The 65,571-nt window shown below is 47.4% G+C and overlaps 1 long non-coding RNA gene across 1 annotated transcript; it reads right to left on the bottom strand.

Annotated features, from left to right (window-relative positions):
- Positions 1-6,367: 6,367 nt before the first annotated feature.
- On the bottom strand, positions 6,368-34,655 carry LOC116662207. The gene is made up of 4 exons (XR_004318208.1): positions 34,354-34,655; positions 32,119-32,124; positions 20,475-20,480; positions 6,368-6,379 (listed from the first exon to the last, which is right to left on the bottom strand). It is a non-coding gene; the product is annotated as an uncharacterized LOC116662207 (long non-coding RNA).
- Positions 34,656-65,571: the final 30,916 nt, after the last annotated feature.

Below are 65,571 nucleotides of genomic sequence, written 5' to 3'. Positions count from 1 at the left end.
AGGTCAGCCTTTCTGCCACACCCCTCACTTCCTCAACACCTTCCTTCCCTTGACTTGTATGACTGTGCTCCAGGAACCTGTCCACATCTGTCCTATTTGTAGGAAATGGTCTGCTCTAATTCCTTCCCTGATATAACCAATGGCAGATTATTGCTTCTATCAACAGCCATGCTCAAGTTCAGTGCTCGTATCTACAATTAGCAGACCCAGCTCTGACAGCCCTTGGCACTTGTGTGGCGCTCCATAAACACTGACAAAGCAATCTGAGGAGTGGTGTCAAAAAACAGAGCCAGCCTGTGGGTATAAATACATCCTGCTCCACAACCTCCTTCTGGGGCTAGCTTATCACTCAAGCAGGCAATCAGTCTGGCTCATCCTTCAACATAAATCCTCAGAAGGAGAGAGCCCCCACCCCCCGGTTTTCACATCTGTGGAAAAGGGGAGACTGGTGTCTTGGGCTCTACGGAGATTTCAAGGAACACATTCAAGTCTGTGTCTGCTTGACTGGGTCAACTAAATCCCTCAGTCAGCCAGTTCCATGGGGGGAATATAAATCAAATAAGTGAGTTAATACTATGCAAAAAAAATCACGAGAGGAGGGTATAGCTCAAGTGGTAGAGCACATGCTTAGCATGCACAAGGTCCTGGGTTCAATCCCCAGTACCTCCTCTAAAAAAATAAATTATCTACCCCCACCAAAACCAAATCACAGCTGTTCAGCTGACATTTCCCCTTTTTACCACTCTGAGCTTGTGACTGCGCACGAGCTGGTGGTGTGGGGTAAAAGGGATACAGATGTGCCACGGAGCAGAACCCAACTCACCTACTTTCTAAAGTTCTTGCCAGGCCAAATGCGTCCCTTAAAACGTGAACCAAGCCAGGTTCAGGTTGGAGCATGCTCAGCATTAAGAACCTTCACAAGTTAGACTGTGTTTATTCCCCAACTGTACCTGACGTGGGTCCCCCACACAGGGAACTATATTCAACAGCTTGTAATAACCTTTCATGAAGAAGACTATATGACTGAATCACTATGTCGTACACCAGAAAGCAACACAACATTATAAATCAACTCTTTCAATTTTTTTAAAAAAATTTTTTATAAAGAAATATTTGGCCTCCCCAAGTAGTACTTGCCAGCAGCCAGCAGCCAGCAGCCAGCAGCCATCCACGTGGCAAGCACTGTTGCAACACAGCGCTGCTGGTTTAACTGTCTTGGTACCTTTGTCAAACAGAAGAACAGATTCGGCAAGTTGAATTCTAACTTTGCTCGCAGCTATCTTCCCCACCAAAAGGGGGTCTGGGAGGTCTGAGGCTGGGTCTCATGCCCCTTTCTCTTCTGTGGCACCTGAAGCAAGATGGCATGGCCTGAGTCCACCATGCACTCAGAACACTTTTCACATGAAGTCACCTAGCCTGGTATTTTTTTTTTTTTAAGAACCACCAAAACGTTCAAAAAGGAGACTTTCCTCACTTGAGAGAGGAAAAGGAGTGACTGATATACACACCAACGTGAATAAGTCTCCAGATCATTATGTTGAGTGACAGAAGCCAGGCCAAAAAGAAAGAGTGCATGCTGTATGACGCCAGTTCTAGAAGATGCTGGGAAATGGAAACCTGTGGTGACAGAAAGCAGATCAGTGGTTGCCCGTGGATGGAGATAAGGGCCAGGGGGGATTACTAGGGGCACAAGGAAACTTCTGGAGCTGATGCAGACGGTCATGATTGTGACTGCAGTGATGGTTTCACAGGTGTATGCATACGCCAGAACTGATGAAACTGAACATTTTAAATGTGTGTTGTCGGCCAATACACCTCAATAAAGCTGTTAAAAAACAATGAGACAGACACGCCTGGTGAAGAGGAAAGTATGTGCCTAACTCTTTGCAATAAGCTTCTGTAGGCCTATGGAATCTACCCACGGCCTCACAAACGGTTTCTAGATTTTTTCGTTTGTCTTAAGTCTGAAATAATATATACCAAGATGGTAATCATCACTATTCACAGGTGATGCCTATTTTCTGAGAATTCTATGCTAAGAAAACTATTAAAAAAAAAACAATGTAATATAATGCATTGTCGGTTGTGTAACAACCAATACCCCTTGTGGTAGACAGGATCCCTCAAGGATGTCCACATCCTAGCCCCTGGGGCCTGTGACTATATTGTGCCTTACGTGGCAAAAGGGACTTGGCAGATATGATTAAGGATACTGAGATGGGGAGATTATCCTGGAGTATCTGGGTGGGCCCAAGGTAATCACATGGGTCCTTAATAAGTAAAAGAGGGGTGAAGGAGGGTCAAACTCAATGTGATGGGAGGAAGGAGGCTATGAGAGAAGGAACGCAGGTGGCCTCCAGATGCTGGAAAAGGTGAAGAAACATCCTCCCCTAGTGCCCCCAGAAAGAACACGGCCATGTTGACACACTCATTTCAGCCCAGTGAGACCCAAGTCAGTCTTCCAACCAGCAGAATGTAAGAGAATGTATTTGTGTTGCTTTAAGTCTCCAGCTGGTGGTAAGTTGTTACAGCAGCCATAGGAGACCGATACTCCCTTCCTTTCTTCTACGTACATGCCCAGCTGTTGGTCAGCACACCTTTGCTGAGCTTCTGCTTGGTGTCACACATCAGCCTAGGCCTGGGGAATAGCGAGGACAGTATACTACCTGCCCAGGGAAGCCACCAGAACAGACGGTATCTGTTTGAAAGAGGCCAAGTGTCCACCTTTGTTCTTAGCAGGCATACAGTCTTTCCAGATCCTATTCTGCCAAGCCCGTAATGTCATATTTCAACAAGCAATTATTATTTAAAGAAAAAGAGTCCTACCTACACTTACATATATTCTAATTGGGTAAAATGACTGACAAAGGCCTTAATTATGGTCCATAATTCCCACCTCGTATCTTATTAGACCTTTGCTACAAGTTGGCATCTGTGAACATTACACCAATGTCCTGTCATTGTTGCAGCTTCCTCCAATTATTGTACTTGCAGGCTGTTAGTGCAAGGCCAGGTGACAAACAGTGGATGGTCCGACTCCCAGAGCCTTTCATTTACCTGAGAAAAACATCTTTCGGTCACTCTAACCCAAGGCACAGAGGGGCGCTTCCAGTGGGGATCAACTATCCACCAGGAACTTGATTTGCAAATCGTGTGAATTATGTAAAGGTAGGCTGATGGTCTTCCTATTTTCAGGTGAGAAGAGCAAAGCATAAATTGGTCAAAGGCAGCAAGTTAAGCAGTGAGAATTCAATGGGTCCCTGTGTCACTTGTATGTGGAACTTGCAGCATTAGCTCAAGAAGAACAGCCACATGAAGCCTCAAAAAGAACAGTCCTTGTCATCAGAACACAAACTACCATCTTTTGGTGTTTTTTTGTATGTAGCTGACCCTTGAAAAACCCAGGCTTGGACAGTGTGGGTCCACTTATATGTGGCTATTTTTCAATAGTAAACTCTAGAGCACTACACAATCCATGGGTGCAGAGGAACCACAGACACTGAGGGCTGGCCAGAAGTCATACCCTGATATTCAACTGCTAGAGAGGTTGGTGCCCTGAGCCCCCGTGTTGTTCACAGGTCAACTGTACTTCTATTTGCTGTAATGAAATCTGCCTATTACACTGTACTGGCTTGAACAGTGTCTCTCCAAAATTCATGTGACCTTGTTTGCAAAGAGGGTCTTTGCAGATGTAATCAAATTAAAGGGAGGCCATCCTAGATTAGATTGGCCCCTAATCCAATGACTGGGATTCTTGTAAAAAAGAGAAATTTGGACAGAGACACAGGGAAGATGTACGCAGATGGAGGCAGAGACTGGAGTGGGAGAGCTGCAAGCCAAGGAACTGCAAGTGTTGCCAGCCACCAAGAGAAGCTAGGAAGACAGGGTTCTACCCAGAGTCTAAGGTGGAGCAAAGGAGTTTGGCCTTGCCAGCACCTTGATTCCGACCTTCAGTATAGTGAGAAAATAAATTGCTGGTTTAAGTCATGCACTTTGTGGGACTCTGTTACAGCAGACCTAGGAAAGCAGTGCAAGCACATGCAGAATAACTCAGTTGGGAGTAGAGAAGGCAGGGTTCATCTGGTAAAACTTCCTGGAAGCTATAACCTTATGAAAAGCTTCTAAAAGTAGGAAGAACACAGCTTGGGGAGGAGGACAGGGGACAAAGGATATTGGAGCAGAATACAGAATCCCTCCCCAGCCAGGAGATAACTAGGATCTGCACATGCAAGCATGAGGCACTAGGGGTGAAGCCTTCATCAGAGCTGCTCAGCACAGGGAGATCCCACTTTATACCTATGGTGAAGGCAATCATAAGAACAATGGACAAAGCTAAGATTTGGAGAGAAGGTGGGAACATGGGAACCCATGGGCCCTGCTGGTGGGCACAGGAACCAGCATGGTCATCGTAGAAAGAAGCTGGCAGTACTGGGGTGAATTCACATGTGTGACCCCCATGACTCTCAGCCCCACCCTGGGGCACAGAGCCTAGGCAGGTCTGGTGCACAGGACCCGCAAACACAGAGGAGGATGCTCAGTGCAGTGCCCAGTACAGCGTGGGACACTGTAGACAACTTGGGTGGTGCCCGCAACTGGCAGAGCACTGAGGGACCACATGGCAATGCTCACAGAGAAATACCCAGACCCTAGGGCAGTTGGGGGCAACAAACTCAATGGAGCAATAGGAGATAAGGACAACACCGCACTGAGTGCAAACAGGAAGCAGAAAGGCACAGTACAAGTTATGCAAATCACACACACTCTACATATTTCACAGGACATGTGCATATTTAATGACATATATATCAAGAACAAGGGCTTAATGAGCGGAGGGGAAGGAAAGTGGGGATGCGGGGGTGAAGGGGAATAGAAACTTATATAAAAATGAAAGAGGGGCCTCACAAGGCCCCCATGGATACAGTGGGCCAGGACCCCGGAGTGAGATGAACTCCATCCTCCGCAGCAGAGCTGAGAAAGACCAATGAGGCAAAGACGACCTCGGCCCATCTTGGCGACTGGTGCACAGGAGGTCCGTAGGAGACTGGCACCTCTCCCCTCCCCCGCAGTACCACGCTTTTCCTCAGGCATACCTGGAAGCAGAATCACTGAGTAACCCTGAACTCCACGGGGTGTAACAGCAACAGTAAAAGGAAGACGAAACCTACACTGAAGTTTGGGTAGTCGCGTTTTGTAGTCGCGTTTTTAAAAGCCCAATTTAGAAAACCATCAACTATTCAGGCGATGGAGAACCCAAAGGCATGGAGAAATCCAGTCCTAGAATTCTTGACTAGCTGACCCAGTAACTCTCATATGCAAAATGCCAGTTGGGGACAACAACAAAAAAATCCTCAAACAAAAAAGAAACATTAGGGGAAAATGAAGGAAATCTGAAGAACAGCTTGGGCTTTAGTAACGATGTATCAAGGCTGGCTCATTAATTGTGGCAAATGTACCATATTAATGTAGGATGTCGACAGCAGGAGAAACTGGGCAGGGGGGGACAGATGGGAACTCTCTGCACTATCTTTGAAGTTTTTCTGTAAAATCTAAACTGGTCTGAAAAGTTTATTTAAAAAAAAGGCCAAGCAGGGCCCTAGATTTACTCCATCCCACTTCTCAGCCTGAGTTTAAAAGAGGACAGAAGCTCAAGGAAGTAGGTGGCTTCCTACGAAGACTTCCTTCCTTTGACTAGAGCCCATGGAAGCCAATGAGCAAAGGCATCATGGCAGAAGATAATTAAAACTGAACCATGGCTGGGAGGGGGAGGGTCTAGCTCAGTGGTAGAGCACATGCTTAGCATGCACGAGGTCCTGGGTTCAACTGCCCAGTACCTCCATTTAAAAAAAATTAAAAACTGAATCAATACGTGATCAGACTTCCATGATCGTCTTTGTAGTCTGCCAGATCCTCTGTTCTTCTATAGGTTCTCTCATGGTCAAGGCAAATAAATGGGACGTTCCTGGATGATCAGTTGCATGTTTCCGGGAATGAGCTTGTCCTGATGTGGGTCCTGATGGTCCCCATGCTTCTCCTTGGGTCCTTGAGGAGGCCGGCCCAAGCAGTCTGCTTCTCTCATCACAAGGAGCACAGGCCAAAGTGCTTCAATCAGGTTCCATGTTCAGCTTAAGAACCGTCAAAGGAACCTTGTTGAAATATTCTTCTGTTTGGCTCAAACAGGGTCTCAGCTCTTGAAGACATTTTAGACCCTGCCTTCCCTACACAGATAATGCACCCAGACTCATCTCCAACCTCGGTTCTGGTCTCCAGCGGCTCTGATTTTGCTCAGAGAGAAGGGAGATCCTGCCCTGCCCTCAGAAGTTAAGTCAAAACAGGAGAAACATACAGGGAAAATCCGAAGAGCAGTTAATGAAAACATCAGCTCCAGGAGAGAAACTGTCTTGGCAGTGTTCGGCACACTGCTACCACAGGGCAGCCTCTATTAAAATCTGAAACCCAAATCCTGACATCGTGCAAGTCTACATGTCAGCATCCACTCTGAGAACGGGCACAGGGAGATCTCCACAGGAGGCCCACTGCAGCAGCACTGCACGAAGAGCCGGGAACAGCCCAGACGGGGGCGCTGTCCAAGGGCCTGCTGGCATCCTGGTCAAAGGCAAACTGCTGGGCCAAGTGCATTCCAACCCCAGCTCTGCCACTCCCTAGTGATGTGACCTTGGACAGCCTTCCTAGCTCTCTCAGAACCTCTGTTTCCTCCTTTATGAGGCTGATCAGTGTACTCCCCTGAGGCTACTAGGAAGACCAAAAGAGACTGCATACATGGATGTGAGTGTGCCTGGCATGCAGGCCTCAGACCTCCCCCCACCCCTCACCCCCTCAGTCCAGTGATGTTTTCCTCCCCCAAACTCCACCTCCTCCAGCTCCTCCTCTGCAGCCTGTGAAAGGTGGCAAGTCTCCCAGCCCCTCCTGCCCTGTCCACCCCTCCCCTCACCGGCAGGAGAAGCAGGGACTCTGGGCCTACTTCCCCAGGCTGGCCTTGGTCTGTCACCCAGTGCAAGCTGGCTTCATCCACCACTCCCAGAAACCGTACTCAGGAACATGAGCTGGAACCTGAGACCGAGACATGGCTTCTCTTTCTTCCGATTTTCCTTCCCGCTCTCCAGCTATCCCTTCCCTGGCTCCTGACTGGCAACACTTCCTCAGCCTTAAACTGCACTGTCACCCTGTCCATCCTTCCTTCTCGACCCACAACCTGGGCCATGTGGTCCAGGCCCATGACTTCGTTTTCAGCTCACATTGAGACCTCCCAACTCCTGTCTTCAGCCTGAGCCCAGGCCACCATCACCTCTCCTGTGAACCCAGCCACTCCTGACACTTGGTTTCCTCATCAAGACACTGAAAATGATCAGCCCAGAGCTGCCATTGTGGCCCAGTGCCAGGCACACAGTAGGTGTTTACTCCAAAGCTCTGACCTCCTGTGCTGTATGAGCCTCTGCGGTCCCTCAAGTTCTCTCTCCTTCGAGTTCTCTGTGTCTCAAGGACATGGTACCTAGGACAGCAGCCCTAGGTACAAAAATCAAACAACATAAGCTAATGTACTTGGAAGGTAAAAGGGCTCTGAAACACAGGGCATCTCAGAGGGCACCGTTCCATCAATGTTGGCCTAACACTTCCTGGGCCTCCTGCCAAGTTGAACTCCTAACCATTCTTCTGATGGAGGAGACAGGCAATCTTCCCTCTGGGGGTTGTTACTGCAGCTGGAAGGTTCTGGAAGAGTCTTCTCACACGTTTTGAGGGCCTCATCCATACCAGGCACTGTGCTAGATGTTCTACCTCATCCATCATGTCCCAGAATGCTCTCGTGACTACCTCTGCCAAGTGGGTCTGATCCCAACCCTTACCGGGGAATAAGCATTTCACCCCGGGGCTGTGAGGCTGCAACTCCAGGATCCCCCACTGGTTCGCCAGGCTGCCTCTATGTGAGGCTAAAAGCAAACATTCTCCTTTCCTTCCCCAGACCAGCCTCCCCAAATTATCACCCACTGAGAAACGGGAACCAGTCACAGCTGCTCAGGCTGGAAAATGCGGACATTTTGTTACCCTTGACTCTTTCCTTCCCCTCACCACCCACATCCAACCCAGCAATGATGCCAGTCAGTTCAACTGAAAAAAAAAATCTCTCTTGAATCCAGCCATGTCTTTCACATCGTCACCACCTTGGTCCTCTAAGCAAGCACTCTGTATCTACTTTGTGCTATAGTTTATTTTCACTTTGTGTGTCTCATCTGGATGTAATTCTAACGACTTGTCCACCTGCGTGGTCATGTCTTCTCCAGCAGGCTTCTCCATCTCCCCAAGGCGCTCTACTGATCCAACAGAAGGCGCCCTTTAGAGCACCCAATCTCTGCCAGGTCATTGATGGCCCGCCAGGAGATGGCAGATGCTCTTGTCACTGTCACCAGCTGAGACCTCTTCTAGTGCCCTCCCTTTCCCTTCCTCCATAAAGGTCTATATTATAACCTTTGCACTAAAGACAGAAGCAAATAACCAGAATCCCTCTTTGAGAAATTGTCTCTAAAAATGAATATCATTATAAACAAGTAGGTTTAAAAGAGAAAAGCCTTCCACATCTGCTTGCATCTGTGGCCTCTGCAGAGACAGGCGGGAGGAAGAGAAGGGCCTGCGGACAGAGAAGGTTGTTCTCATCCTGCCGCTGGTGAGGTATTTGATTTCACAAGTATTAATCAAAATCACTCTTGATTATAGCAAAAACAACCTTTGCCATAATTTTAATGCAATTAACTGGAATATATGGTAATTCTGAGCAATCTTGCTCTTGAGATTAAAGAACAGCCTGCCAGGAAACACATGAATAAAGCTTTAAGATCAAAATTTGCATAATTAGGTTTCTTCCCTCCTCTCCCCACCCCCACCCACAGCCTCTCTGGTGGCAAGAAGTTCTGTTGAAAGGAGGTGTTTAAAGTTGGCAGCCTGGGCTGCCCTCCGGGGCTGGAATACTCCTTTCCAAGAGTGTGTTCGTATTTCTACGACGCATTCCTGATGGACTAACAGCCAGCCAAAGACAGGCGGACAGTGCAGAGATTTCTGAGCCGTTACTTTCAGAGGCGGGAGCAAAAAGTAGCCACGCCTTCTAGCTAATGAAACTGCTTTCTGGCAGTTTAGTACGGTGCCAACTTGTTCATCCTGCTCTCCAGAAGCATCATACTCTATTCTGGAAACCGTAACAACCTAAACGATACATCAGTCCCCCAAAGTTACAGTGTGGTTTATGAGATATTTTTATGCCTGGTCACGATGGATGATGGATTTCCTTCTCACGTGCTCCCCCCAGCCGAGGCCCAGGCATTGCTGTCGCAAGAAATGCCCCACCTCCTATAACCCTCCAACAGGGGCTATGCCAGCCAGAGCCATTGCCACACCCCACTGCACCCACTTCCTACCAGCCCTAGAGCCCCTAACCCTCCGGGGAGAGCTTGTGTTGCTCTGGGAGGGAGGGAAAAGCACCAAGCAGTTATTTTCCTGAAGACATGACAAGCAGGACCCAGCACCCATCTACTCCTAAGAAAGGGGAGAAGAGCCAGGAGATGGTGCCAGCTGCGCATCCGACAAGCAGGCTGGGGCCGAGGACTCCCGGAAGCCTAGCGAAACAATCCCCACCCTCGCCTTCCACCTCTGTCTCATGTGGAGGTTTTCCACCCCATCCTACCCAAGAAAAGATCTTTAACATTTAAAGTCATGTAAAATGTCAACAGTACCATTTCTTCCTAAATAAGTTATTCTTGGACCTGCAGCACACATTAGGCTGAAAGGTTAATATTCCTTTATCGGAAGGCTTGGAGGAAACAAGTCGTTTTTGTTCTTTGTGGCTTTGAAAACAAATGCAGAAAAGAGGAAGACTACAAAACAGGAGAGTAGTTGGTCCTTTTTCATAGGAACCTTCAAGAGAGGATGCCACTCTAGAGTCTGCTCAGATAACGAGAAATCCACCCTGACTTCCTGATCCAGACGGTGGACCAACCAAGCACACGTATATCCCCTGGCTCTCAAAACTCCTGGGAAAGCAACATACAAGTGTGTACATTCAGAAAAGTACTAGGAGCAAGGGGTGGAGAGAAGACGGGCAATCCAAGATGAAGATGAACCTTCAGAAGAATGAAGGTGGAGGAGATCTGAACCACAGAAAAACCAAAGTCAGAGAAACTGAGGAGCACCAGATATGGGAGGAGACATGGGGGAACTGGAACGCTCATACACTGCTGGTGGGAGGGGAAAATGCTAACACTTTGGAAAACTCTACCAGGTTCTTAAAAAGTTAAACATAGTCGTCACCTATGAGTCAGCAATTCTACTCTTTGGTCTCCATCCCAGAGAAATGAAGCCTACATCTACAAAAAGCCTTGGACACAACTGTTCACAGCAGCTTGATCTGTAACAGTGCTAAGCTGGAAACCACTTGGATGTCTGTGGACAGGGGAATGGATCAACCGTGGTACATCCAGACAATGGAAAACTGCTCAGCGAGAAAAGGAACAGCTGACATGTATTATCACATGGATGAACCTTGAAAACATTATGCTGCATGGAAAAAAAAAGCCCGACACAAAAGGGTCAATATGGTTTGTTTCTATGACACTCTAGAAGAGACAAAACTAACCTATGGGGTAAAATCAAATCAGTGGTTGTCTGTGGGAGAGAGGCTGGGAAATAATGTAACAGAACTCTCCAGGGTGATGAAAATGTTCTGTCTGGATATGCGTTCGCCAAAATGGATTGAACTTAAGGATCTTAATACCTTAGAATTTAACTATAGGTAGATCATACCTCAAAAAGAAAAAGAAAACTTAACAACCTTACCAGAACCGAGTGCACAAAAATATTTAAAACACTACTGAAGAACATTACTGAAAATCTTAACATGAGCATTTTCTTGTATGTAAATTATACCTCAATCTTAAAAGATACTTAGGAACTATACTAGAACTAAGTGAAGAAAAAAATTAAAACAGTACAATTGATCTTCAAATAATATGGGGGTTAATCCGCGTGTAACTTACAGTCAGCCCTCTGTATCCACTGTTCCTCTGCATCCACGAATTCAACCAACCACAGACTGTGTGCTACTGTAGTATTTACTACTGAAAAATATCCATGTATAAGTGGAGCTGTGCAGTTCAAACCGGCATCATTCAAGGGTCAAGTGTATTAAAAAACCAAAAAGAGGACTTGAACAAATGAAAAGACAAAGTAGTTTGTAGATAGGAAGATGCCATATCATAAAGATGCCAATTCTCCCTAATTTCAAAATATGACATGTTTCCAATAAAAATGGTAATGACAACAAATGTGGGAAGGAGCCAAGCTCAGAAGGAGGTGTGGAGGCCGGATGGAAGACCCCCTTCCCCCTCAAGTCAGTGTTGGGGAGGAGGACACGGAGGGACAGGAGGGGAGGAGACTAGGAACCCTGTGCGGACCTGCTGCTCCCCTCGGCTCTGGAGCAGCGCCTCACTCCAGAGAGGCTGGACATCTCCCCTCTAAAGAGACCTCCTGGAAGAGGATCCTGCCCAGGCTTGCCCCAGCCTGCTCACTGGCTCACTTACCATCTACAGCCCCAATACACAGCCTTCCCCTCTCCACACTGTGAGGTCCCACCCTCCCAGACTGCAGCCTGCCTCCAAGCCCAGGAAGAAAAATTCCTGGCTGGCTCTCTTCTGCAGAATGCAAGCGGATGCCAAGAATCACCCAACAGGCACCTCCATTCACTCATCCAACAGAGAGCCACTGATGAGCAGGACGACGACGAGGTGCGCAGCTCTGGTCTCAGCCCTGGGGAATGCCCACAAACAAGGCAGGTACAAGGGGTGGCCTCACAGAGCTGGAGTCTACTTCCAGTGGACTATCCATGCAGTGGAACATCACTCAGGGATAAAAAAAGAAAGGAACTGGGGTGGGTGGGTACAGCTCAGTGCTAGAGCGTGTGCTTAGCACGCATGAGGTCCTGAGTTCAATCCCCAGTCCCTCTATTAAATAAAAAAGGAATGAAGCACTGACACCTGCTACAACCTGGATGGGCCCTGAAAAGCTTCTGCTACGTGAAAGAAGCCAGTCACAAAAGGCCACCTACTGCCTGATTCCATTGATATGAAACATCCAGAATAGGTAAATACAGAGAGACAGAAAGTTGATTAGTGGTTGCCAGGGGCTGGGGCAGGGGAGAATGCAGACTGCTTAATGGGTGTGAGTTTTCCTCTTTGGGTGATGAAAATGTGTTGGAACTAGACAGAGGTGATGGTCACACGACTTTGTGAATGTCCTATATGCCACTGAGTTTTCTACTTTAGAGGGATTAATTTTATGGTCTGTGAATTATACATCAATTTTTTAAGCCCTAAAAAAAGAAAACTGCATTTCAAGAGGACATTCACAGGGGAGCCAGTGGGAAGAGGATTTGGGTCAGAGAGTACAGGAAACCGGGCTGGAGTCTGGCTGGCCGGGCCCCCACTTGCATCTAAAACCAGAGCCAGCCTGCGGATGCTCTCTATAAATACACCTGGCCCCTAACCAGGCTCTCAGCCTGACCGCCCCAACACGAAACAGGGTGTACTTCCAAGGGCTGATACGACCTGCTTGGACACAACAGAAGTGTTCCGGCCCTGATGCTTGTGCTTCAGAGTTCTGTAAATCCAACCATATTTTCAATGTCTTAAGTAGTTCTCATTTTAAGGATATCTTCAGGGAATGCTTTTCATAGGATCATAGAACAAAAAAGTTCACACAGAACTATTTAGTCACCAAACATTGAACACCCACCAGGTATCAGGGGCTGGGTGAAAGAGAAAGAAGAGAACAGAGTTCTTAACCTCAGTCCAGTGGTGGAGATACTTGAACAGAGGTCGCAGCAGCTGCGCATGTCAGGTGCTATACAGTCACAGCTTTAAGGAGTAAGGGGCAGCTGAGCCCAGTTCGGAAGGGCGAGCAGACATTCTCTGGGAGCAGAGGAAACTTCCTGAGTCAAGCCCCAGGGGCGCAGGAGCCTGTCATTGTCAGAGAGCAGGGATAAAATGGGAGGGTTGGAACTGAGTATGTAGCGGGCAAAGGACAAGGAGGGCACATGAGGAAGGTAGAGCTAGTTGAGGGGCTTCAGGGGTGACAGGAATGGAAGGATAAGCTGCCTACATGTGTCCCTTGGCATATAGGCTGGAACAGTGACACCATCCACCCATCTGGGGAGCACAGGAGGTGACATCAGCTAGGGGAAGAAATGCCATATCCAGGTTCACACATGGCAGACTTGAAGACTCCTCTTTCTGACCCTCCACCGATCTGACACCACTGAGCAACCTTCCTTGAAACCCCATGTCCTAAAAGTCCACGACATTTTCTTTCTCCAGCTCTTGTCCTCTCCTGCTGCGCATTGTCCTTTGCTGGTCCTACTCTGTCTACCCCTTCAATTTTAGTGTTCCCCAGATAGCTGCCGTACATGTTCACCCACTCTCCCAGCCTGATGCCACCCGTTTCTATGATTTCAGCTTGTAATAGAAAAAAACAAATCTGACTCCATGTTGGATCTGTTCCTTTGACTTTTAAACCCTGTGCTGTTTCCTGGGCTTAATCTTGCTGGTTCTGCACTTTTTGTAAAAGAAGGTTGCCTAGAGCCTGAAATATACAGGATAGTCTCAAGGCTCTGACCTTTAAGGTTGTAACACTTTTCCATTCATATAGAGATTAAAAGTTGCAGAATAGAAAATTACATTTGTTTTGTTGGAGGTTTGCAGGGACACCATGACCTGACCAATGTGCACAGGAACAAAGGATTCTGACACCAAGAAGTTTGCAACAACCAAGATAAAGAACAATTCCATTGGCACAGGCATCCCTTATGCTGCCTTTTTATAACAGTATCCATCTCTTTCCCACCTTTCCCCTTTCCCCTCACCTGCCCTTGACCCCTGACCACCACTAATCTTTTCTCCATCTCTCTAAATGTTATTTCAAGAATGTCATAGAAATGGAATATTGCAGTATGTATTCTTTTGAGACTGGCTTCTTTCACACAGAATAGGGCATCTGAGACTCATCCAGGTGGCTGTGCATATCAACAGTCTGTTCTCTTTAAGTGCTAGGTAGTATTCCACAGGGTAGAGGTATCACAGTTTATCCTGTCACCCATCAAATGGCAATGGAACTGATTCCAGTGCTTGGCAATTACAAATAAGCCTATCAACATTTGGGTACATGAAGCCTTGAATTTTCCAGAATGCCTTTCTGTTGCCTCTTTACGAGAATAACGACTTGGATCACACACTTATTCTCTCAAAGCTGTGCAGAGGTATTGTCCCGACATCTTCTCGCATCAAATACTGTCATGAAGCAGGGTGATGCGAACTGGACTTATTTTCCTCTAATAGGTGCTCCTTCTGCCCTAGGTTTCTTTAAAACAATCACCACCAAAGGGATAAGTCACGCACTAACCTAATCAAGAAAAAGTGAGAAAAGAATGGATACACATATTAGGACTGAGAAAGGAGAAGTTTAACTACTAACACAAAGGAAATCAAACAATTATGCAAATATTTATAAGCATCTACTACGTGCCCTACCTTGTTCAAGGTCCTGGGGATACACCAGTAAACAGGAAGGACAAAAACATCCTGCCTTTATGGAGCTTATAGTCAACTGGATTAAATGGCTATTATTCTAGAGCTACATAAATATTCAAAAATTAGTCAACATGAAAGACAAAACCTAACATATAGATAGAATATAATAGAGAAAACCTAAATAGAGCATCATGAGGAAAAATGGGAAAGCTGTATATGAACTACCCCTGAATCAACCAGGCTCAATCTGCAGGAGAATTATTTCTATCCTCAAAAGACAGAAGATGTCTCTACTGTTCGAATTTTCTAGAGCACAGAAATGAGAAAAACTTCCCATCTTTTAATAACACCTGGAAAAAGGAGCACAGAAAAAAGTACACTACAGACCAACCTCACTTTTGAATACTGATAGAAAAAAAATATGCACCACTAGAACCCAATTGTGTATTCAGAAGGAATACATCCAAAGCCCACGGTGGGCTTGCCAAGGATGCTCACTAGGAGGGGTCTAGTGATATGATTTACTATCTCAGTGAGTTAAAGGGGAACACACAGATCTTGAGATACCAAATCACCACTAGATAACAATTCAATGTCTAAATCTGATTTTTTAAAAATTCAAATCCTTAGTAAAATAGGAGTGAGGATTTATCCTTAATAAGACAAAACAATATATCACAAATCAAAGTCACAAACAAGCAAAGAGGCCCCTTAGCATCAGTATTATTTAACACAGTCCAGGGTGTACCAGCCAGTAGAACCAGAGAAGAGATTACCAAGGGGGGAGAAAAAGAGAAATACTGGAAAAGAGGCAGTGCCATTGCTATCTGCACGTGATATGAAACACCAAGAGAATCAAGTGAAAAACTAAGAGGAAGGAAAAATACCATGTGATATCACTCATATATGGAATCTTAAAAAAAAAAAAAAAGTACAGGACACTATGAACTCATCTACAAAACAGAAAAAGATGTGCCAGACATAGTAAACAATTGTATGGTTGCCGGGGAAAGGGAGTGGGAAGGGATAAGTTTGGGAATTTGAGATTTACAAATGTTAGCCACTATGTATAAAAATAGATTAAAAAGGAAAAAGAAGTTTCTTCTATAAAAAAATTAAATTAAGAGAAGTAAAGATTGTTTAGTAAGGTGGTTGGTAATAAAATATATATATATATAGCTTTCTCAGAAACCAACAATCATCACTTAGAAAATTTAATGAGAAAAAAATTCCACTTATAACAGGAATATAAAATCCTCGGTAATAAGCCTAACAAGAAATGTGAGGTAGAACATGAAGAAAGTTATAAAATGGAAAAAAAAAAAAAGGAACATAGAACTAAATAGAGAAACCAGTGTTGGAAGGGAAAATTTACTACTGGGTTTTTTTTTTAAGTCAGCTTTCCTAAAAATCAACCTAGTCAATACAATTCCAATCAAAATCCCAATGGTCTTTTTTTTAACTTGAAAATTTGACCCTACAGTATGCATAGGGAAATATGAAATTTCAGAGTCATTTAAGAAGGGCCTGCCCCATCAGATTCTAAAATTTCTGCAATTTGTTTAATCAGAGCAATATCTCAATACATTTTTCATACCACAGTACCTGAATGGCCCAGCTGCATCACTGATTGTGTTGACAGACAACACTTGACCCCAATGTCAATTCAAAGGCCTCTGGGGCCCACCATACAAACATCACTGGCCTTAGACATTTCCTGCCACCAATTTTAAGTTATCAGTTCTCTGCCCTGCTACTTCCATTGTCTGCTTGCTCCTAAACTAATTCAAGCAGCTCTCTGTGTGCATCTTCCCACATAACCCTACAGGAAGGAGGGAGAATTACCCTCTTCCTTCCAATTCCACACCCTGGTGAGGTCACCAGTGTCAATCATTTGGGACCTGTGACTTCAGAATGTACTTAACATATACATTTGCCCTGATGGCCTCTGTGAAACCTTTCAGCAGACCAGTGGGGCAAATGACAGAAGCCACACTCCAGTGTGACTGAGAAAATAAAGGGAGATGAAGAGGAAGGGTGGGGAGTGGAGATGTGGAGGGGCAGGGAGATGGAGCACTAGCTTAAAAGGGAGGCAAGGGAAGGAGAGAGATCGCAGGATGAAGGAAAACTTAAGCACGTTTTTAGGTGGGTGAAAGGAACCAAGGAAAGGGAGAGGGTGACAAATGAAAACATAGACAGTAAGTGATGGATTTCATTAGTAAGGTCCCTGCTCTCAGGTAGGGATGGGGATGGTTAGATACATTTAAGACAAGAACAATATACCATAAAGTCCCTGGGGATATACCAATCTAACAAGCAACATGAAGCGCCCGCTGTGGGCCAGAGCATGGCTAGGGTGAGCTCCAGACCTCCTGGTTCCCAGTGTAGCGGCCTTTGCATTAGACAGACTTCCACTCAAGAACATGACCTAATAAGCACAGAAAAGGATGCTCGACTTCATTAGTCACTAGGGAAATGCAGATCAAAACCACAATGAGATGCTACATCATTAGGATGTATTTTTTCTCAAAAAACAAAACAAAACAAAAAAAACCCAGAAAATAAGCATTGGTGAGAATGTAGAGAAACTGGAACCCTCATATGCTGCAGGTGGGATTGTAAAATGACATAGCAGCTTTGTAAGAAAGCCTGACAGTTCCTTAAGAAGTAGAACACAGTGTTTACCATATGACCTAGCAATTCTACCCAAGATCATTGAGAACTTAGGTTCACACAAAAGTCCATGTGTGAATGTTTACAGCAGTATTCATAGGAGCCAAAGAGCAAAAACCACCCAAATGTCCATCATCTGATAAACTGATATAATAAAATGTCTTATACCCATACAATGCAATGCTATTTAGCCATAAAAGGCATGAAGTTTAGGTCTTCTGCCCATTTTTGGACTGAGTTGCTTGTTTCTTTGATATGAAGGTGTATGAGCTATTTGTATATTTTGGAAATTAGTCCCTTGTCAGTCACATCATTTACAAATATTTTCTCCCATTCTCTAAGTTGTCTTTTCATTTGGTTGTTGGTATCCTTAGCTGTGCAAAAGCTTTTAAGCTTAAATAGAGCTCATTTGTTTATTTTTGCTTTTATTTCCAATACTCCAGGAGCTGGTTCAAAAAACATATTGCTGTAATGGATGTCCATGAGTGTTGTGCCTGTGTTTTCCTCTAGGAGTTTCACAGTATCTGGTCTTACATTTAGGTCTTTAATCCATTTTGAGTTTATTTTTTTGTACATGGTGTTAGATAATGTTCTAATTTCAGGCTTTTACAGCAATTCTCCAATGAAGACACACAAATAGCCAATAGACACAGGAAAAGATGCTCAGCATTGCTAATTGTCACAGAAATGCAGATCAAAACTACAATGAGATATCACCTTACACCAGCCAGAATGGCAATCATTGAGAAGCCTACAAATGATAGATGCTGGAGAGGGTGTGAAGAAAAGAGAACCCTTCTACATTGTTGGTGAGAGTGCAGATTGGTGCAGCCACTATGGAGGACTGTATGGAGGTTCCTTAAAAAATGGAAAATAGACTTACCATGTGATCCAGCCATCCCACTCCTGGCCACATATCCAGAGAAAAATAAAATTCAAAAAGACACATGCAGCCCAATGTTCATAGCAGCAGTTTTCACGATAGCCAAGACATGGAAACAACCCAAATGTCCACCAACAGATGACTGGATAAAGATGTAGTATATATATACAATGGAATACTATTCAGCCATGAAAAGAATAAAATAATGCCATTTGCAGCAAATATGGATGGACCTGAAGACTATCATTCTAAGTGAAGTGGGCCAGAAAGAGAAAGAAAAATGCCATATGACATCATTTATTTGAGGAATCTAAAAAATAACAATAAGGACACAAATGAACTAATTATTTTTATTTCTTGAATATGTGTAAGCACATTTGACTGTCCTTTATGACTGGATTACTGCATTCTGTTGATTTTTATTTTGTAGCTGGCTTTAATCTTTTGATAACTATGTAAGTTTAAAAAGCTAAAGATCTGTTCTTAGAAACAATAATTAGTACATATATGTAAACTAAAAAAATGTGCAGCATACTGTATATATGTATTTACATGCAATATAATGTGTATATGCAGTCAAAACAGAATTTGGATTAAAAAAAGGCATGAAGTATGGACACCTGTTTCAATATGGATAAATCTTGACAACATTGTGCTGACACTGAAAGAAACCAGATGCACACCAAATCTAAAAAGAAATGATACAAATGAACTTATTTACAAACAAGAAATAGATTCACAGACATAGAAAACTGACTATGGTTACCAAAAGAGAAAGGGGAGGGAGGGAGGGATAAATTAGGAGTTTGGGTTCAAGATATACATACTAATATACATAAAGTAGATTAAAAAAACAAGGACCTACTGTAAAACACAGAGAACTATATTCAATATCTTGTAATAGCCTATAATGGAAAAGAATATGAAAAAATATATATGTATATGTATAACCGAATCACTTTGCTGTACACTTGAAACTAACACAACATTGCAAATAAACTATACGTCAATAAAAAAGGCCACACATTGTATGATTCCACATATATGAAGTGTCTAAAACAGACAAATACACAGGAACAAAGCAGACTGGTGGCTGCCAGGGTGGAAGGGGGGAACTGGAAAAGGGTTGCTAAAGGGTATGGGGCAGCTTAGGGGGTCATAAAAATGTCCCAAAATGTGATGTGATGGTGGCCCAACTCTGAATATACTAAAACCCACTGAACTGTATCCTTTAAGTGGGTGAATGTCATGGTATGTGAAAAATGGAACTATTTCAAGTGGTGGGAGGGGAAGGGAAATCAACCTGCTACACAAAGGCCTCTGCCGTTCAGTGGTTATAAAGGTCCCCTCTGCAACCACAGGCAAGCACCTTTATGGCTTTTTGCATGTTTCATCCTCTAGATAGATCAGACACTCCAAGAAACCCACCCTCGCCCTCAGTTAGCCCTCCCTCCTCTTCTGAGGCTGCAGCCACCTTGTGGCTGCCCCTTTCCTCAAGGCCACCCTCTCCTGTCTTCCAGCATCTTCCCTCTTCATCAGGGAGCCAGTGGAGCTGTCCAGCACTGGCTGGGTTCTTTCTCTACCCCAAGTCAACCTAGAATGTGAACACCTGTGGCCTGGGGGTCCTCCAGATCCTGCTCTCGGCCCCTTCGCCTCCTTCCTCATCTCCAACAGCCTTCACTCGCCTCGCTTTGCTAAAGGCAGTTCCATCCCCACTCTGCACAAGAGACTGCGCCGCCTTGGAAATGCCACTCTCCAGTCTTGGCCCTGTCTTCCCAGTCCTGGCCAGACCTCGCAGAGCCTGCCAAGCAGCCCACGGCCAGTCCTTCCTGTTCTCCTCCCGGCTTTCGGCTGCTTCCCCACCCTCCTCGCACATCGTCCAGGCGGAGACTGGAGCCAGCATCAGCAATCCCAGTTACAGCGCTCTGCTCTCGCCCTACCCATCCCCAGCTTTGAGAGGGGAACCCGCTCTCTGTCCTTACTACTCTGGGAGCTTTGTATAGCAAGGCCAACGCCTGACTCATCCCCGTTGGCTCTGCACAGAGCAGGGTGCCAGATGGCACTTCATTAACCCCTCCCAGAGGAGACTGACACTTGGAGGAGCGATCCTGATCCTGCCGCCAGCCTTTCTGCCTTCTGGGGTGATGCCACCCTGCAGTGGCAAGTCTCCCATCCCTGTGCTGACAGGCATGAGCACAGCCACCAGTTCAGGGCTGGTGACTCAAGCCAGGCCCTCGGGGTACCTGGGCAACCCACATTCCTTCACTGGTCCCCCTGTCGCCTGATATTCCTCCTTCCAATCTTCACTGTCTAGCTGGATCCCCACACTCTCAGCACAAGACTGTCTCCTCCTCCACAGGCAGGCAGGCTCCACATGCCCCCTCGGCCACCTCATGTGCGTCTGCAAGAAGAACAGTCACAAAGGCTGACAGCAACTGAGCACTGACTAAGGTTCATACCTTATCTCACCCACTTCTGCCAGCCAACTGGTAATTAGGTACCATTATCCTCAGCCAAATAATATGTACAAAGATTTACTGAAATGCAATTTATAATAGCAAAGACCTGGAGTCCACCTCAATATCCATCAAAAGTCATATACTCAAAACAATTTTAATTATGTAAGAAAATACACACAATATAAGGTTACATACACAAACAGGATAAAGATACATCAATTTGTATTTCCAGTAATGGCAAGATGGATTATTTGGACAAACCTTCCAATTAAAAACAATTTAAATGGTTGATTTTTAAAACATCCCCTTAAAAGCACTGAAGGACTGACAGGATGGTTAAAAAAAAATGACAATACCTAAGAGACAGCAGGAAATCCAGAGAGGTAGGAGCCCATCTGTGCACACCCAGCTGTCTGCCCCACAGCTATCTGCCAGCCTGGACAAACCCTGCCTTTGACTTTGGCAATATTCCAAGACAGGCAAAGGGGACTGTAGTTCAGGCCCATGAGCACCTAAGTTAAGGCATCTAATAGAAAATTCTTCCCCGATTAAACTGGGGCCCCAGAGGACTACACCCTTGGGGGAAGGGTGACTCAGAAACAAACTTGCCCCTTCCCAACTCAGCTCCGGAGGACTGCAAGGAAGGTTGCCTTGGTGCTGGGAAAACAAGGGGAAAAGGTTGGGCACTCATTTTAGGTGCTTCCAGGCTAGTAATGTCCTAAGGCACCTGACAAAATCAAATACAGTCTTCTCTAGAAGAAGGTACATTTATCTTAGACTTCAAAGAGCCCCCACATATATATTTCAAGGGCAATGAGTAATAGACAGCCAAAAATAACCAAGCACATGGGGAAATAAAGCATCATGATTGAAAAGCATAGAAAAAGAATAGATAAATGAGCCAAGACTTGACCAGGTGATTCATAAAGGAATCAAATTGGACAATAAACATATGGAAAGATGCCCAACTTCATGAGTAACCAGAGAAAAGCAAATGAAACCATAAAAATATGACACACTCACTAGTAGCTAAAATTATACTCAAGTCTGACAGTAGCAAGTGTTGATGAAGCTGTTGCACAACAGAAACATTCATATATTTTGCTGATAGGAATGTAAAGTGGTACAACCACTTTGGGAAACAGTGTGGCATCACCTGAAAGAGTGAAGCTACAAATACTACATAACCCAGAAATTCCACTCTTACGTAGAATCTGAGGACAGCAATGGTCAAACTTTTTGGCCCTTAGGACTCTATACACTCAAAAATTGAGACTCTCAAAAACCTTTTGTCTATGTGGGTTATATCCAATTCATATCTGTGATACTAGAAGTTAAAACTGAGAAAAATGTAAAACACAAGAAGACACAAGCACACATTCCATTAGCCAGGGTAATGATGTTATATGTCACGTCAGATCTGGAAAACACTGTACGCTCATGAGGAAGTAATGTAAAAGGCATTTAACATCTTAGTGTTATTATGAAAATAGTTGGACCTTGTGGACTCCTGCAAAGGCCTTGGGAGCCCTCCAAGGGTACCAAGACCAATGTTTAAGAACCAGTACCCTAGATAAACAACAGGGTTCTACTGTATAGCACAGGGAACTATAGTCAATATCTCACAATAAACTATAATGGAAAAGAACATGAAATATATATACATATGTACAACTGAATCACTATGCTGTACACCAGAAACACAACACTGTAAATCAAGTATACTTCAAATAAAAAGAACCAGTACCCTAGAGAAATTTGTACATATCTGCATCAGAATGCTCACAGCAGCACTCCTTGAAACAATCAAAAACTGGAAACCACCCAAACGTCCATCAATAAGAGGATGAATTAAAAAAAAAAAAACCTCGTGGGATATTCAAATCCTCGTGGTATATACTCAAACACTGGAAAAAATACTTGGCAATGAAAATGCATCAGCCACAAGCACACATATTAGCAATGTGGGGGGAAAGAGGCAAAACACAAAAACCTACATACAGTGTGATTGCATTTCTACCAGGCTACAAGACAGGCCAAACTCAACTATATTATTCAGGGCCACAAGCAGAGCTGGTAGACGTATAAAGCAAACAAAACAACTGCACAAAAAGCAGACTAGTGTCGCCTCTGTGGGGAGGGCAGGGCTGTGATCACAGACGGACTCACAGAGGTCCACCCGGGTGCTGTCAACGTTCTATTTGTCAGCTTGACTGGCAATGACAGATTTTCACTTTACAATTATTTGTTAAAGGCCTTGCATACGTTTCAATATCTATGCCATATTTCACAATAAAGGGGAAATCTCCATACCAATAATGTGAAATATATATTTCTACAGAGAACAATACATTGAAATACCGTATTCTGATATGTTAATGGTGGTTAACCCTGGGTAATGGGGTTTGCATTTTCTCGACACTTTTCTACATTTTGCAAGTTTACTACAAAGAGCACGTATTAGTCTTGTAGCCATGTAAACACCTGGTATTGTCAGACTTCATTATAATTTGTAGCCTACTGGAGGGTATGTAATTTTTTCTTATTAGAGTTTAATTTGCATCTCTCCAATTACTAAATGAGGTTGAGCATCTATTCATATGTTTGTTGTCCAATTTGATTTCTTCTCTTATGAATTGCTTAGTCAAGTCTTTGGCTCATTTTTCTGTTTATTCCTTTTCACTGTTTCTCAGAAAGTCATAAAATGTATTAGAAAAAAAGACAAGGTCGGCCGCTAAAATTGAAACTAATGAGGATCAACCCAAAATAGATGGGCTGAGCCATCTGTGGGAGTCTGTGCAGAAGATAACTTCCTAAAGAGACGGACGATGCACCTGATCTGACTAGGATGAGCTCAAAGCTCGCCAAGCAGCCTGGGGTGTTTTCCGAGAGTCAGCTGGCTGCTACCCATCCAGAAAGATTCTGTGATCTGATTTACTCTAACGTGTCCATCCTGAGGCAATGCGACGATGACAGAAAACTTCAGTGACTCATGAGGAATACTGAAAATGGAGAGTGGAAATACAAAGGATATGTCTGTCTCTACAGCAGTGGGTCTCAACCCGGGGCTGTTCTGCCCCCAGGCGACACTAGGCTAAGTCTGGACTCACTTAGAGTTGGCAGACTTGGGAGGGGGTTGCTGCCGGCATCTAGTGGATAGAAGCCAAGGATGCTGCTAAATATCCTTCAATGCACAGGATAGCCCCTCCTGAGGAATTAATCCACCCCAAGCATCAGTAGTGCCATGGCTGAGAAACTGCTCAATAGCCTCTCTCCAGGGGAAAAAAAAAAGGGCTCAACCCTCCAGAAACCCTCTCCAAGTAGAAATGGTCATAGGTGGAGAAAGGCAAGTCCCTGGGCGGTCTCACCTCGATGGGGGTCATCCAAGGCTCTTGAGACCCACGCTCTACAAGCCCCTCCAAGGGAGCTGCATGTTAGTCACTGTGCTCTCCAGCGAAGACCGCCCCCCGCCCCGGAGAAAGCTTCTGCAAATAAGGGCAGGTCAAGCTCACAGAGAATCAGTGCTAAAGGACCGTCAGAGCCAGCCAGCCTATCCCACTCATTAGTGAAAGAACCTGACAGCTGAAGACAGCATGTGGCATCAAGGGAAGATGGGGAATAGAGCTGAGCTAGTAACCAGTACAACAACAAATAGGCACCACGGTGATTGTTTCATAAAGACACAGAGAAGTATGCATCCTGGTAGAGCTATAGCAGTTACTACTTCTGCAGGAGATGCAGCATTTCGTCTGGACCTTGAAATCTCAGCAGATTTGCGTGGCAGTTTAAAACTGTGGCTAAAAAATTCTTTGATGCTCTTCCATTGAGAGGTAGGATATATGTTCTCAGCTTGAATCTGGACTATCCTTAGATGACTCAGCCTACAGAATGCAGTGAATGTGCTGGTGCGTGACTTCCGAGGAGCAGAGCCCACAGAACTGAACACAGATGCGCAGAGGAATTGTATGTGCATGTTCAGAGCAACACTGCGTTCAATAGCCAAAGGGTAGAAACAGCTCATGTCCATCAGTTGATAAATAGGCAAGCAAAGTGTGCTGTATGTCCATAAAATGGATTATTCAGCTTTAAAAAGGAATGAAGTATTGATTCATGCTACAACCTGGATGAACCTTGAAAACATTATGCTGAGTGAAAGAATCCAGACACAAAAGACCATCTCTTGTGTGATTTCACTTATATGAAATGTCTAGAACTGGCAAATCCAGAGACACGAAGCAGATTAGTGCTTGCCAGGGACTGGGGGAGGAGAGAACAGGGCGTGACCATTTACAGGGCATGGCGTTTCCTTGGGGGGTAATGAGAATGTGTGAAATTCCCACGTTGTCCCCTGGAACACCCATGCTTAGAGCCCTAAGTGGAAGTTCAATGACCATGCTGTAAGAAAACCCAAACCACGGGCAGAGGCCAGGTAGCAACAGGCCAGCTGAGCCAATCTCTCATGAAATGTCAGGGAAAAGCCTTCAGATGATTCTAGCCCCTAGTCATTTGCGTCTTCTAGCTGAGATGCTAGACCCCTTGGAGCAGAGATAGCCATCCCTGCTGTGTTCTTCTAAATTCTTCTCCAGAATCTACAGCCAAATTCAGTAGTTACCAGCTGCTAAGTTTGCAGTGGTTAATTACAGAGGATGACAGGAACAGCCTTCAACATGGGGATGATCGGGGCAAGGGTCTTCTAGGCAGACAGCACTGCAGCAACAGTATAACCCAGGTGCCTCCCTGATGACACATATGACAGTTATTACATGTAGCTGCCTCCAGGTCTGTCTGGACTATAAACTTCTTAAGGGCAGATCCATGCTTTATTCTGCTGTTTTTGCCCTCAGTGCCCCACGCTGATCCTGGCTCTGTAGCCACTCACTCGGGCATCAGCAGATCCACTACCAAGGGCGACATCAATGGCTTCCATGCCCTCTGACTCCTGATTGGGTTCAGCCCACAGGTTCCCTCCATGTCTCAGTGGCTTTTTCACCACACCTCTGAGACAGGCTGCCACCTGGGACTGAGCAACAGAATACAAAGAAACTATAAGGAATTAAAAATAACTGTGTACATGCGCAGTTGGGGCAAGTTGTGAACAGTAAGATAAAAAAAGATCAAAAATCCAACTGCCACTTCTGAGGTGCTGGGAGCAGAAGCAGGGTCCTGCGCATGATCCCTGCACACAGCAGCACCAAGGGGTGAGCAGGCCACCTAAGACACCCCTCAGCCCGATCCCTGGACCCGCCCCCAACCGATTAAGGGACCAGCTCATCCCCACCCCACCACCGCCACTGCGGCCGCCAGGGAGTGAGTAAGGGCACCTGTTCCTTGTTTTGCACCCCCACGCTGCAGCATGAGTCCCAAGAAAGCCTCGCCTGCATTTCTCCTCTGGCCTCTTATCAATTGCTATTGATTAAGGAGTCCAAGAACCCTGGTTAGTAACACCTTTCCACCAAAAGAAATACCTAACCACTCCATTTATAAGTAGATGGTTCCAACCAATTAATAGACGTGGCTACATTTCCCCCCAAATTAAAAATATCCATGGTACCTCCATGAGTTCGCTGCCACTGAGTTCCTGCAGTGCCCCAGGGCACCTAGGTGCACAGTTTAGGACCCACAGGTGCAGCCATTGGGAGGCAGGAGCAAAAGACTGGAAGGTGGGAACACTCGCAGTGTTTATTCCTCTGGCTCCCACCCTCCAGGCTGCGGCAGTGCCCTGCACAGGTGGCCTGGTACCCCCCTGCAGCCCGAGCTACACTGGATTCCAGGACTCCTTCCTCCCCTTGCCACTTGAAGCCCAGGGCGGTAAGCACTCCCCTCATGGCACTTCACCACCCAAGGGGCTTCCCAACCCTTGCTGGTCTCCCCTAACCCTGCCCCTACCTTGTAAACAACCCTCTGAGTGAATGTGCAGTGACCTGGTTCCAGCGTTCCATCCATTTCCTGCCAGAGTCCCTGACTGCGCCACGGGTGGTTCTAGACACCATGAGGAAGCAGGCAAAAAACAAAGTCCCCGCCGTCATGGAGCCCACAGTCTAGTGGGACAGTAAACAAAGAAGCAGGTAGACAGATAGCATCAAGGGAGAAATGGCTTTTAAGAAAACTCAAGCAGGCTGAGAGTAGATGGGTATTTGAGGCATAGTTTCAGGGAGGGTGGTCAGGGGTGGCCTCTCCAAGGTGGGGGCACTTGGGAAGTTAAGGAGAGGACGCACATCTGTCCAGGGGAGGAGCTTCTAGCCAGAGGGGACGGCAAACATGAAGGCCCCAAGGTGATGGAGTGCTTAGCATATTGCAGGACCAGCAAGTCAGCCAGGGGAATGGGTGAGAGTACACACAGGCCCGGGTCTGTTGGGACTTGTAGGCCACGGTCAGGGTTTAGATGTTATTTTCATCACAACAGGAAGAGTTCTGAGCAAGGATGCAATGCCAGTGACTGAGGTCTCTAGAGATAGTCTGGCTGCTGCGTGGAAGTTGAACTGTAGGGGACAGGAGCAGACTCAGACAATTGTTGCGAGGTCACTGCCAGGGCTCCAATGAGAGGGGACGGTGGCCCAGCCAAGGGAGGTGGCCCAAGAGGAGGTGAAAAGAGGTGGGAGTCTGGATGATTCTGAGAGTGGTCACTGCTACAGACTGCTGACAGATCAGGTGTGGGACGTTCCAAAGCCACTAGCAGGATGGCGTTGCCAATTACTCAGGTGGGAAGAGAAGGTTTGAACAGGGCCTTTAAAGATGCGTATAAGCAGGGTTAACAGTCACAATAATATGGCTGCACAGGGCACGAACCCTTTGGTTCCTGGATCATGGGGAGGTCCAGGAATCCTGAAGGAAGGGCAGAGTCAGTTGGTGAGTGGGGAGAACGGCTGAACCAGGAAGGATTTCAATAACTTAATGCCAGCAAGGCCATTGGATGACCACGTGGGGATGTTGAATGCAAGAGCCTGGAGGTCAAGAGAGGTCAGGACTGGGGATAGAAACTGAAGTCAAAAGCATGCAGATGAGATTTCATTTAAGCCATGAGGCTCGTGAAAGAACCTGGGAAGTGAGTGCAGGTAGAGCAGGTGACCAAGGACAAAGCCCAGGGCATCCCCACAAGGCGTGAGATCAGAGAGGTGAGGGGAAAAGGCAAGGAATGACTAGCCTGGCTTTTCAGAAGCCAAGGGGAGAAAACGCTTCCAGGGGAGGGTGCGATCAGCAGTGTCAGATGACCCTCAGATTTAGCCACATGGAAGTCATCACTGACCTTGGCCAGAAACAGCTTTGGGGGAGGGGTGGGAAGTAAAGTGCTGGGAGGAAGTTAATGAGAGTGCCGAACTACAACTCCACATGGTATGTTGCATTTTCATGAATGAAAGATTAAAATACCATTCTTGTTTGTTTCTTGTTAGGCACTACTTTGATTTTTTTGCACCCCCCCCCCTTTTTTTAAAGCTAGATGACAGAGCCAAACAAATGAATAGTGAGAAAGTAAAAAGGATCGCTCCTGCAAGACAGCCCAGAATTCTGCAGGAAGCCAAAGGGATATGAAAAGCAACTCAATTCCAGGTCTTCCTCCCAGCTCACTGGGACTCTTGAGCCCAGCTCACTAATTTGGTGGGCACTTTGCTTCTGGTCAATAAAGGCTTTTGTAAACGAAAGCCCCTGAATTCTCATTAGAACCAATGCAAGCGAGGGAGGAAGGCAGGTGGCCCCTTTCCCATTCTCCTCCCCTCCCCGGAGCCTAACTTTGCTAATATCTTGACAACACAGCCTGTTTGCATTAGCAATTAATTGGCTGCTCCAACAATTCTGCGAGGCCAACAAAGCAGAGGTCAGCAGCCTCTTGGTGTAGATAAGGGAACTGTCGCCAGCAAATGGTGGGGCCACACTGGAATGCCGGCCCCGTGTTAATTCCATCATCCGGGGCTAGCTGAAGCAGCAATAAAAATAAAAAGAATGTCGAGATGAGCGGCTTGGTGCCTTGGCTCTATTTTGGCCATAGCGCCTGTAATGAATTCCGCTCTGCAACAATGCTTCCTGCTCAGGGTATTGCCTCTAATTTGGAAAACAATCCCAAACAGAACCACCTTGCAAGGCCAGCCAGATGTTGTCTCTAGCCTCTCCTTCAAACAGATGTTTTCAAGCTTTAAAGCTGCAGAGCCCTCTGACATCTTATGAGCAGCCTCAAGTAGAAAACTAATAGAAACAGAGCTCAGGATTAGCTGAAGCTGGAGTGGCGGCCCAGGCCCACCCATTTCTGCTCTGTTCCTCCCCCGAAACCCACCTGGGGACAAAGGTGAGCCTGACCGCACACTCCCCACCCCCTCCTCAGCAAAGGGGAAGGCTCTGCCCGGACAAAGAGAAGAGAGTCTGTCTGCTGGCCCCAGACTGCACCCTGCTTCAAAAGCAGCCGTCAGGATTGGGGTGGGGGGAGTTGGGGGCATGGAAAAGGCCTCTTGGGACATAGCTGGTAGCCCCCACTGCAGGTGGCCCACGGCATGGGGCACACTCTCCAACCTCCTCGTGAAGTAGTTTAAAAATCAAACCCCAGCAAAAGACATCTAGCTGCCTTCCAGAGCCCTCAGAGGTGCTTCAAAACACTCACTGCTGCGCCAAGAACATCACTGCGGTCCAATTTTTGGCGCATTTACTTTAAAATCCTGAACTCAGAGCAGACTGAGGATTGATTTAAGTTGGCAAAGTTGAAGCAATGAGACATCGCAAGCTAGTTTTTTTTTTCAAAGAATGAAGAGGACGTTAATACCCATCCCTTAGCTTCTCTTAGTAAATGATAACAAATTTAGTGCCTTAAACCAACACACACTTTTATCTTACAGTTTAGGAGGTCAGAAGTCCAACACAGTCTCCCTGGGCTAAAATCAAGGTATCAGCAGGGCTGCATTCCTTCTGGAAGCTCTATGGGAGAGCCAGTTCCCTTGCCCTTTTTCCAGCTGCTCGAGGCTGTGTGTGCAGTCCTTAGCTCCGGGCACCTTCCATCTTCAGAGCCAGCAGCGGTCAGTTGAATCTTCCTCACATGGCATCACTCTGATTCTAACTCCTCAACCGCCCTCTTCTGTATTTAAAGGACCCTTGTCCTTTAATCGGCCAGGATAACCCAGGAGAATCTTATTTTAAGGCCAACTGATTAGCAACCTAATTCTATTTGCTGCCTTAATTCCCCTTACTGTGTGACCTCACAGTCACAGGTTCCAGGGATTAGGGTGTGGACACCTTTGGGGGGCATTCTTATTATTACCCTGCCTACTATAGCTTCCCACCCACCTCCATTTGGAACACCAACCCGCATGAGAGATTTTCTCACCCATTTCTATTATGTGTTTAGGTTGACTTTAAGCTTTTATATACAAACCAAGACTGGCTGGTCAGTGGACCTGTGAGCAAGCCTCAGGGAGGCCAAGTCTGGGTTGGGGACCAGGAACCCCTGCAGCCAGGCCTCCCCATGCACGTGCTAAGTGCAAAGGGTAGGAGAGGACACATGGCATGAAAAGCACCAACAGCACGTGGGGAAGAACCCCAAATGAAAAGTCTGTGCACCTGGAAACTATCTTTCCTTAACTCACAGAACCCAAACCAGCTGCTCCCCACCCTCCCCTCTGAGCAGCCAGACAGCCTGGTCATCCTCATCCTTGCTGCTGTCATCCCTGCTGCAGGCACCTTCAGGCCCCCTCCTCAGTGCCTGCTGACACTGACTCCTGGGTGATTTTTGACTTTGTGTGCTTAACAAGCACACACATTGGTGTTACCTGGTTCCAAAATGATGGAGGGGATGGGGGTGAGGAAGGGGCTGAAAACCAATCGAAACTGGTGAGACTAAAAGGCAAACAAGTCCCCAGACCCAGCCAGGCCAGTGCGATGACTGGGATGCGTAAGGGCGAACTTGAGCCATCCCAGACAAGGAAGGGCCCCTGCATCGCATCCCCAGGATGCGCCTCTGCAGGGACCACTCCTGAGCTCGGGCAAGCAGGGTGAAGCAGCTCTGGGCCAATCCTGCAGGAGCCCCTGTGGCCTGTCTGGCTCATACCCAGCCCAAGTCAGACCACAGGGCTTCTGCCTGGATCCCAGTGCCACCGGCATGTGGAGCCCACTGGGCTCCCACCCTCTCCCTAGCCCGACCTAGCTCAAAGGCCCTGAAGAGCACCCCCAAGCCAGGAGTCACATGCTGCTGCCCCCTTCAGGTGTTCTGCTTGGACACCACTGAATTTATTTTAAATGGATATAATTCACACACCATACAACTCACCCTTTGCAAGTATACAATTCAGTGGTTCTTGGTACATTCACAAGGTTATATATCCATCACCTCTCTCCAATTCCAGAACATTTCCATCACCCCAAAAGGAAACCCTGTACCTAGTAAGCAGTCACTGCTCGTTCCCCTGAGACTCTGGCAACCACTAATCTACTTGCTGTGTCTAGGGATTTGCCAACTCTGGACATTACATATGAACTAAATCATGCATATGTGGGGCTTTGTGTTTAGGTTCTTTCACTTAGCATAAGGTTTGCACTGTAGATTTTTAAAATGCGGCTTGGAGTAAGTGTTATTAACGGAGCTCAGTCAGAGCCAGGTGTTGTGCTAAGTGTTTTATTCATTTGTACCCATTTAATCCTAGTAACCACCCCTCACGGCGGATGGTGGTATTATCCCCATTTTACAGATGAGGAAACCGAGGCATGCAGCAGTTAAGTGACTTGTCCTGTGTGGTGGTAGTGCTAGATACCTCTTTTTCTTTTTTAATGGAGGCACTGGGGATTGAACCCAGGACCTCGTGCATGCTAAACACATGCTCTACCGCTGAGCTGTACCCACCCCACTGGGCCACCTCTCTTTAAGGGAGCAGGCACTTGGAGGTTTGCCAACACGCTGATCACACTTACTCTCGGCCACTTCTCACATTTCTATGACCTGCCCCATTCCTGGACAGATTGGCCTTCACGACCCCTCCTTTGGTTATTCAGATAAACTTGAGTTCAAGTCCAAAACCTTGCTGGACCACGTGTTTTTCATCTGAGTTACCACTCAGTTACTTTTCAAGGCTGTATGCAAGCTGCTTGTATGGACATGAGGAGACGACATGGGTGACAGTGCCAACCTTTCAGGGTAGCTAAGAGGTGCAAAGTGTGTGAGACACGGAGGGCCTGGCGCATGGAAAACACTGGGGAAATAGAGCCCTCGTAAAATTACCACCCAGCCGGACCCCTGAGGTTCTCCCTGAACCTCAAAAGAACAGCTTCCCATTTCTGGAGGTGCAGACAGGTGACATACCCGTCCTCAGGCAGTTCTTCAGAACTAGTAAAATACTCAGTGGACTAAAAACCCACCTGTAATTAGAACAGGAACGACTCGGTAACCACCCTTTTAAACTCCTGGGAACCCCAAGTCTGTCTCAACTTTCCCCATCTGGAGGGGTTTCACAAACCATGCTTCGAGGTTCCATGTGCCTTCTGAGGCCTGCCAGGATTTCTCTGTCACACCTCCTTACTAAGGACTAGGACCCAGAATAAAGTGGCTCTTGGGCAGACCCACCTGATCCTCCACTTTGGGGCTCCCGGACAGCCAGTGGGTACCTACATGGGCACCCATGTTTAGTGTTTGTTCATTTTAACACGGCAGCTCTGAAACTAACTGCCTGGATCCCCAGAAGGGACCACCAATGCAAAATCCGTATCTGTCATCTTGTTCTGAACAAAAGATCCAAGAAACCGGGTCCCTGCCTTGAAGCAAAAGCTTCTCCTGGTTCAGTGTTCTTAATTAAAATAAAAAAGATCACTGGGTACCAGTCTTATCTGTGTGAGATCCTGGCTCCATAATTCCAAGTCCCTCATCTGCAAGGTGAGGATAATACCTAACCAGCAAAACTGTTGGGGCAATTTAAAAAATATAGATGTGAAGTGGTACACAGCAAGCACTCAGGAAATGGTAGCTGCTAGCAGGGCTGCAAATCTGAGGGTGACACACACCTGGTCCTCTCAAGACACTTCTGTGGGTTATTAGGCATCATACGAAAGAGCAAACCGGGCCAGGTTCAGAACACTGTCCCAAGGCCACGTGGCCAGTAAGGCATAGAAGGAGGGCAGCTTCCAGGTGTAAAGGCATTATGCCTAGTGCTTAAAAGCAAGGACTGTAGAATCAGACAAGCCTGCCTTCAAGTCTTAGCTTTGTCACCTGAGGCAAGTCATTTCCCCTCTCTGTGCCTCTGTTTCCTCATCTGGAAAATGGCTGCACTCATTCGCAGTATCCCCCCCCACCTCTCAATTCACGTAGTGTAACGCATGATGGTGAAAATCTGAGACCTGATCATTTATGTTCTTCCCCTCCTCAATGTGCATACCATGTTGAAGACTTTCAGAAGATAGCCTTGAAGGGAGTATTTTTCTAACCTTTCTGTGCTTCCATTTTCAGATTTCCCATATCATTAAGATGCAAGTCAATCAAATGATTAAGAGTTTTTCCCACAAATGCATCATACACAAAATAGAAATCGTCACCCCAAAGGGAAAAATGAAACAAAGTTCAACAACCCTGTAACTTGCTTTATTTTTCTTCATGACACTAACAATGTAGCATAGGGATTGGGATGTGTTTGCGCTCATTTTTCTCCCCCACCAGGACGTCAGCTCCACCAGCATAGCGTCTGAGGTTTGTTTACTGCTGTAGCATCAGTATCTAGAATAGAGCCCGGCTCCTTTGTAGAATGGTGAATGGTTCTTCTTGTACAGACTCCCTGAGGGTTGCCCACATGAGAAACATTTCTGCATCTCTTGCAAAACTTCCTTGGACTGTCTACTGTTTTCCTGAGTTCCTTATATATAACACCAACCTCATGAGGACTCAGTATTAGGACACAGTTTTTGTGAGCTCATATATTTTTCACTAGCTGAATCTGCCTTTGTGTAATGAGCACAATTCTGTGCTCAACTTCTGTGTTTTCCTCAACCCCTTTTTCTGATGTGGAGATGTGATGTAAGTGTAAGAAGATTCCGCTGGTACTTCTGGGAGACTCTATTTTTAACTACAGACTGCATTTATTCTAAGACGATCAGTAGGTCAGGGGCGGGGCCTGAGATGCTGCATTACTAGCAAGTCCTAGGTGATGCCCATGCGGGCCTGGACCACACTTTGAGTAGCGATGGTCTAAGAAACATGCTCCTTTAATTTGGTAGAATGTCTCTCTTCTCCTTGGCAAAATACCACCAATGGCTCGAACACTGGGGCAGGAGCCAGAAGCACCTGGGGAGCTGGTCAGAACTACACATCGCTGTCCCCCGTCCACCACCCCCCCATCCCCGCCGCCGAGATCCTGACAAAGTAGGAGTGCGTACAGGAAGCTCCCCAGGTGCTGTTTCTGCAGGTGGCCTTGAAACACATTTTGAGAAGCCCTGCTCATGGGAACGGGTGCTCTCTTCCAGGTTTTCCCAAAGGCAATCGCCTGGAGACAGCTGTTGTCACCGGTGGTGACACCCTGTTCAGGATTTCAAGAGATGACTCTTGCTGTTTCTACCCAGCACCCAGAAGGCTCCCAGTCCCTCCCATTGGCCACAAGGATCGCGGCGGGGTCAGCCCCCGCGGGCCCGGGGCGCGCACCTCCGCCCCCCGCCCCCCGCCCAGCGCGCGGCCACGCCCGCCCGCCGGCCGCCTCTGCAGCAGGCCCTCGGGGCGGGGGCCGGGCCGCTCATGCGCACCACCCGGCCTCCCCAGCGCAGAGCCCCCGCCCCGTGGGTCCACAGGGCGGGGTCCCCGCGCGCCCCTCGCCCGCCTTACCTCTCTGGACCAGAGTGGCCAAGGAGAAAATGAGGCAGATGAGGAACGCCGAGCGCCAGGCCACCATGGCTAGGAGCGGGCGGACGGGACCCACAGGAGCACACCGCGAGAGCGCCCGGAGGGGAGGTCGGCGAGGAGCGGGGAAGGAGGAGGCGGAGCCGCAGGGGGAGGAGCCCGGCCACCACTGCAGGGTCTGACCAGAACCGGCGCGCGCGCGCGCGCGCGCGCGACGCGGCCGGGAGGGTGGAGGAGGGGCGCGCACGAGCGCCGGCGCCGGGGTGTGCCCTGCGGGGATGAGGTGGGGCGGCGCCGCGAATGTGGCGCGAGGGGCGGGGCGAGCCTGCACTCTCGGGGGCGGGGGTCGCTGCGCGGAAGGCGGGACCTCAGCTTGGGGGCGGGGCTGATGCCCAAGGGGCGGGGCCCGCGGGCACCCTGCAGGTAGCGCGGTCTGGCACGCGGCCCGCGGGCCGCTTCACAACCACGCCCTTGAGAAAGAAGTCTCAGAGGTGGGCCCTGCGGGCCCCGAGCAGGGAGTTCGCAGGGGCTGGGGAGCCGGAGGCGCCGGCAGCGAGGATATGCGGTGGTTTCCACCTGGCGCGCCAGACTCCTCCCGGGCCCGGAGCAGGACCCGAGGCGTCGCACGTCCCTGGTGCGCTCTCCAGCCAGGTGACCTTGGACAGGGCTCTTCCCCTTCTGGCCTTAGTGTCCCCTCAGTAAAAGCTTGTTCCCTAGGGGGTCCCTCAGCCTGCGGCTCCAGGACGGAGCACCCGCCCTTTTGCCCCCGTCGTAGTGGCCGAGCTTGCTTGTCACAACCGCTGGCTTCCCTCCCATTTAGCCGATCCCTGCAGGAAGCTGTAGTGGAACCCTGTCCAGAGATTAAAGAAAAGTGCTGTTTTCGTGGCTGGCGGCTGTTGGCAAACAGCAGCACGTCTCGAGGAAACGCTGGGGACGCGGGGGCAGGCAAGAGGGAGGGGGCGGCGGCCTGGAGCCGGAGCGTCGGGGGCCCGGGGGACGAGGCGGGTGGGACAAGGTCAGCTCCCCCGAGGCTTTGATGAATGCGCTGAAAGTGCAAGTTCACATCTGCAGAGTTGATCTGTAATTGTGCTCAATGATCGACACACGCGCTGCAGCCCTTTCCCGTGAACCCCCTCGAACCGAGTCCATCTCCAGGACCCGACGAAATCAGATTCCGACACTGCCCGGAACAGCAAGATGCCCGGTGAAGCCTTTGACGTGAACGCTCTGCAGAAGGGCTCCAGCGGCAGCCAGCCTTCGAGGACAAAGGGATAAGCCCCACTGCTCCTCGGAGTGTTTGAACGGCGTCGTCAAGCCTGTCCCTACCATCATGCTGCACAGGCTGCCCTGGGCCACATCCTCCTTAGAGGGTGGCTACTACCACCTCCCCCCAGTGTCCCTTCAGTAGGCTTCCTGTGTCCCCTCACCGAGCCCGCATCTCCAGAACCCCCTCCCCCCGCCAACAGTGGCTTCCACCAGCCTCTGAGCCATAGAGGAGGGGAGTCTCCCTGAGATGGAGCCAAAATCTATCCCTGGGTGACTTCCATCCATTGCTCTGAATCTTGGGGCTGCAGAAACAAAACATGTAAGGGATGAGTGGATAGTCTCATTACCAGGGCAGTGCCTGTTCATTGACACTAACTAGCTGGATAATTAACAGAAATCGCTCGGAGTTATTAAGCATTCATTCTATACATGGCATATGCTGGGCATTTTATTCTTATTTTTTATTCCCACAACAATTTCATGTATCACCTCAATAATTAATGAGAGAAAGGGAGTTAACTAGCTCTAGTCCCATAGTGTCAAAAGGGGCAGGGGGATCACTAGAAACTCCAGAAGGTGAATGGCTAAAATCATGTGCTCTAGAGCCAGGCAGGGTGGCAATCCTGACTGGACACAATAAGATTGTACCAAGGATTGAATGAGATGTGGGAAAGTGGGTGGCCTGGGACACAGTGAGCAGGGAAGCGTTACTTGTTAGCCTTGTAACAGCTAAAGAAATACTGGCTACTGTGAGGTTGGGTAGTTGCTGTGTATTCCAGGATGTGAGTATGCTCCCAACTCTCCCACTAACTCTGGCTACCCTCGGCCATTCCCTTGCCCTCTGGCTTCAGGGGTCCCATCTGTACCAGGAGGGCTCTAGGCATCATGGTATTTTGGAGCCCTTCAGGCTTTGACGGGTGAACCCTAGCACCTACACACTTGTCTACACTGACGAGGCACAAGGAAGTGAAGAAAATGCAGCCTGTAAGTGGAGGCATCTCAGTCAACAACACGAAGTGCACACAGTCACACCCAGCTGGAGCTCCAACTGGTAAATGTGTAGTAGAGATACCTAAATCCCAGCAGCAAAACCTTTAGTCAAAATAATGCAAACGTCTCAGGTCGATTATCCACCAGATAACTCTCCCTATGTAAAATGACTCATCTGGGGCCTGGTTCTTCTCTCAGTCTTACAAGTTAGGTTTGTGTGAGTCTGCAGGGGCTAAGGACCTACCTGGAACCTGGCGAGCATCTCAGTCATGTAGCTGCTACCGTGCTGAATTGCAATTGATAGTGGAGCTGATTTACATACAGGAAATTCTACACTTAGAAACCATGATTCTCTGCTCCCCACCCCCCCCCACACACATACACTCCCCCACGGCCATTGCACTTGGGCGCTGGGATCGGCTCCTGGCCAAGCCCGCCTTGTCCCCACACTACCCCCATACCCCCTAGTCATCACCCTCTTGCTACTCTTCACCCCTTCCTGAACTTCTCATATCCTGAAAATTGTCACCAAGTAGAAAACCATTCAACCTGACGAGCTCTTCTCCTAAAATGCCTACCTTTCCTTAGTGCTGACTCAGGCAGAGAAGTGTGGCATGGCCAAATGACGACTAGGCTAGTCTGGGAGTACGGGAGAGGTACAGATGGAGCTGCAAGGGCTGACACTAGTCTGTGTTAAGTAGGCTTCTGAGGGCTAACCTGGTATTCCACCACTCTCCAATCTTCTGCCCCCGAGAATGACGCGTTCTCAATTCCAAAATAGCTATTACCTCACTATCATCATTGCAGAATTCCCGTTCCTGCTCCCAAGTGCCACAAATACCTCCTTGCAAAGTCCCCCAAGGGAACTGCTCTCATCTGTGGCCAAAATTAGGCCCACCTGGCAGCATCTGCCTACCAGCACTCTGGCATGGCCTGGCTATCAGCCCCATCACTGATGAAGGTGCCAATCTCCAGAGCACCACTGTCCATGTCAGGGGCACTGGAGTGGAGAGGGAGTCCATGTGAGGGCAGGGGCAGGGACAAAGGTGTTGCCCCAACTCAGGGTCACCCTTTGGCCCTAGGACCCAAGGCAGCTCAGCTTGTGCTCATGGCTTCAGCAGCCCTTCCCCTTCCATCCGCTTCCTCTCCTCCCCCAGCCTTGGGCCTTAATCCCCACCTCCTCACCCTGTGCACGGGCCAATTAAGAGACAAAGCCACCCTGCATGTCACTGGGAGTGCAGACCGCTAGCTATTGGGGAGGGGGTACACCAGGAGCTGTGACACTTCCCCAGATACCTGACAGCTGGGGTGACTCTTAACCGGTCCCAGGCGAAAGAAGAAAATGAAGTCGTTGTGGCAAGTTCTCCCCCATAAAGCTAGAGTACTGACCTTTATTCTGAAATCATGGACTTCTGGGGGTATACAAAAGTCCTTTATTTCGTGAAAACATGGCAATGTTTTGTTTAATGTGCTTACTTTGCAAATAAAAAGTTGGAAACCCTGCCCATCCCCACATTTCAAATAAAGAAATCTACTCACTGGTGAAATTCACAACTCTGGGAACCCTTGGCTCTACCAGCAATGCATAGCCCACCCAGGGCCCTGATAACGTAAGGATTTGGGGGAACACACCCTGTATGTAAACAGAAGCCCTGAAAATGGATTCTACAACAATGTTCCCTCTCATATTTTGGGAGTTGTAAACAAATTATCCCTCCTCCTCCTCCTCCTCTTCCCCTTCCTCCTCCTCCTCCTCCTCACAATGTGCTTCTGTCCTCTCTTGGATTTTCCAGTAAGGCAAGGTCAGGCGGAGCCTTGAATGCCATGCTAATGAGCAAAGCTTTGATCCTGAGAACAAAGGGAAGCCACTGAAGGGTTTTAAGCATTAAGCAGCAGGAAGTCAGGGAATATGAGAGGTAGGGAAAAAGGTCCACGGAGTGTCTACTGGCATCATCTAGCAGAAGGTGGGAGCCTGGGGCTGAAGAGGAGGGTTTGGGTTCAGGGTCTGTGTATGGTGGAGGCAGCAGTGGCCATAGAAAGGAGGGGATGGGTGTGTGATTCTGGCTCTGTTCTCAGGGCCAAGGAGCAAAGGAAGTCCAGGGTGCCCTGTGGGGAAGAGGCAGATGACAGGCAGGAATAACTCCAGGTGATGTAGGCAGTTAGAGAGGGGAGCGCAGGGCACTGTGGGAGCACTAAAGAGCAAGCAGTTGGAAGGTCAGGGTGAGCTGACTTAAAGAAGTAATAGTTCACCATACAGATGGGTATATTAGGGGTGGGGGGACATCCTCCAAGAGAACCGCTGAAGCAAAGATCCAGAAATGAGCCTTTGAATTTGAGTTGCTGGAACCAGGTCATGCAGGGCTCCTAAAGCAGGTGAAGTTTGGACTCTATCCAAACCTAACTGGGAACCCCTAAGAGGTTTACATGGGGCTAGGGTGAGGCTGCCAGGTGACGAGATCAGACTAGCATTTCATGGTTCCCTTTCTTTGAGGAGACTCAGGACTCTGCTGTCCAGAACCCAGCCTCTGCCTCTGAAAATGCTGCTCTCGGTTACAAAGCCAATGAATAGTAAAAAGCTGGGGAAAGTGGAGACGAGATTGGGATGGGGCGGGGAGGCAGGGAGAAGAGCCAGGAGGCTGGTGCAGGAGTCCCCGCAGGGCTTAAGCTGGGCTCAGGAGCGTGGTCAAGCTGGGATTCGATTCTCCAGCTCTGTCACCGGGAGCCGAGGCAGTGTGGCTTGTCAGGAGCCCCCACTCCACTGACAGCAACAACCAGCAGACTTCTATCCCGTGTTTCTGCAGAACCCCACTCCCTGCTCCACTCCTGTGGCAACTGCATGCAACAGAGTTTCTCACCCCTAGAAGGAACTCTTTGACCTGAGCATTTTGTAATCCAGTGCAACAGATCCTCAGGAGACATGACTCATCTCACCCTTTTGGACCCCTGGTAGAATTCCCATTTGGGGTTTCAGGTGTTTTCTTAACAAATCAAGGACCATACAACAGTGACGATCATGACAATGGTGGCCACGGTGACAACATACAGAAGGAAAAGAAGACTGGTGCAAAAGGCCTGTGGGTCACTACTTAGTTTGAAGGCTCATTATCATGAGGAGTCCTCTGCCCTGGAAATCTAAATGCAGAACACCCACCCATCTTCTAGAAGCCTGCGTGCCAAGTCAAGCAGGGCAAAACCTTATACCTGCATGTTTTCCTAATGCAAGAGACCGTTCTGTAAATTTCTCTCTAGTGCTCAGTTAAGTTAATATGGAATTTGCATAAGCACTTGGCAAAAAATAACTTACGTCTCTGTAATATTTCCAAGGCAGCATTTTCCACTCTGAATCCTGACCTCTGCAGGAGCAGGACTTAACATTTGCCTCGCAAATGTGGACCTTATTTAACTCACTGGGTGAAGTCTCCCTGAAGCACTTGGGAGACTCAAACCACAGAAACCAACATTTGGCCTCTTTATGTCTTTTCATGTAATCGAAGCTGCCCAAGAAACCTCCCAGAAAAAGTTACAGAGCACAAATGTGGAAAACAGCATCCAGTGAATAGTAGTAACATTGTGTTCACAAATACCTCTTGTTGGTTTTCAATAGGGATTGCCTCCCCTCTGGAGCACCAATACATCAAACACTCCTTACACACTCAGACACACACATGCACACACACACAGACACAGGGCACTAGTGTATGTGAATTTGGATATTACAGGAGCCCAAACCCAGCCCATTCAACACCACCTTTTTTTTAAAGTGAAGTATGGTTGATTTATAATGTTGTGTTAGTTTCAGGTGTACAGCATGTTAGTTTCAGGTGTACAGCAAAGTGATTCAGTTATACATATTTATATATTCTTTTTCATATTCTTTTCCATTATAGCTTATTACAAGATATTGAATATAGTTCCCTGTGCTATATAGTAGGACCTTGTTGTTTATCTATTTTATATATTGTAGTATGTATCTATTAATCCCAAACTCCAAATTTATCCCTCCACACCTTTCCCCTTTGGTAACCATAAGTTCGTTTTCTATGTCTGTGAGTTTATTTCTGTTTTGTAAATAAGTTCATTTGTATCTTTTTTTTTTTAGATTCCACATATAAGTGACATTATATGATATTTATCTTTCTCTGTCTGACTTACTTCACTTACTATGATAATCTCTGGGTCCATTCAAGTTGTTGCAAATGGCATTATTTCATTCTCTTTTATGGTTGTGATAGATAGATAGATAGATAGATACATAGATACATAGATACATAGATCTATCGATCGATCACAACTTCTTTATCCAGTCATCTGTGATGGACATTTAGGTCGCTTCCATGTCTTGGCTATTGTAAATTGTGCTGCTATGAACATTGGAGCACATGTGTCTTTTCGAATTACAGTTTTCTCTGGATATTTGCCCAGGAGTGGGATTGCTGGATCATATGGTAACTCTATTTTTAGATTTTTAAGGAATCTCCATACGGTTTTCCATAGTGGCTGCACCAACTTACATTTTCACTAATAGTGTAGGAGGGTTCCCTTTTCTCCACATCCTCTCTAGCATTTATTTGTAGACTTTTTCTTTTTGTAGACTTTTTAATGGTGGCCATTCTGGCTGGTGTGAGGTGATACCTCATTGTAGTTTTGATTTGCATTTCTCTAATAATTAGCAATGTTAAGCATCTTTTCATGTGCCTTTTGGCCATCTTATGTCTTCTTTGGAGAAATGTCTGTTTAGGTCTTCCCATTTTTTGATTGGGTTGTTTGTTTTTTTTTTTTATATTCAGTTGTATGGGCTGTTTGTATATTTTGGAAATTGATCCCTTGTCGGTTGCATTGTTTGCACATATTTTCTCCCAGTCCATAGGTTGTCTTTTCATTTTGTTTATGGCTTCCTTTGCTGTGCAAAAGCTCATAAGTTTGATTAGGTCCCATTTATTTGTTTTTGCTTTTATTTCTATTGCCTCCAATAAGACCTTTTGATTTCATTAACTCCTTTGCAAACATCAAAGCTCTGTTTGATTGCAGACTTTTGTGACCTGGCCTGGGTAAACTAAGGCAAATAAAAATTAGAGCAGCATGGATCTACCTCTAACTGCTATGTGAATTTGAACAAAAAATGATTAACATGTATCCACTGAGGACCTGGCAATTCTACCTCTTCAAGACTTCTCAAAGCACACTCTCCTCTCCACCCCATTAAGGACACCCCGACACAAATGACCACCTGTGAAAACAGGGCATCTTCACTGGGGTCCTTCCTTCTCCTTTCCCTGCTCTCCTCTGCACTCCTCACTACAGGAAGAGTGGATCTCAGCCCTCCCCAGCTCGCGCCCCGCAGTGCCTTCTTCCCGTTGTTCCTGGGATGAGTCTAAGCTCCTGAGCTCAGTATTAAAGGCCCTGCAAGACCTGACCCCAGATGATCCCTCCCAATGGACTCCCTCCCACCACTCCTGGCCCCAGGTTCCAGCCTTACCAGAACATTCCCTGCTTTCTAAATCTCCGTGTTCCTCCCTGTCTCTGTGCTTTTACTCACACTCCCCCTCCTGCTGGCACCTTCTACCACACCCTCTCTTCCTCTCGCTCTGTCCTCTCTCCCTAGGCTGTCTCATCCACACCTACAGGCTGATCACACCCACCAGCTTCTCTTATGAACCCAGATGCATCCATTCAGATGTCTGTTCTGCCTTGTCTAATGGCTTTTCAGAGGAACTGCAATGTCCAAAACAACTGTCCAGCCTGGTCCCCAAAATCACCCTCCCACTCCCCAACATGGTCCTCATCTCAGGAAGTGGCACCGCCGATCTCCCACGTGCTGGGGCCCCAAACCTAAGAAGCACCCTTGACCCCTCTCCTAGCCTCACCCACTCCATTACCAAGTCCAGCGAACTCTGCCTTCTAAACAGGTTTGGATGTGTGTACCCATGTGTGTCCTGAAACTGCATAGCTGCCTCCAGCCCGTTCTCCACCCGGCAGCCAGAGGGAGCCTCTTCAAAGGTAAATGTAACCATGTGTTGCCCTTGCTTAAAATCCATCAATCTCATGGCTAAAGGCTCTCCGTCTCAATCTGAGCAAATCCAAGTTCCTGTCCACGGCCTACAAAGCCCTACATGAGCCGGCCTTAGCCCACCATACTGCTTCATGCCTCCAGATTCTCCTACACGTTGTCATTGTCAGCAGTGACCTTCCTGCCCTTCTCCACCTGGCCGGCTCCGCTTTATCCCTCATGCCTTGCTAGAACATCCTGTCTCTCCCAGCCCAGGAAAGGTTAGGGGCCCATCCTTTCTACTCCCATGGCCTCTGTGCTGCTCTCTACCTTAGCGCTGGGTCCACTGCTTTGAAATTTGCTGTCTCTTTCCACTGTTCCCCTGGTTCTCAACCCTGGTGACATGCTAGACTCATCAGAGAGCTTTCTTTCTTTTTAAATTGAGGTCAATTTCACACTTTTGAAGTATACTACTTAGTGGCATTTAACACACTCACAAAGTTGCTTTGCAATCACCTCTATCTACTTCCAGAATATTTCCGTCATCTCCAAAAGGAAACCCCAAACCTGTTAGCAGTCATTCTCTATTTTCCTGCCCCCCAGCCCCTAGCAACCATTGATCTCCTTTCTGTCTCTATGGATTTGCCTGTTCTGGACATTTCATACAAATAAATCCTATGATATGTGATGTTTTGTGTCTGACTTCTACTTCACACGGTGTTTTCCAGGCTCATCCATGCTGCAGCATGTACTCGAACCTCATTCCTTTTCATGGCTGAATAATATTCCATTGTATGAATACACCCCATTTTGTTTATCTACTCATCAGTAGATGGATATCAGTAGATGGATGTTTCCAGTTTGGGGCTATTGTGAGTGACGCTGCCGTGAACATGGATGTAGAAGTTTTTGTGTGGCTGTATGTTTTCATGTCTCTTGGGTCTATACTTGAATTGCTGGGTATCAGTGAAGCTTTTTTGTTTGTTTGTTTTATGTTTAAAAAATTTTATTTGGGGGCAGGGTAATTAGGTTTGTTTGTTTGTTTGTTTGTTTTAATAGAGGTGCTGGGATTGAGCCTGGGGCCTTTTGCATGTTAAGCGTGGACTCTACCACTGAGCTATTACCCTCCCCAGGAGGCTTTTAAAATTATCCCTTGTGGGACAGAGAAAGACAAATATCATATGATATCACTTATATATATAATCTAAAAAAATGATATAAATGAACTTATTTACAAGACAGAAACAGACAGACATGGAAAACAAACTTATGATTGCCAAAGGGGAAAGGAGATGGAGGGATAAATTAGGAGTTTGGAATTAGCAGATACAAACTACTACATATAAAATTGATAAACAATAAGGTCCTACTGTGTAGCACAGTGGTGGGAATGCAAAATGGTGCAGCCATTATACAGAACAGTTTGGCAGTTACTCAAAGAAATTAAACATAGAATTACCATGTGATCCAGCAATTCCATATATATATATATGCTCCAAAGAAGTGAAAGCTGAGACTCAGTTAGTCACGCACCCATGATCAGAGCAGCATTATTCACAATAGCCAAGAGGTGGGAAAAAACTCCAGTGTCTATTGACATATGAATGGATAAACAAACTGTGATCTATACTCACAATGGAATATTATTCAGCCATGAAAAGGAACAAAATTCTGACCTATGCTATAACATGGATGGACCTTGGAGACATTATGCTTAGTGAAATAAGTCAGACACAGAAAGACAAATATTGTATGATTCCACTTATAGGAAGTATCTAGCTAGAATAGGCTAATTTATAGAGGCAGAACATGGACTAGTGGTTACCATGAGTTGGGGGTTGGGGGAAAAGGGAATTTATTATTTAATGGCTAAAGTTTATGTTGGAGATGATGAAAAGTTTTGGATATAAATAGTGGTGATAGTTACACAACATTGTGAATGTAATGCCAGTGAATTGTGCACTCACAGATGGTTAAAATGATAAATATTATGTATTATATTTTACCACTTACACACAAAAAAAGCTGTTTAAAAAGCAAACAAACCATGTGAGCTTCAAGGAAAGCATTTTGGAAAAGAAAACAGAAGGCTCCCCGATTGCAGGACCACCAGCTGGGCACAGACCCTGCCGCCTCGCCTTGTCTCCCATGAAAGCTCCTTGAAGCTCGTTCTTTCCCTGGGGTTTCACCCCTTTTTTCTGCTTAGGCAGAGTCCTAAGAGAAAGAGGTTTTCATGGACCTTGTATCTCCCTTTTTTTATTCTCATCACTCTTTATCGTCCTCTACACCCATTTATGATCACAGATCCCTGCTTCTGGTCACTTCTTTTTGGCCCCCATTTAACAGAGCCCTAGGAGTGACTTTGCCATCTTGCTTCTCCATGCACTCTGGCTTCTGAGTGGTAGCTTGTCTTTAAGAGCATCCACCACCCCAAGCATCTCCTCCTTTGGATGTAATATTCCCCTGTGTCTCCTCATTACTTAGATGACCAGGCCACATGCCTTGGCCTGGCATTCAGTTCCAAGCCTGTCCTGCCTGAGTGCATCTGGTTCACCAGGTGACCTCACTGTGCCCTCAACTGGCTTCGTGCCTCCCTTTCTCCTTGGCTTTTCTTATGAAGTTTCCGTTGCTCATCGTGTCTTCCCTTAGCTCCTCTATCCTGGTATCCAAATGCTAATGCCCCTGAAGCCCAAGGGCAATGGGCACTTCTTTCTTGAAAGCCTTTGGAGGTCAAATATTACCTGTTTCATAAGGAATGACTCATTACTGCTTTGGGTGGGCATTTGCATCTTTTACTATTTTTCAACTACACCCTGATGTTGATTTTATGTAGAGAGAAACCTCTCGAAGCCAAGGACACTTCTTACTTTGGGTTTCTCTCCCAGAGCCGCACATGTAAGTGACACAAAATGAGCATCATCCATGATGGCTTGGTGACGAGGAGGATGCATCTAGGCACGTGGGTCCCACCTCCTGTGCCACTTTCACACTTCCCATCAGACTCCGACAGGGGGCTCAGCCCTGGGCTCAAGGGTATAGGGAGTTCAGTAGCCCTTCCTGTCATGGGTGGGAATTTTCCTTTAGAAACTGACCTTTGAATTTTTCCAAGGCTATCTTTCTTTGGCGAAAAATAGTGAAAGAACTGAGTGAAAGTTCCCCCACTCAGAGATCTCACTGTGTCTTCTGGAACCGCATCTTCCTCACTGCCACTGCTATCTCTGCCCTAGTGCCAGCTGTCACCGTCTTACATCAGAATTATTGGAGCAGCTGCATCCTGGTCCTTCTGCCTCCAGGGCTGCCCCTGTGAACCCATGCTCCACATGGCAGTCAGGGTGGCTGTCCTGAAACAGATTTCTCCCTTTTACTCCCCAGCTGATGAATGACAATTTGTCTCCAAGGGAAAAAAAAAAAGATCCTGAGACTGGGGTTCCAGGGACCTTGACCGTCTGACCCCCAAGTCTCGGTCCCTGTTGTAACTCTTATGATTCTGATACTTCACTTATGGCACAATTTGTTGGTTTCCCAAATGAAAGGGGAACATTGATGCCTCCAGGACTCAGTCCAGGCAAGTTTCCCCTCCTGGAATGTCTGACCATTTGAGACAAGTTCTGAAAGACCCACCTCCTCTCCAAACCCTGTTTCCTGAGCTCTCCTCCCACTTTTGGGCTCACAGTATGAAGCCAATAAATACTTGCTGAAGAAAGCAATTAGCCCACAATGAAATCCCGCTTCACACCCACTAGGGAGACTATAATCAAAAGGCAGATAATGACAAGTGTTGCTTAGGGTATGGAGAAATTGGAACCCTTATATGCTGCAGCTGGGAACTGTCTTAGTTCTGGCTGCCCTAACAGAATACCATACACTGGGAAGCTTATAAAAACAGAAATTTATTTTTCACAGTTCTGGAGGTGGGAAGTCCAAGATCAAGGCACCAGTAGATTTGGTGTCTGGTGAGAGCCTGGTTCATAGAGGGCTGTCTTCTTACTGTGTCCTCACATGGCAGAAGGGACAAAGGAGCTTCTGAGGTCTCTTTTATAAGGACACTAATCCCATTCATGAGGATTCTGCCCACATGACTTATTCACCTCCAAAGGCCCCCCCACCTCCAAATATCATCATATTGGGGGTTAGGAGTTCAACATATGAATTTGGCGAGGACCCCAACATTCAGTCTATAGTAAATATAAAATGTTGCTGCCTCTAAGGAAAACTATTTGGGAGGTCCCCATCAAGTTCAACACAGAGTTCTATAGGACCTGGCAATTCCACTCCTAGGTATATCCCCCCCAAAATTAAAACATACATCAGTGCAAAACTTGTACATAAGTGTTCATAGCAGCATTATTCATAGTAGCCAAAGTGGAAACAGCTCAAGTGTCCATCAATTGATAAATAGACAAACAAAATGTAGTATAGTTTACAATGGAATACCATTAGGCAATAAAAAGGAAAGAAGTATGGATACATGCTTTAACTTTGATGAGCCTTAAAAATATTATGCTAAGTGAAAAAAGCCAGACAAAAAAAGACCACGTATTGTATGATTCCATATATATGAAATGTCCAGAATAGGCAAATCCATAGAGACAGAAAGGAGATTAGTGGTTATCATGGGCTGGGGCAGGGGAGGGGGTGATGGAAGGAGGGGCAGAGTTTCTTTGTGGTGTGATGAGAATGTTGTGGAATGAGATAGTGGTGATGGTTGCAAAATTTTGTGCATATGCTAAAAATCACTCAATTGTACACTTTGAAGGAGTAAATTATATAGTATGTGTATTATATCTCCATAAAATAGTTTTAAAAAGAAAGAAACCACTTGGCAAGTGTGTATTGAGCAGCCACTCTATACCCAGCACTGAGCAAGTAGCTTTCAGGCATTAACTCCCTAATTCTCATCAGCCTCCTATGAGATGCTGCTATGGACTGAAATGTTTGAATCCCTGATAAATTCGTATGTTGAAGTCCTAAACTCCAATGTGATGGTATTAGGAGTTGGGACCTTTTGAAGTCATTAGATTTAGATGAGGCCATGAGGGTGGACCCCCCCCTAAGATGGGACTAGTGCCCTTTTCAGAAGAGACATGGCTCTTCCCTCTCCCTCTCTCTTCCATGTGAGGACACAGCCATAAGCCGACCATCCACAAGCCAGAAAGAGAGCTCTCGCCAGGAAGTGAACTGTGCTGGAATCTTGATCTTGGACTTCGCAGCCTCCGGAGCTGTGAGAAATAAATGTGTTATTGAAGCCACCCAGTCTGTGGTATTTTGTTGTAGCAGCTCAAGCTAAGACACACAGGTACTATATTTATATCCATTTTTCAGCTGAAGAAACTGAGGTAAAGTATCCAGCCCAGTGTCACTCAGTGTCACTCAGCCCGTAGGTGGCAGCACCAGAATGTGAACCTAGGCGGCCTGGCTTCCAGACTCCTGTACTGGACTGCCTCTCAGGTGGACGAATATGTGCTATAGGGTTCATGGTCAGAAAAGGAAGAATTGGTTCCTCATCAGCACTCCAGAAGAGGGGTTCAAGGGGCCCCCAACCCCTAAAAGCTGCTTCTGCCAGGGAGTCCTGGCAGAATGAGCCCCCTAGATCCTGTTTACAAAGGCTGGGTCCGTGGGAAGGGGTCTTCTGCCTTCACCCAGAGTAGCTTTACAGGATGCTCTTCTGCTGCCCTCCATCCAGCCTCAGCCTTGAAATTTGGGCCGGTAGACCAAGTCAGGGGTACTTGTCATCCCAGGGGACCTGTTCTGGAGGGCCAGGAGAGAGCCAGGGTAAGTATCTCCAGCCTTCAGCTTTCCTGACGCCAAGGGCCGGGCCTCAGCCTCTGTAGGTGCTGGACCTTGCATCATGCACCAGAAGTATAAGGAAGGGGGCTCCTAAAGCCAGTATTGGGGCCTGGCATTGCTTATGCTAGTAGGAGACTAAAGGTGTGGGGTTACTCAGTGTATAGAGGATGACATTCAGCCGTAGAGGTAAAGATAGAAAGTGTGACTCAAGCCAGCCAACTCTGCCTTCCAAATGTGACTCTGCCATTTACTAGCACTTACTGTGTGACCTGGAGCAAGTCACATTGCCTTTCTGGACCCCAGTGTCAGGACACATAAAACAGAAAGGAAACATTAACGCGCGTGGACAGCACATGGAACAGTGCCCAGCACACAGTAAGCTACCAACAGTGGTAGCTTTTGTTTTGTCTTGTTTAACTATTATTTTAACGAACGTGTCCAAATGGGAAGAGAAGGAGACACAGTCAGAGAAACAGCTGGGTTATAGATGCTTCCTGAATCACAACAAAGATAGTTTGACATTTTTTCCCCACATATCCTCTCAAGGGGCCCCATTCTGATCTAGAAAAAGGCAGGTGACAGTCCTACTGTCTCCTGGTGAACACACAGTGCCTGGCCACCTGTCCTGTTCTGGCTACCAGCAACCTCTCTGAGAGACATTAACAAGCTGAATTTAGCCCAGGAACCAGTGATCAGGAGGTCAAAGGGAATTCAGAATGTTCACCCAGGGAATAATCTTGGGGAGTGTTATAGGCAGGAAGAAAGATGACTTTAAAGGGTTAGAGGGAGAAGAGTGATGAGGGAGAATCTTGGGGGGAGCTCATGAGGGATTTGATCTCTTCTGTGTGGCCTCAACTTGGAAACAAAGGATAAAAGGGACAAGTTCCGGGGTGATGGATTCTGGGACTTTCTAACATGCAGAACAACCTCAGGATGGAAGAGCTGGCTGGCCGCTGGGGGATGCTGGTTCTCTAGTCTCCTATGGATGTCTCTTCCAACCTGGAGACCCTTTGTGTGAATCACTCACCTCCCCCACCAGGTTTGGGCCAGGACAAAAGTGAAAGGCTGGTTTCCAGAACTGCTAGAGCAAAGCAAAGAGAGGGTTTGGCCCTTAGTTTAGTCTAAGCCCAAATTTGAGACACCCCTTTGAGGCTCCGCCACGTGCTGCCTGTGGCCAAGCTGAACGTACGCTGGGTTTTCTTCCCCCGCCTTCCACTCTTTCCCTGTGATCCTGAGAGAGTGAGGCTGTGAGAGAGCTTCTGCCAAGAGCTTTAGTTGTCATCTTGTTTTTAGAAACAGGATGAGTGGGTGAATGGGGAAAGCATACATACTGAAACAATTCCTAGGATTCTATCTAGATCAAGGCCAGGGTCTAGCTGCTGAGCTGGGGCCCAGCCCATCCTTTCCAGAGAACTCAATTCTAAAATGCATTTCTCAATGTGCTCCTTCTCTTGAAAATGAAATCCTGGCATTTAAATGTGATTCCTGTCCTCACTCAGATCAGTGTTGAAAGACACATGAGAGGCTTTCCAAACACAGCCCAATAGCACAGAACGCACCTTCCTTCAGTGTTATCTGGTTGGTTCAGCAGCCCCTCATTCATAGATGAAGAGGCTGAGGCCTGGAGAGGGGCAGCAACTTGTCCAGCGTCACACAGTGAGGCATCGGCAATGTAAACGAGGCCTCCCACCTTCACGTGGAGTTGGGGGTGGTGTGGCTTCCCGGGCTCAGCGGCACCCTGGGGGCCACACCTGCCTCCCTGTTCTCCCAGCTCTAAGGATTTCATTTGTACCAGGCTCTTCTGAGTTTAAATCAAGCAGAATGGTTTCTAACCAGCAGCAGGGTTTTCACTTGTAGATAAACCACAGGAGTTAACAGCCACTGACCCAACAGAGGAACAACTTGACTCTCTCCAGTGGAGCCCAGCATTTGAAGAGTGATCATCATCATTGATTTCAGTTAGTAAGTGAATACTTGTAATTTACATGTAATTTATAAGCGATGCTGCCTCTCTTAGTGCTGTTTCTTGTGGGCTGTTTGGAAGTGTAAACGACAGTACCTTTATCAGAGGATTTGTGCTTATTTGGGATTTGGCTTCCCATCTAGTCAGAGAGAGCAGAATGGAGATTATGCCGAGTCTAATTCTGCTGTGCCCCAGGACGAGCCCATCACGAGCAGCCTTCCACTTACGGTCTATGAATCAAGTGCTATTCATGGGCACTGAACAGAATGAACCAACCCAAACCATCTAGCTTGTTAGACATTCTCTAAATCCCACTCTCCCCTTTCAATGCACAAGTTCAAGACCTGTTTCAAAGGGTAAATGTTACAAACATGAAGAAATTGTTACAGGTTATACTTGGAAAGAGTTGAACTGATGTTGAACTACCCTGACCTGTAGGTGGCATGTCTTCAAAGAGATTCACTTGAATGGATCAAGTTTGCAGAACAGTCAATAGCAAAATAGTTCTTTGTGCTTTCAATGTGGACACATTCTTACCACACAAGGAGTCTGTGCGGCAGCACTTTCATAGGGTGATTTTAGATTTTGGCCTTGGAGGTTTGAAGGCAAAGGTTTTCCAGTTAAAGTGATGATTTATAGAGATAATAGCCAAAGTCAACTCCAAATTTATCAGTCGGTGACCCTCCCCCACCCCTACACCCCTGAAATCTGCACTGGGGGTCATTTCACAGCTCAGGAGAGGAGCTGAAACTCTAAACTAGTCAATTCAGTAACACAGTAACAGCCCCAGCAGCAGGTTGCGGAGAGGACAGGGAAATATGAGCTGAAAAGGAAAATCTTTCAATGGCCTTTGGTTTTGTTTTCTAGGTTGTTTGTATCCTCCATCAGCACAGAAATCCGGAGTTGATGCACTGGATTCTGCTGCAAGTTGCATCTTGATAAACCTATAGCTACCATATGACCCAGCAATTCCATTCCTAGATATCTACTCAGGAGAAATGAGAACATCTGTCCACACAAAGACTTGTACACGAATGTTCATAGCAGCATTATTCATAATAGCCAAAGTGGAAACAGCCCAAATGTCCATTAATTGAAGAATAGATAAACGAAATGTGCTCTATCCATACAATAGAATAGTATTCAGCCGTAAAAAAGAATGAAGCACTGATACACAGAACATACATGGATGAACCTTGGAAACATTATGCTGAATGAAATAAGTCAGACACAGAAGGTCATGTATGGTATGAAACTGTTTATATGAAATGTCCAAAATGGGCAAATTCACAGAGATGGAAAGTAGGGGAAAGGGGAGGGGTGAGGAAGGAGTGCATAATAAGGGTGTGGTTTCTTCCTGGAGTGATGAAAATTTTCTAAAATTGGTTATGATGATGGTTTCACAACTCCGTAAATGTACTGAAAACCAATGATAGTACACTCTACAATGGTTAAAGTGGGAAATTTTGTCTCTGAAAATTCATTTTATTGTGGCAAAATTCACACAATATAAAATTTAGCCATTATTAAGTGTGCAGTTCAGTGGTATTAAGTACATTCACATTGGTTTGCAGCCTTTACCACTACCCACCTCGAGAACTTTTTTGTCATCCCAAACGGAAGCTCCATACCGATTAAACAATAACTCACTGTTACCCTCCCCCTCCAGACCCTGGTCGTCTCCATTCCACTTTCTGTCTCTATTTGGCTTTCACTGTTTTAGTTTCCTCATATAAATGGAATCATAGGCAATTTGTCCTTTTGTGTCTGGCTTTCACTGAGCATAACGTTTTCAAGGTTCATCCATGTTGTAGCATGCGTCAAAAGTTCTACCATGTGACTTTTATCTCAATAAAAAACATTCCATCCTGATGGGAGACAAAAGTAGTCTAGGGAGGTAGGCGTAAAGGCGGTAGGTAGTAAAGGGAGGTGTTGGTGGACACGGGGCTAAGCCATCTAGAGGACTTCATCATGGAATGCCTTGAAGCCAAACAGAGACCATCGAATTTGATCTTGCTGTCAGTGATGGGGGGGGGCCACTGAAGGACTTACCAGGCATGGTGTGGGGAGACGTGGGCATTAGGAAGTTCGCCCTAGGGCAGTGAGGGGGCAGGGTGTTCATCAGAGAGACGGATTAGCCGGCTGGTGTACCATTATGCCCTTGCAAGAAGTTTCGGTGTTGAGAGTAGGACTTTCCTTGGGAGGAATAGAAGTGCCCACTTCTGCTGTGTCTGTAACAGGCTCAGTTACATATATGAAGGCTGGAAAGCACACCGATACAGCAGCAAAGAAAAGCAGATGGCCTACTGATGAGAAGCACTGGCCAACAGACAAGAATTAGGGGACATGGGGTGACTCACTGTTCACAGACCCACAAAGCCTGGGACTGGTGGCCACCGCTGGCCCCAGGAGTGGGGTGGCTCTATAGTCAAAGTTGTTATCACTTTCTCTTTTCCTTTGCAGGGTGTGGAGGGTGGCAATTAGGTTTATTTAGTTTTAATGGAGGTACTGGGGATTTGAACCCAGGACCTCGTGCACACTAGGCACACACTCTGCCACTGAGCTTTCTCCTCCCACTTAGAGTCAACACTAAATCCACCAGCTGGCTGCTCTGTCTCCGCCTGGGAGCATGGGAATTGGTGTCGTTGTAAGTCAGACCAGCAGAAAGGGAACCTTTTGAGGGATCCTGGAGTCTCTCTCGTTGCCATTTAGGTGAGAAGGTTTGGGTTGGTCAGTGTAGACCCTACACCCATAGGCAGACATTTTTGCCTCCATTCTTGTGGGAGGCTGAACAATGGCCCACAATGACATCTGAATCCTAATTCTGAGACTCCAGGAAAGCTACCTTATAGGGCAAAGGAAAGTTTGCTGATGTGACTTAGTTAAGGATCCTGAGGTGGGGAGATGATCCTGGATTCTCCAGCTGGGCTCTAAATATCATCACAAGGGTCCTCCTAAGAGAGGCAGAGGGACATGGCTCACAGAGGCAGTGTAACCACTGAAGCAAGATGCTCCGCTGTTGGCTTTGAAGATGGAGGCAGGGCCCACATGGCCAGAACTACAAGGAGTGCAGCTCTAGACGTCAGAAAAGGCAAGCAAACAGATTCTCCTCTCAAGCCTCCGGAGGGAGAGTGGCGCAGCCAACACATTGGTTTTGGCCCAGTCAAACTGATTTTGGACTTCTGACTCTCGGAAATTTAACAGAATAAATGGATATTGTTTGAAGCCACTGAGGTGGTGGTAATTTGTTATTGCGGCCGAAGGAAGTGAACACAACTCCCCTGATGCGCTATGCTTCGCCAAGGTACTGTGTCACAGAAATTTGGGCTCGGGGGTAGGGCCTTTGGTGTCCATTTTCTCCTTGCCAAGGACAGTCTACACTGGCCTGACTGAGTTCCTTTATGTACATTACCCTGGCTACTCTAGAACTTGCTGGAATAGTCCATGGAATAATGGGAGGCATGGTAATGGGAGGCATCCTCAGTCCTAGCAGACAAGCTTCCCTGTGTACAGCATCCTGCTCCCCTCTCCTGGGGCTGTGGGTAGAATATGGTCAAAAAGAGTATTATCCTTTCATTGTCTTAACAAACATATTCTGCAGGGTAGAAAAAGAATTCCTGGTCCGGTGGCTTTCCCCTAAGTAGCTCTTGGCTTGTCTAGTAACCATGTGGCTTTTATGAGTTTCTACTCTGTGCTTCCGACTTTGCTTGGGTTACAATCTGAACTTTGTCTATTCATTCACCAAAGGCCACGCTCCCTCTGCGGGCTCTGGGCCAGGCGCCTCTCCCAGGTTCTGGTGCTGCCATCCATCCTTGGTGTTCTTTGGCTTGTAGATGCATCCCTCCAGTCGCCACTTCTGCCTCCACGTGGCCGTCTTACAAGGGCACCGGTCACTAGGTCTGGGCCTCACCCTAACCCAGCATGAACTCATCTTAACGTACTTACATCTTCAAAGATCCTATTTCCAAATAAGATCGCATTCCCAGGTACCAGGGATTAGGACTCCAAGATACCTTTTTTTGGCGGGGGTATGATTCAACCCACAATACCTTCCAAACAGCCTTGGCAATATCTGCCTGCTTTGAGGCAAAGCTGACTGTTCCTTCCATTCAGGATCTACTGTGTTTCTCTTCTTTCTGCTAGCCGGAACACTGGGATAAGGAGCAGCCATCTCCAGGGCCTGAATACTCAAGACTGGCCCGTAGGCTCGATGGACCCCCTTCCCTGGCTGGGAATGGGTGAGGAAATGTGTGCAGCTCAGCCACCGTGCAATAATCCATCCCCCGGCTGGCTTCAGTCAAGCAGGCCTGGCTAGGAGGGGCTGTACCATCTGCAATGCTGCCGGCGGCCACCACGGCGCTCTCGCGGACTTGGGGGAGGCCAGTTCTGTCTGGCAAGGAGAAGGGAGGAGGCCGACGACAGTAAATGAACAGGGGTGGCGGCCCCGCTAAGGAAATGGACTCTGTAAGGAGGTGGAGGAGTGGCTCTCCAGCGCCTCCCCTCCTGGGGTGCAAACCAAACAGGGCTCCCTCCAGCCTCCTCCTGAGAATGAAACAGGTAACCCTTCTCCTCCTCCTCTCCTTTTGGGACAGCAGCCGCCGGAAGGCCAGCCTAGGGGTGGGGAGTCAGTGAAGACACAGGAAGGGTAGGTCTCTGTGGGACAGGGACCCCCCCAGGGGGCTAGGCGAGGCCGAGTGGGGTGGTCCACGCCAAGTGAAAGGGGATGGCTTTCATGCCCGCCTCTGAATGCTCCTCCAGTGACAGAGTTGGGTTCTCCCTCCAATACTGAGGAACCCACCCTCCACTCGCCAAAACCTACTTTTCCATCCCTGGAAATTTTTCCTTTTGGAAAGCTGACCATTAAAATCCACATATCTATTCATATCAAAGTCCAGACTAGAGAAGTCTGTAGACTCAGGAAGGGGCTTGGGGCTGCCAGGCGCTGGCGGGACGGAGAGGTGGGGGGGCGAGAGCTGAGGGATACGTGTTTCTTTTGGGGGTGATGGCAGTGTTCCAAAATTGAGTCTGATGATGGTTACAATACCTGTGAATATACTAAAAATCACTGAATTGTCCACCTTGAATGGGTGAATTGTGTGGTATATGACTTATATGTCAATAAAGCTGCTTTTGTTTGTTTGTTTTTGTGTTTTTTTTTAAGAAAGCCAATCATGGGGTAGCGCTTCGTGAGCTGACCTGTCTCCCTTTAAATTTCCAAGAAACCGCAGAGGACTCATGCCGCGGGTCCGTGTGGGCCCGGCCCGCGCTGGTGGCCTCGTCCTCGGGCCTGTCATTGCCGGCACTGGGTGCCGTGCTGTCGGGCTCGGCACCTCCTTGTGATTGCAGATGGCTGGCCAAATGCACCGTGTGTATGCAGCGACGAGAACTATCTGGAAGACATTTAATATAGTGACTCACAGGGTCATGCTTGGAAAATTAATTCAAATTGGCTTGGCATGAAGCCAAGAAAAACTGTCTGAAGAGGCTGTAAACAGAAGGTAATGGATTGAGTTGAAGGAGGGAGAGAGGAAAGGCGGCAGGGGAGGTCCAGCCGCCCAGCTCCCAAGGCAGCGAGCTGGAGGGGGCCAATGGGCGGCTGGCCCACTCCGTGCTAGCTCGGGGCTGGGGACCGGTGCCTGAGTCCTGGACCTCTGGCTCACTGGACTCCCACTCTGGAGTCCCTGTACCTGGTCTGTTCCCCTAGGCAACACGGATTCCTACCAGCCGGGATGGGAGGGGAGGGGCAGCTGTAGACAAACGATAGCTTGTGCCGCTTCACCATAGCATCTGCCCCAGGGAGGCCTCGAAGGGCTGCTGAGGGGCCCCAGTTGTTTAAACCCACACCTCACTAGACAAAAGTATCAATGCAAAAAGCCCTTACTTCCCATAGTCTGTGCTGGGAAAATAATAGGTTTCTTTATGGGTTTTCCCAAGAAGTGTTATAATGTGTTTGGGTTTAAAAAAAATTTATTGAGGTTTAATGTAGACACCATAAATTTAGGTGCACAATTCAGTGATTTTTATGAAATGTGTATAGTGGTACAACCATCACCACAATCACTTTGGAGAACATTTCCCTCACTGGACATGCCTTTTAAACTCTTCATTGCCCCCATATTCTGATACACCCAGAGGTGCAAAATGTCCCCCTTTTTTCCCTCTCTGGCTCTCAGGAGTGAAATCTCAGTGGCCTGGGGGCGAGCCACCTGGGTCCTCAGTCCAGCTCTGACACTGAGCTGTTGTGGGACCATGGATAAGCCGTCCCCTTCTGCAGGCCTAGTTTCCCCTCCTGGAAAGTGGTGGAGATGGTACTGGGGAGGGGACTCCGCTGTTCCTCGGAGGGCCTTCCAGCTCCGGCACTGTGTGAGTATCTCTGCCCGGTCAGGAGGGAGCTCAGGACCCTGCAGGTCTAGAGCCTCTCACCTGGGCCCAGCTGGCACCTGCACAGGTGAGAGCAGGGGCATGGAAGACTCCAGGATCTTCCTGGGCAGAGCACTTGGATGTGGGACTTCTTCCCCAGGCAGTAAAGTAGCTCCACCCTCCGCAGGCACACGTATCATCCCCGCAGCTGGCAGTGTCACCAATCTTGGGCAAACAGAACAGAGTGTAGGCATCCACGAGACCCCTGATTCCTACAGGAAGGACCCCAGGAGGCCTTCCATATTCACCATGGCCATGCCTCTCTGGCCCTCACTGACTCCCCTGGCTGCGTGAATTCAAAGAAACATTTCCTGAATGCCTCCGGGGGGTCAGGGTTCAGGTGAGGGGCTCCCAGAAGGGATGCAGACATGAATGAGCAAGACAGTTCAGGCCTTTGACATCCCCATGCTCTCCTACTGCTGGCATAACCAAGTGTCACAATTCAGTGTCTTAAGACAACACATCTATTATCTTACGGTTCTTAGGTCTGAGTCCGAAATGGGTGTCACTGGAGTAAAGTCAAGGTAGTAGCAGGGGTGTGTTCCTTCTGGAGGCTCTAGGGGAGAGTCTGACTCCTTGCCTTTTCCAGTTTCTAGAGACCACCCACCTTTTGTGTCTTGGGACCGCATTGCTCTGACCTCTGCTTCTGTTGTCATATCTCCCTCCCTGACTCTCACACTCCAGCCTCCCACTTGGGACATTGGGCTCACCCACGTAATTCAGGATAATTTTCCTATCTTGAGGTCCTTAACTTACATATCTGCTAAGTTTCTTCTGCTGTATAAGGTATGATCTCCAAAGGTTCCCAGAATGAGTACGTGGACATCTTTGAGAGTCGTTATTCTGTCCACCCTCAGTTGAGCAGCCCCTCCAGGTGCCACCCAAGTAGGCCAGGTGACAATGCTCCAGATAGGGAGACCAGGCCTTGTGTGTGCAGACACACACACACACACACACACACACACAGTCTTTGTTATTTTTTTCCAAACCATTGGAAAGTAAGTTGCTGACATCATGCTCCATTACCCCTAAACACTTCAGCGTGTATTTTCTAAAATCCAGGACACTTTCCTATATAACCTCAGTATACACATCAGAATCAGGAAGTTAACGTTTAACACTACTACTTAATCCATAGACCCCATTTAGATTTCTCTGATGGTCCAATAATTAATGTTCTTTGTAGCAACACAACAAACCAACACATAAAAACAACCTTTGCCACCAACAATAACAATAACAAGCCCCAACAAAAAAACTGTTCTTTTCTTCCCCTTTCCTTTCTCATCCAAGATCCAATCCTTGACCACATGTTGCACTTACTTGCCGTATGTCGTTAGTCTCCTTCAAGCTGGAATCCTTTCTCAGTCTTTCCTTGTTTTTTATAACCTTGACACTTTTTAAAAAATAAATTCAATCTTTTAAAACAATTTCTTTTTTGAGCTTTTTTTTTAAAATTTAATTTAATTTATTTATTTGGGGGTCGGTAATTAGGTTATTTATTTATTTTTAATGGAGGTACTGGCGATTGAACCCAGAACCCTGTGCATGCTAGGCATGCACTCTGCCACTGAGCTATAGCCTCCCCCCGACCCTGACACTTTTGAAGAACACAGGCTGGTTAGTTTGTAGATCGTCTCTTCATTTGGGTTTGGCTGATGTCTCCTCAGGAACGTCTGAGGAGTGACGTGTCCTCAGGACATGTGAGGAGGTACAGGATCTTGGTTTGTCTCATTACTGAAAACGTTAACTTTGATCGCTTGATTAAAGTGTTGTTTGTCAGGGTTTTCCATGGTAGGCTGAGTTAGCAAGGGCTTTATATTTATTAATTTATAAGTAATTAATAAATATGGGGGGAGATCATTTGAGATTATATCAATATCTCTTCCTCATTAAACTTTCATCCACGGTTTTAGCATCCATTCATAGTTCTCGCCTGGATCACTTATTATGATGGTTGCCAAATGATGATTTTCTAATTCTATCATGTTTTTCTACATTGGCATTCTGCTATAGAAAAGGCTTCCTCTCCCACTTTGTTTGTTTGTTTATATTAGTATATATTAGTATAGGCTCATGAATTCCTATTTTATTCAATGGATTATATATCATTCATTACTATCTTTTTTTTTTGTTACTCATATTGTCCCAGACTTGGTCAGTGGGCACTCCTTCAAACTGGCTTTTGCATCCTTGTAACAAGTATTCTTTATTCCTTGAGCCCATCCTTACTCTTGGCAATGCAATGTTTTGGTTTCATCTGGCAACTTTACTGCCCAAGGGAATCAACCATTTCTCTAACCCTCGTTCATTTAAAATTATTTAGAAACCAAGATCTGGGGTCTAGGTGTGTTCATTGCTACTGGGATGTTATTACCTCTAGAACCTCAGGGCCAACAGAGCTAGGAAACACACGTGTCTATAACCACACACACATACACACATCTACATCTGTAGCTCTATATCTAAAACCAAGAATTCACACTGATCCCTGCCTTTCGACTCCAACAACGCAGAGTTCATTCTTGCACGCCACTTTCCCATGTTGGCACTTTCCTTTTCTGATAACGAGAAACCTGGTCCTTATTATCCTCAACATATGACACTAATCTCCTGGTCACGAAGGCCATCTCAGCTGTGGCTCCACTGGGCCTGCCTGCTGCTCCTGCTAATGCAGCCTGCCTGGCACTGCCAGATGCTGCTGAACTTGACGCCAGCCTGCCGTGGAACTTTGGCCCCCTCCCTTCACTCCCTTCGTCTCACCTGACAATGGGAGTGGCAGGTATAAGTCCGTGCCTCTTCTAAGCAACGTGCGGGGCCGGAGCTGAAGGAAAGACTGGGGCATGAGAGATGTGAGTCGGTGCTTCTCAAACTGGGGCTCACAGAGCCCCAAGGGTGGCTTCTGATTGCAGGGAGGGCTGGACAGCTCCAGAAAGGTAAGGCGCTCACATGGGGACTGGGTCCTGTGGCCTATGTGGAGCACAGAAAACTGTGAGCTGGAGTAAGCAGATCAAATTTGCATGGTCTTTAAAGGCTCCAGCAGTCCTGTTGTTACCGAAGGCAAGTTTGTGTGCCCACCACGCCATAAGGCCAAACAAACTGAAACATCGAAGTTTGGAGCAGAGAAAGGTTTATTGCAGGGCACAGCAAGGAGGACAGGGTGTCTCATGCCCAGGAAAACCCTGAATTCCCCAAAGGGTTTCAGCAAAACATATTTAAAGGCAGGTAAGGGAGAGGGGGTCGCAGGGTATGCGATCAGCTCGTGCACAATCTTCTGACTGGTTGATGTAGAGGTAACAGGGCGGTCAACACCATCAACCCCCAGGTACCAGAAGGTCTGGAGGCAATACATCTCGATCATCATGTAGTTATTTCTTCCCTTTGGTGGTAGTTTTAAGCATATGAAAGACTCAGGAAATATACATGAAATACTATTATCTGTGTTCAGAGACGAGCTACAGCAGAGGATATGGAGGAGGGGTCTGACCCTGGAAGGCCCCACAGGGTCCTGCTCAGTTACACTGTGAGCAGAGAGGGGAAGGAAGGGGTGAGCAGGTGGGAGGGAGGGACAAGCCTGAAGGCCGAGACCAGTGAGAAGCCTGCTGTAAGAGGCCGGGGAGAGGGAATGTAAGTAGAAGCTAAGGTAGAGGCAGAAGAGGAGTCAACAGCAGGGATGGCCAAGTCTGGGGACCCTCTCTCCTTTCTGTGGCACGTAGAGTCCACCCTGAATGATGAGGCCTCAGGCAGAGACTGGGAGATGGGGAGGGAGGGGTGCGGGGGGGGGATGACAGAGGGAGGCACAAGGAAGTGATTTGATTTGGAGGTGACAGTGGGACCTCCAATCAAAGCCTCTGTACCAGGCAGATGAAGATACAGACTGCAGAAGAGGCATCTACAGAGGATAACTCATGAGGGCCAGGGGAAGGGGTGAGTTCTTTAAGGGCTAGAGAGGGTGGGGCCCAAGGCCAAGATCTGCATTCTGGGGCAGTTGGGCTGGTAAGCATGAAGCAGACAAAGAAGAGCCAGGGGAGGGGAGAAGGGGGGACAGGAGAGAGCACAGCACTCCCTGAACAGCAACTCACCCCAGCTGAGCCAGCTGTCATGTTGGAGCCTTGACCCCCGCATCCCTGAGGGAGGAGCCTGTCTGAGCCCTCCTTCAGCTCTGGAGTGGTTCTTGTCCTTTTAAATTTAGTGAAACTTCCAAGCCCCTGGGAGATCATCCAGCACAAAGATCCCTGCCCTCTCCCACCCTGAAGGATTCAGGGTGAACAGTCTTTAAACGCCTTCTCCTCCACGCAGGTGACCATGATTTGCAAGAGGATCTGAGGATTCAGACATTCCTGAAGAGTAACGTGTAAATCCAGTCTCAAAACTTATTTTCTCTACAGATGGTTTCAGAGGGGTTATCCTCCTTCAGCATCACTTGATCGGCCCCAGGGGTGCTCCCTGCTTCTGCTTTACTTTATCTCCTGTCTCTTTGTTGGGGAGAAAACAGCAACAAGACTACTCTTCCCACCCATTCCGCGCCTTGTCTGAAGCCGGGAGCCCACTCCTTACTCCTCCCCTGCCTCCACTCTCCTGGAAAGGTCCAAAACTCTCTTAGAGGCCTTTTTCCCGGGGGGCTCACAGCAGATGGAGCTGCATGAGTAGAGGGTGCAGCCCCCAGAGCCTGCTCCTCCTGCTGCTACCTGCCTGCGGAGCTGCTCTCCGTCGCTGATCAGGAGCCCCGCAGCACGTCCTGCAGCAAGCAGGTGGTGGGCCTTCCCTGGCCGGCAGCAAGGGGCCCACCTCAACAGAGCTTCCAGGCCAGCCTTGCAGGCGGCTTCCTGTACGCCACGAGCCACCTGAGGTCTTCTTGCATGAATCTGGCCTCTACACAGGCATGTGCTTTATAGACTGTCAGCAGTTGGTGATTATTTGTTGCTGACTACGAAAGCCGAGTCATATCCCACTTAGTGACTTGGGGCAGTCGATTCATTGATCCAGAGGCATGGAGCTCAGGGTGATCGCAGGCCTGGGGAGAGAAGCTGACAGGCTGATTCTCATTGCTTCTGCCCTGAGCCAGTCGTAATTAGCATCAATCCCATTCAAGCCACGGTTCCTGGCCACCCGCTACCAGAGGGAGAGGCTCAGGGCAAGTGCTGCGGGAATACCCAGGGAGGATGCCGCCCCGGTGGCTGACCTCACTCTGCTCCGCTCTGCCCGGGGCCAGCGGGGCACATGCCCCGGGGGCCCAAAGCCCACAAGCCACGGTGCCCTGTGCCCGGGGCACTCTGCCTGGGACTGGTGGCTCCCTCCCTTCTGCACCTCCCCCTTAAAACCTACACACACTCCCACACCGCACATGTCCAACACACGGCCTCCCATAGCAACACACACACGTGCCCCCACAATTCATACAGGGTCCCACGCTCATACACATATTCAAGACCTCACTGCCAAGTGGCAGAAAACACAGGGGCTGGGCACACATATCTTGTCAGCAGAAGGGAGCACATTCAGTCAGTCTGACTGTCCATCAGGTACTCCTAAATAGAACCCAGATGTCAAGAATCCATACACCCTTGAACAAGAAGACATCGCCCTTGACTGGTAGAACTCACAGAAAGAGATATAAGCCAGAGGATGGCAGTGTGGCCCAAGGGCTGCTGGGACATGGTTCTGTGGGTGCATTAAGGCAAGGTCCCTCCCCTGACCAGGGTTACAGGTCACAGAAGCACCTGCTTGCTCTATGGTGGGGGGAAGATGGCAGACATGGAAATAAACAAGCTCTGTGATTGGCCAACTTGAGGGCACATCAGCATCTCCTGGACGGTTTGTTATAACGCAGATTGCTGGGTTTCTGAGTCAGGAAACATTTTTTTTTAACATTTTTTATTAATTTATAATCATTTTCAATGTTGTGTCAAATTCCAGTGTAGAGCACAATTTTTCAGTTATACGTGAACATACATATATTCATTGTCACATTTTTTCTCTGTGAGCTACCATAAGATCTTGTGTATATTTCCCTGTGCTATACAGTATAATTCTTTTTTTAAATTTTGATTGAAGTCTAGTCAGTTTACAGTGTTGTGTCAATTTCTGGTGTGCAGCATTATGTTTCAGACATACATATACATACATATATTTGTTTTCATATTCTTTTTCATTATAGGTTACCACAAGATACTGAATATAGTTCCCTGTGCTGTACAGTAGGACCTTGTTGTTGATCTGTTCTGTATATAATAGTTGAACATTTCTTATGTGTACCCCGGTGATGCTGAGGTTCCTGGTCTGGGGATCACACTGGAGAACCACTGCACCAGCTCAACAAGCTGACAGGCCCCAGCACGGAAGTCTCTGTGGGGAGGGGAAGGGGCACACCTGGCTTAGAGGAGCAATGGCTTCAGCCAGGAAAGCCTCATACTTTTTTTTGGTCTTTGTATAAGACAACTATGTTCTATTAGAATAAATCACCACAAACTGAGTGGCTTTAAATAATACAGAGATATTACCTTATAATTCTGGATACTACAATGCTGACAGGGATCTCACTGGGCTAAGATCAAGGTGTCAGAAGCTGTGTTCCTTCTGGAGGCTGTAGGGGAGGATCCATTCCTCACCTTTTCCAGCTTCTAGAGGCCACTTGTGTTCCTTGGGTCATGACCGTATCACTCCAATCTTTGCTTGGGTTGCCATATCTTCTCTCTGACCCTCTTGCCTCCCTCTTCCCGATATGACTCTTGTGATTAGATTGGGCCCACCTGGATACTCCAGGCCATGCTCCCAATTTCAAAATCCTTATTTGAATCACTTCAGCAAAGTCCCTCTGGCCTTGTAAGATCACATATTTATGAGGATTAGGGCATGGACATATCTGGGGGGCCATCATTCAGCCAACTACAGCAACGGAGGTTAGAACCGAAGAGTAATGCAGCTAACCCTGACAGAGCACCTACTACAGGGCAGACACTGAATTCATGGCGTTAACGGTTTCACACCTGCCATCTTGAATCTTCCCTGCAGCCCCATATAGGAGATCCAGTGGGACTCCAGTTTTATGGCTGAAGAACCAACCTTACAGAGGTGAAGTGATCTTGAAACCCAAGTGGGAGATGCAGGGGGGAGGGCCAGGAAGATGTTACAGGAAATCCAGATCTCAACCTGGGACCCAGCAAGGGGAAATGGTCACCTTTAGGTTTATTATGTGTTAAAGGTAGATGATGACCTCCCAGAATCCCTCTGGCCCCAGGACAGCATTCTAAGATTGTGGCATAGGTGACTACGTCTGGGCACTTACCCCCTGTTGCAGAATTTATCAGTTTAACCCTCTAGGTGTGTCTCAAAGGCAGATCTTGGGTCTTGTTCTGGTAGCTGTCATAATAAATTATCACAAAGTTAGTGGTGTAAAATTACAGAAATGTATTCTCTCTCAGTTCTGGAGGCCAGGAGTCCAAAATGGGTCTCGCTGAGCCGAAATCAAGGTGCTACGGAGTCAGACTCCCTCTGGAGGTTCTATGGGAGAAGCTGTTCCTTGCCTCTGCCAGCTTCTGGTGCCTGCCAGACTCCTTGGCTTGTGGCCACACACTCCAGTCTCTGCCTCTGTCTTCACACAGCCTCCTCTTCTGTGTGTGTGTTATAAAATCTCCCTCTCATAAGGCTGCAGGTGATGGCGTTTAGAGCCCACCTGGATGACCCAGGCCGAGGTCCCCAGCTCTACATGCCTAACCTCATCACATATGCAGAATCCCACTTGCTGTATATCAAGTGGCATGAATGGGTCCCAGGGACTAGACCTGCGTTTCTTTGGGGGCGTTATTTAACCTCCCATGCCTCTGGAGCTCACAGGCGTTGTTCATGAACATGCTTTGTGGGGTGGCTGAATGAATTGCAGTTTGAACCCTAAACTCTAAACCCAGTGGCTTTCATGTGGATTCTGGGCCCCCAGCAAAGGTTTGTTTTGGAGTTAATTGTTTACTTGTCCCTGTATAGGGGAAGGAAGCTGTTACAGTCCATTGTGGACTGTAGGGACTAGAGACAGATGAGTCCTAGCTAGCTGGGCTCCTTAGAGTAAGTTGATTGCCCTCTCTGGGACTTGGTTTCTGCAGTGATAAAATCAGATTTATAGCTCCTGTCCCACCTTGCCTGCCTCCAGGTATTATTGTAATGACTGTGAAGTAGGGATGTCTTATGTTATATGAATGTCAAGCATTGTTAGAAATATTGTTATAGAGTTTTAAATATTGTTATAGAGGGAAGAGGGCAATGTTCCACTCAAAGGATAGCATCCCTAATGGTGGAATTTAGGTCTGTGGGAGGACTGTAGGAGACTTTAAAACCCTTTGGCCTCCTCTAGCTACGCTTGATACTATTCAGCCACCCTGGGTACCGGGCTGGAGTGGAAGGCCGCCGCGAGTTCTGATCTGTTGTTGGCCTTCCCTCTGCTTCCCCCAGTGTGTGAGCTGAAGCTCAGAAAGCCACATTACTCCCTTGTGGTACAGAGATGGGGAGGGGCTGCCCCAAGAGCCCAGGTACCCAGCTCCCATGCTTGTGTGCCTTCCTTGAGGGCTGAGGACACTTGTGTGGACTAGGCCCTGGAGAGGAAGAAATGCTGCAGTGAAGTTTTCAGGTACTTTTTTGCTCCTGGGGCCTCTCCGTGAGTCCTAGTATCTGGGCCTCTTCTGCAAACTAGGGGAGAAGTGCGCAGTTGCGGTAGGCATTTGTGCTGTGCGAACTTCACAGACTCTGGGCAGGGTTCCTCTTCCAGAAGGGACAGGACACAGCACTCCGGGTCAGCACACGCTCT

Source organism: Camelus ferus, chromosome X (assembly GCF_009834535.1).
Source record: "Camelus ferus isolate YT-003-E chromosome X, BCGSAC_Cfer_1.0, whole genome shotgun sequence".
Taxonomy (NCBI): Eukaryota; Metazoa; Chordata; class Mammalia; order Artiodactyla; family Camelidae; genus Camelus; species Camelus ferus.
This window is presented reverse-complemented; position numbering and strand designations above follow the sequence as displayed.